General features: G+C 41.8%; 3 protein-coding genes across 5 annotated transcripts; 1 reads left to right on the plus strand and 2 right to left on the minus strand.

Moving 5' to 3' along the window:
• Positions 1-361: 361 nt before the first annotated feature.
• On the minus strand, positions 362-24,706 carry IL21 (interleukin 21). The gene is made up of 5 exons (XM_040065411.1): positions 24,572-24,706; positions 24,416-24,451; positions 20,938-21,075; positions 20,429-20,509; positions 362-460 (listed from the first exon to the last, which is right to left on the minus strand). Exons 1-5 carry the CDS (start codon positions 24,704-24,706, stop codon positions 362-364), a joined length of 489 nt encoding a protein of 162 aa, XP_039921345.1.
• Positions 24,707-58,039: 33,333 nt separating this feature from the next.
• On the minus strand, positions 58,040-62,597 carry LOC120753232 (centrin-2). Of its 3 annotated transcripts, none has more exons than XM_040065285.2 (5): positions 62,507-62,597; positions 60,860-61,015; positions 59,830-59,958; positions 59,593-59,730; positions 58,040-59,357 (listed from the first exon to the last, which is right to left on the minus strand). In XM_040065285.2, exons 1-5 carry the CDS (start codon positions 62,507-62,509, stop codon positions 59,268-59,270), a joined length of 516 nt encoding a protein of 171 aa, XP_039921219.1. In that variant the 5' UTR covers positions 62,510-62,597; the 3' UTR covers positions 58,040-59,267. The 3 variants fall into 3 exon arrangements, with proteins under 3 accessions (XP_039921219.1, XP_058276625.1, XP_039921220.1); XM_058420642.1 differs by lacking the exon at positions 62,507-62,597 and adding an exon at positions 62,141-62,390; XM_040065286.2 differs by lacking the exon at positions 62,507-62,597 and adding an exon at positions 62,082-62,390.
• Positions 62,598-62,689: 92 nt separating this feature from the next.
• On the plus strand, positions 62,690-66,684 carry BBS12 (Bardet-Biedl syndrome 12; the record flags this gene model as incomplete). Its single annotated transcript, XM_058420773.1, has 2 exons — positions 62,690-62,799; positions 64,122-66,684. Coding segments are annotated over 2 exons (2,256 nt in total), but the record flags the coding sequence as incomplete, so codon positions are not given.
• Between the last annotated feature and the right edge of the window lie 4,512 nt (positions 66,685-71,196).

The following is a 71,196-nucleotide window of genomic DNA, read 5'->3' on the forward strand; positions in this document are numbered from 1 at the left end:
AAAAGCAAAAGCAGAAGTTTCTTTCAGAAATTACACTCCCTAAATTGAATTAAAACTGAACAGAAAATTCAGACTCACCCGTTTGTCATTCGGTGTGTAAAAGGCAAGGAAATTCTGTAGAGAAGGAGGAGGAAAAGTTAATTTTCTGAAAAAATTACATAGAAAAAACCAAATACAAATAAATCTTCAGATAGAAGAAAATCACCACTTACATTGTCGATGTCTTTCAGAAGTTCTAAATCAGTTATGGAAGCTTCAAGACGTTGCACCTTTTGAGCGGATGAAAGTTTAAGAGATGCTCCATAAGCTGCAGTCGTGAGAAATACTGCTGCAATACAGCCAAAGATGAGGACTTTGCACATCATGTCAGTGTTATCTGGATGCCAATATTAGAGTTGGGATGGATGGTGAGAGCTGATAAGTTGTCATTAAGCTGTTTAGTGTATTTATACTCTTCTTTCTGGTGGGGGAAAAAGATGGGGGCGTCACAAAGAAGAGGTTTTATTACACATTTTTTCGTATGTTCTACCTGTATGGCAAGAATCATTACTTTTGTTTTTCCTCCCCTGATGACACTTTGGAATTTTTATCAAGCAGGAGGGATTTTACCTACATTCACTGCTGTAAGAGAAGCCCACACTCACTTCTGGCTGCCTCTCTTTGTGCTTCCTGCATGAAACACTTTTTCCCTGTGCTGTCCTACTCCCCCATAGCATAGGCCACAGAATATACTCCTGCCATACAAAATGTTGTCCTAAAGGTGTATCATTTAATCATTACTTTAGTGAAGAAGAAAGAAGTCTTCTAATCTTAGTAATTGTTGATTAAACAACAGGAAGAAAGTTGGCTTCCTGTCTGAGGGTGGTTTTTTTTTACCTGTCATCTTTCGCAAAGGCATTGTAAGCTTAGGTGCTTAGCTCAGTCTTTATAGCATCACATTTGAAACATTTTTGAAAAAAGTCAAGCAGAATTCCTTGTTTGGGGATGATAAACTATTCCTTCTGTTGCTGTTTATCTTAATGCTACTCTTTTTTCATTGTGTGCAACTTTCAATTTTTTGCAGCTTAGAATGAAAATGCACCACTGTAAAAATGTTTACAGATTTTATTGCTGATACCTAACCCTCTGCATCTTGTGGTGTGTATCACTGAAGTTGACGGTAGGCAGTCATTTGACACTGAACTCTGGCATAGATAGTATTGCTAAATTGTTTTTCTTTTTGGCCTCGTATGTCTGTTGGCTGATTTCTTTGGGACGTGAAGTGTTTAAAATTCATGGTTTCCTTCATTTTGAGTGTAGTTCTGAGCCAAATACTCCCCCTGCTGCCCAGCAGGTTCTGACATGTGAAACACTGTTCTGCTCAGTGAATTCAGCTGCTGAAGCTGTGTGGAATAAATTCTGGTTTGCACACTGCTGTTGTTTGAAGTTTTGTAGCATTTAGGACGTGCAGGACTGGGTGGGTAACTATTTCACCCACCACTGCATTACGGAAACCCACATTACTGATTGATCCTGGAATCAGAGGGAATGTGGATCTGCTGGAAGTTGGTCAGAATATACTCTGGCTTGGATTAAACACAGCCATTGCTATCATTCTTTTTATTAGTGTGTGCCTATCCCTTAATCATTAACTCAGTGCTAATTAGCAGTGCAATCCCAGCTCTAGAGGACATCTTAATTTCCTGTTTCGGAAGTACAAACATTTCGTGTCTCTGGTCACAAACAAGCTATTGGAGCTTGCAGTATTGTAATATTTGTACAGTTTCAAACTTTTTCTGGCACCTTGTATTTGTATCTTGTATTTATTCTTGATAGTAATCAATTTCTAATGAGGTAAGCTGCTGAGCACTGAGTAGTCAACTTTTCTCCAGATTCCTACTGTTTTCTTTTTCAGGTCTTGGAGAACTTAGAAAGAAATGCCTAAGCATTCTGTCAGAACTCTTCAGCAAGTTTACAGCCAGGTCTGTAACAAAACCGTGTATAAAATTGTAACTCTAGTTGTAGTCTAGATGTAATTGGAATCAGCTCTTTATCTGTTCATTCTTGTCAAAGACCAAAAAGGCTTGCAAATTCAGGCAGGAGGGTGGAATCTTAATATGCAGCATTAATAAATTGTGCACAGGAGTTTGATTCATTTCTGCTTAATATTGTGCTGCAGGATTTGTGGTCCAGTAGGAGAAAACAACAGACCTTGTTTTGACCATTTTTATTGGATGTACCAGGTGAGGAAGAGATGGCTTGGAATGTATTGATGAGCTGAGAAACACCAAACCTTCAGTTAATGTTAACACACAACTTGCTGTGCTGGTCAGGTTTCAGTTATCACGCTCAGTCTCTGCTCATATTTATTACTGGGCAAGGAATTACTTGGGGCTTTAATCATTGATTTAATCCTCCCAGCTTCACTTCACCAGAGCTGATTGCATTTTAACAGGAAATGAAGTTACTCTTTTAAATTGCCCTGGAATCACAGAGGATAAAGTAGTACTACAAATGCTGAACTGGAAAAATACTGCCTTTAAAAAGTGTTGGGGCCAGGTACCAGTGACAGTGTTATATGGGTGGGGTTTTATTTGGTTTTAATGCACTATTATGAGTGGTTAGTTGATTTATATCTCATTTTATCTCCAAATTTCATATTGTTATGCTAAAACAATGATATAAGAAAATGCACCCTGCCTGAAAAGCATTAAGAAATGCTTTAAAAGCCTTGCCTAAATTTTCAAGGAAGATTAATTACCAGTAAACCCCATACTTTAAAGGGAAATGGTATTTGTGGGTCAGGGATTTGGAAAGGGAGAAGATTTTTGTTTTAGTGGATTGTTTATACTTTTGGTAGTACTTGTGTCTAGTTTAAAGAATAAGAGCTGATTTTCTCTTTTAGAAAGTGACCAAAGTAAATGACACACATTGACTAAACCCCTAATCTGTATGACTTCAAAATCTGGAAAACTTTTTACATAAGATCTGACTCCTCTCAGTTTAGACTTGTCTTTCTAACCTGGAAACTTGCCTCTTTCTTTTCTTTTTGTTTTGTTTCTTCTTTTTTGGTTTTCTGCCCTTGCAAACCTGCTGACTGGTGAATTTTGGGGGCAGGTTGTGGTTTCATTGAGGCATTTGCCCTCTTGTTGGTCAAGGTGTTTGCCTCCTTTCTCCATCCCCAGAACAAAGGAGTATTCAGCTGAAGTGAATGTCTCGGTTGGTACTTTAGTTCATGGGCAGGTTTTTTCAGACTCCTATTATAGTACAGGGTTACTGTGAGTAGAGTCACAGGAACCACAGCAGAGTTCATATGTCTGATGAAAGTGATAGCCAATTTTTGGTCATGGTCTGTTGAGTTAACACTTTCTAGCTGTGTTTCAGAGAACTTTGGGGGAGCAGAGGTTGGCTTCTGCTTGCAGAGCTCAGCGTTTTAAGCAATAACCTGTAGAAAATATACCTTTAATATTCTTATTCTGCTCAGTAGGGAGACTTGTGGAGAACTGTTGAAGATTTGAATAAAGGATTGAGTGGCAGTTGTTTTTCATTTGATTTTAAGCCATCAAAAGGAGACATTTACCACTTTTCTTCTTCAGCCTTTTCTCAGTCTTTCTCATCTCTTTGATAGATGCTATAAGTAGAATAGTTTCTAGAAAAATGTGGTGGATTCCCTAATGTATTAGTATTTAAATGTAGGAGTGAATAATGGATTTAGCTAGTTGAAGATTGTCCCTGATCAGGGACACTGTTTCAGGAGAAAGTGCCAAAAAAAACCCAACCTCAAAGTGAGTAATAGTTAGAGTGAATTTTTCCTGCAAACATGTCAGTGGGGATTTTTTTTAAGGCTTTTGGTTTTGGAGGCTTGACTAAAATGACCTGGAAATAGTTGACAATTGGGAATCTCTTCACAAAACCAATGTCTGATGTAATCTTCCATTGAAAGGACCAACACTAAGAGGGAATACTCTCAAAATAAAAATTGTTATAGTTATAGTTATAAACGAGCCTGTCCTTGGGGAAAGTAACTTTAATCTGTCCTTCGGAGCTGTGTGACACACAAGTTTCATCTTTCTAAAAATCTTGTCTGTAATTGTTGAATAGGTGTGGATTTAGTTAAGGTATGGGGAGCCCTGGTGTTTCCTGTCACTATAGCCTACTTTTCAGGAAGTAATTTTACAAAGGTTATGAACTTTGGAGTTGGTATTTTTGTTTTCTGGTGAAATTTGGAGTGATTGCAAATCTGAATGAGAAGATTAATTACTGTGAGAGTTACAGCTGAATGCAAAGTTGGGGAGAGTGATCAGTAAAGGGTGAGGATTAGGGCTGGATGTAATGCACGTTAAGATGATGTGCTGAGTTTACAGAAGAAATAGCATAATTGTTGCAAGATTTCTGGATAAACTTGGTTTGCTTTGTTTTGTCTAGGAATAATCTATCTTCAGGAGGTCCACCATATATTTACAAGGACGATTAGTACTGTTTACTTATGTTTTCCTTTTACATACAAATGGACTTTTTAAGGCTGTCTCCGCAGCGAAGTGTTGCCAAAACTTTAGTTACCAACTTCCTCATAGTACAATGTGCACCAAACCTGCTAAAAGTGTTCTTAGCGTACCCACAAAATAATCCAAGTGTTAGCCTCTGCTAGTTTTGGTTCGCACTTCTCTTTAGGTGCAGAACTGTAGAGACCAATACAAATGCACTGCTGATGAGGCACAAATCCATGAGGGAAAGCAAACTGGAGGTCTCCTGAAAAGAGGAAATCGAATCAAGAGCATCCTGATCAGCTTAACAGGAAAAAGTGCTTTGTTGTGCCTGGAAAGAAACTGAGGTCTGTCAGTTACTCTGGGTTGCTCAAATTAGAGCAATGCTTGTTTTCATTTTGGGATGAGAAGTGAAGAGAAAGCGCAAAGGCAAAAGATTTCTGATTTTCAGTATTATTGTTTTGCAGTGGAAAAGAGGCTGGTACATACACCGACTAGCCAGGTTGTTGCCAAACTGGTCTCGGGGTCATTAAGAAATATGTGATAAATTGCAAATTGAAATTGCCCTACTGGGTCAAAAGGTCAGTGTCAGGTTATGACCATACAGGATGTGAACAGCCCACGAACAAAGAAGCTTGTCTTGCCTTGCTGAAAGCTGAAGTAGTGCACATGCTAAGCAGATGGCCTAGATTTGTTGGTAGATAGGGATAAGATGTGTTGAGGTACCCCCTCACTGCTGGCTGGCTCCCAGAAGTGCACAGGCATTGTTAAAGCGTTGTTCCCATTTTCTCAAAGTTCCCTTGATGCCATTTTCCCTTTGCTCACTTTTCCTTCTTGCCTCAGAGTGGCTGCATGGAATTTACTGCGGAACAACAGGGGCTTGACCACAATGATTCGTTTTTCCCACTGTCGTGCCCAAGGCCAGTATGATATTCCTGTACTTCCTTGAACCACTCTTAGGACTCACAGCACAAATATTTGGCAGGTTCCACACATCAGCCTTATGTGGCTCTGCGTGTTTTGACCTTGGGTCCTGCTGGATTTATTTGATGGTTTTACCTTTTGGGCCTGGAAGAGGTGGTGAATCTTCCTGTCTACCTGTGCTGTGATACTCAAAATTAGATGGAACTTTGTCCACAAGAATTGCCTCTTTTTTGTTTGCTGAACAAAATGAAATTTGATTGTGTTTGTTGCCCTTGCTTGAGCCCCGTGAAGCTCTGCTGTTCTTTGGAAATGAGAGGACTGCATTCCTTTCCCTTCTTTACCAAAAGAAATTAGAAGTTGCTATTTGCTTTATTTTCGAGTGAGAGTTTTAAGGGATACCCTACGGAAATAATGAATACAAATGCAAATTTATTAGTGATTAAAAGGGCAAATTTCTGTACTAGTGACCTGGCATTATGTAGATTTGAATGTAAAGCTGGAGGAAAAAATATCCTCTGCTAGGAAAACACTGTGTCAGTGGGATTCAGAGCTAAGGAATGTTCCTGGTTCTTTCCCTTTTACTCATGTTGAAAATAATTTTATTAACATACATGGAGGGAGAGCTCTCTTTGGTCCTAGTGCAAATGCTGTAGTAGACAAGCTGAATTTCTTATGTGTCTGTAATGTTTTGTTACTACTAGAAATGACAGTTTTAAGGAGTTTACATCTGTTCCTATTAGGCACAGCAGTTCACTATCTCTAGTTCAAAGTCTAGTCTTCAATACCACTCAACACAAGTGTTTCTTGTATAGAAATTTATGTTCAGTTGATTTGGCACAAGAACATCAGTATAGAGATCAGAGCTAAATTTATACCCTGCCCAAGATCTCACACAGTAATATGTGAAATTCATGCAGTATGGTAAGAGCATATTTTATCATTCAAGTCCTGTGGTGATGTTAGAAGTTCCTGCCCCTAGAGCTGCATGTCTGCCCCAGCCACGTCATGACCCCGTGGCCAAGCGAGCCCCGTGCGTGCCTCGCCCTCCCTCCAGCAGCTTGCTTTTCTCAGAAAGGAAATGCACTTGTGTGAGCTGCAGAGGAGATTGGGTGTTCTACCTCACCTCTGATCTGGACAATCGGGGTAGCAGCTGTGTCAGCTCCTGCCCAGCTCTCAGCCTCAGTGGAGAAATCAGACATTACAGCGTGGTTCTTCCCTTTGGTGCCTAAAGAGCTTCATGAAAGGCTCTGGGAAAATCCATGGATCTTGGGAGAAGCAAGTTTTTCCAAGGTCGTGTTGGAATGGGGAGGGTAAGTTTCTGCAGTACTCAGCCAGTTAGGAAGCAGGGTATTAAATTCCAAACCAGTGGAGACTTCTTGGGTGGCAGAATTGCAAGATGTGTGAAACACTTCATGCCTAGAACTTGTCTTCTGTCTAAATGCATGCACTGTTATTGTTAGTCATGTTATAATGCCCAGCCATGACCAGTGAAATCCAAATCCTGTCTGTTCACCGTATAAATACAGAAGGACAGAACCTGCTGTCTCATTGAACACACCACTGAGCAATTATGGGTAATAATAATTCCTAGAAGACCTGTGTTCAGCAGGACTAAGCTGTGAATTCTTGCACATCAAGGTTTCCTGGAGTTTGGGAAAGATGCTTTTACTTTTCTGCAGCTCTGGAGGCAGTTTACAGCAAGGCAGGACTGAACAGCACAGTAGCAGAAAGAATATGACTGATTTTCACACTTGCTGTTCTGAAGCAATGGAATGTACTCTGAGAAAAGTGGGCTAAAGTATCCAAATACCATAAAACCATTTGGTCTGTGACCTCACCATATCTGTTACCATTTACTTTGGCTCACTAGTATTAAAAAGTGCAGGAAATAGAAACTTTGATCATGTAGTTAGAGGTTTCATAAGGGACCACAGTGATCTGATTAGAGTTTGTACTCCTCCTTGGTATCTGCAATCTTAATAGAATAGGAGAAGTCTATTAAACCACAGAGTACAAGTTTAAATTACACAATTACAATGTGTATTGGATGATTTGCTGCTTCAATAGCCAGATATGAAGGTCAGTAGAACGTGCTGTGGAAAGTGAGGTTGAAATTTTAGTGCTGGGTTCTCACTTGATCTCTGGACTTTCTTCATGACAAATTTGGCAATGGAAGCAAAAGCGATGGAGAAATTTGCTGGGGTATTGGTCTTCCTACCGTTATTCAAATTACTGTACTTTTCATTTTCCATATCTCTCTGAAGGAAAGATTGACAGTGATTTATTGGCGGCAAGAGCCTCACAGCAACTTCAGTCATATATTCCATAATGAAACGCATGAGAGAATAAGCATTTGGTCCCCCTGCGCTAAGCAGATCCTGTTTAAAAATGTTAGTAATACAAATGGTTTGATGCCAGTGAAGGGGAGCCGAGAAGTCCCTCAATGTGTCATTTTGTGCTTATTTGATTTCAAAGTTTTTAAGAAAAGTGGCTTTTGGATTTGGCGTATCAGAAGTAAAGCGCATGAGAGAGGCCAGCTTCCAGGGGGTAGAGTGGGGACCAGCAAATGTGTGATTGGTGAGAAGTTCCCTTTTTAACCACAGAAAACACCAGTTGTGGAACCAAGTATGAAAATGACTGGTTTATTCTGCTGTAATCACTTAATTATGCTGCTGGCCTTGGAGTGACATTTGCATCCAAATGCTAAGGTGTTGCTTTCTGGAAGGGGAGAGACAAAGGTGGGAGAAGATAATGGGATGGACCAACAGAACCCGTATGAAAACAGATAACATAAATTCACCCTCCACCTGTGTATGGGGGAAAAGTGAAGGATTTCAATGTGATGCAGTATGTAGCCCATGAATATCACAGAATCATGGAGTATCCTCAGTTGCACGTGACCTATCAGGATCAGTTCTAACTCCTGGCCCTGCACAGGACATTCCCAAGGGTCATGCCATGTATCTGAGAGCATTGTCCAAACACTTCTTGAGCTCTGTTGGGCTTGGTGCTGTGACCACTTCCCTGGAGAGCCTGTTCCAGTGCCCAGCCACCCTCTAGGGGAAGAAACTTTTCCTGATACCCATTCTAACCCTCCCTGGTTCACTTCGTGCCATTTCCTTGAATCCTGTTCCTGGTCATGAGAGTGAAGGGATCAGCACCTGCCCCTCCACTGCCACTTTTGAGGGTGCTGACGCCCTCAATGAAGTGTCCCTTCAGTCGCCTCAAATACAAGTAAATATCTTGGACACTTGAGGATTTCCTGTAGGGAAATAGAGCATTTTCTATACCTTAGATGCTTAATACATGAAACTGCTACTATGCACTATCACAAAAATGATAAAAGGACTTTTCAGTGTATTTTTTTTCCCCCTTCAGATTTAGGCTACACAAAGAGAAGTGAATGTGCAATTTGGTTATTCTTTTGATTCTAGAAAACTGCTTTTATATTTATGCTAAATTTATTTAATTACTTCATATTACAAAGCATTCTTCTTTTTTTGGCCTTTAATGACCAATCTGACACAAGCCATTTGTTTCTAAGTTGAAGTGTAAAGATTTGAGCCAGATACTGAAATAAAGTACCAGGCATTTGTCAGTGGTTCCTAATCCCTGCTTTCCGGAAGCCTTTTGTGGTACTTAGCTTTCCATGCAAAACAGGAGGCTTTGATCAGCTTTTGAGTGCCTCAGGCAAAGCTCTTAATATTTCCAGAAGGGAATGAAACATTATTGCTGTGAAACATCTTCTATTCAAAGGATTTTCCGATTGTTTTGGTGTAATATGATTTTTGTTTATTTTTTTTTTTTCACACATTTTGAAGTTATCATCAGATTTTGATATTTGCTGTTTTAAAGAGATTTCATGCTGATGGTTCTTCCTGATCCTGTCAAGATGGAGTAATTGGTTATGGAGTATAAGAATGACCCTTTGTTAGCATGAATATGTGAAAATTGAAATTTATTAATGAATTAGATGTGGGTTTGGTGATCTTTTTTCTCTTTCTGGTGAGATGTTGTTTTGGAATTTTTAGTCAGGAAAACGCTTTACGGCTGAAAATTACTTCCCCTGATGGCAGAGACAAGTCATTATACCCTTTGTAAAGGGGAGATTATATCCACTGATAATATTAGACATTAAAAGCTCTTAAAAATACTAACAATTTAAGAAAATGAGAACATTTGCTGCTGAATTAACTGACCAACTGTTTGTAAAACAAAGAAGTAGAGGCAAGTAGAATACCTAATGGATAGAAGGAAGGAGTTTTTGGGAAGATGTCACTTCTTAGGATGCCAACACCTAAGCATGACAAGAGGATTCTCTGACTTTTTAAATACTATTTATTTAGGAGGCGTGAAAATGAGCCACTGAATTTTATTGAGTCCTACTACATCTCTTACATTTTTGAAGGTGTAATAGCAAAATTGTTACTGTGCTTTCTGCCAAAAACATCAGAAGTGACTAGAAATGATCAAAAGTCATGTTGGAACAATCGTGATTTGGATTTATGTGAAAAAGGACTCAGCTGCTGTGGGAAACAGGGTAGTAAGAGATGTACAGATTTTCTTGGGGCATGTTGTGATATCAGTACAAAAGTTTGTGGTGGATAGATTGTTTGCATTTACTCCCAAACAAAAAATGTCACTTCTTAAAAAACACTGATTGAGGCTTAAAAATTTCAGAAGAGTTCCCTGCCTTTCCCCTCTTTAAACCTAGCCTTGGGCTATGTTGCCAGATTCATGGAAGAAGCCAGTTATGTTGAGAAATCCTAGCTGGTAAAGCACAGGGTAGAGGAAATGTAGAAAGGGCACATAGTAGAAATTTGGATCAGATTTCAGCTGGAGTTTCTCAGCTTGAATCTTTCAGCACTTTAAATTCAGTGCATTTGCCTGTGAAATAAGAGATCGTGGTTTATCTCACGCTATTCAATGACTGTCATTTCTGGAGGCTCTTTAGGAAGTGTATATGCTTATGGGGGGTGTGTAATTAAGGTAGCTTTAGTACAAGGGAAAGTTTTTTTGGGGGGGTTGATTTTTTTTCCACATTTATTACCATTTGAGCAGCGTGGTGTGGTGGAAGGTGTCCCTGCTTATGGCAAGGGGGTTGAAGCTAGATGATCTTTAAGGTGCCTTCTAATCCAAAACATTCTGTGAGTCTATGTTCCTTGACTTAAACATCTATCTAAAATGTTGCTTAGTTTCAAATACTTGCTATTGCAAATTTTATCTTCCAACACTGGTCTCCCAGTATCTTACAATCTTAATGTGCAAAGCCTGTGTGATTGAGACAGATTTCTCTTACAGCACGAGAAACAATAGCAATTCTGACCCCACTTCCCATCTTTTTAACAAAAAAAGGTAGGATACAGAATACCTCTTGTGGTTTAGGTTATAATTTCATTATTAACAAATGCGATTCATAGGTAGAAAATAGGGGTTCTCCCTATGCTGTGTAGTAGATCCTTGCTTGAGGTAATTCAGGGTTTTCCCTCTCCTGTTTTTTTTAGCTGGGTTGTAGAGTCTTAATTTTCCTGTTCTCCTAGATGACTGTATATTAATTTCTTCCTTTCTGCCCAATCCTGATGGGTTTTTGTAGGATTTCCTAGAGTGGTAAAGTGTGACCTTGAGCAGGGCTGTGGTTCAGAGGCTCCCATGTTGTCATTCTGGCTACGACACTGCCTCCCCCGTGCCTGGGGAAGTTGCTGACTCTGCTTTAATCTTCATGAGTAAATGAGAGTGAAATTTCACTGCTGCGTTTTGCAGGAACTTGGTGTCTCCTTCTGAATAATCCAGTGCAGTGTTAATCCTGATCTCACAGAAACCAAGAACTGATTTGCATTGATGAATTTCTTCATCTTGATGTACAGCTTTGGAACACTTACCTTATACATCTGTCTCCTGATTTTGGCTCATTTTTTTCCCCCCAATGGAATTGGTGATAAAATAATGCACTTTGGCTTAATAATAGTAGGGAGGATGACATGTAGTTCTGAAAAAAACATACTCATCTCCAGAGCATCTCTCCATTCCAAAAGTGATTTTTTTACTTTATTCTGATTAACTTCTGCATTGCCATGTGGCTAAATGATTTTTCCCTAATGCTGGTTTCCATTCCATGTAAATTTTTACAAGTGGTTCTTTCTCTGGTATCTGTGAAAATCTATACATTTAGATTCTACATTCAGAAAACTGGGGGAATATTTTCTGAGACGTGTATTTTATGATATATCCTATAGAGCAACATCATTACCACCTCCAGAACTCTTAGCTATGTGTGGCTAAACAAAAATGTCAAAAGGTTCCACTTAAATGCCCAAGGAAAAAACAGAGAATGAAACCATGATCTGTGGGAGAGAAATTTCTGATGTTAAACAGGAAGCACAAATATTCAGCAGAAATATTAGCAGAAGCATCAATAATGACTCTACAGATTGTACACGTGTTCATTTTCTCATACACTTTATCCCTAAGGATTATTATTTTATTTATGGGAAACATAAAACTCTTTAAGCCACCTAATTTAATATTTAAACTGAAAATTATGTTAGTGAAAAGAATAATATTTTTTGTATGTGTTTGCCAAACAGCTGATAGGAGAAATATCAACCAGTCCTGTAGCCATGTACCTTAGCCAATGTCAAAAAAGGGGTGGTGTTTACTCTTTGACAACTCCAATACTGATATTATCTGAAGTTTGTGCTGTATATGGAGTTTCTTATTCTTGGTGTTCTGTAATAATACCCAACTCCTGCATATCAGTGTTAATTGGACAATTAGTAGTAGTTTTAATGTTGTCCACATATAGAATTTGGACACAAAGATCCAAGTATTTATTTTAAATCTCTGTATGCCTGGACATTCTCTGCAAATCAGTAGAAACAGAGATGGGAAAAAACCAAACCAACGAATAGCAAGTTCAAGATCAATGTATTTGGGAAAACTCCAGACCTACTAATGCAGTGCCCTGAAAGTGAAAAGCATTTCCTTTGCTACTGTAGATAAAAGGATTGTGTGGGGCCTCTTGCACTGCAGCACTTGTGAGAATCCTGAATTCTAAGTAGAAGTGAAAGGACTTTTACTTGTGTTCAGAAACTAAGTTGATGTTTTTTTCCCATTCAGAAAATAATTGAAAGGTTGTAAGGACAAAACAACAAAAGAAAAAAATCATAGTAAGAGTATGAGTTGCCCTTGACTCAATGTTTTATTATATTTAAAAAGTACAGCTGCATTAGTCATAGTCTCTGAAAGATTTCTTGTAAAAGAGCTTTGCTGTTTGTAAGCTTTTCCTGTGATTAACTTTCTTTAAAAAAATAAAAGTATTTTTTACATTAGGTGAATTGGTACTTTGGAAATTGATAATGATAAAAAGTGAAATTATCTGCTGCTGACTTTCAGGGACACTGAGTGCTGTGAGCAGAGTGCAGAGAGCTGTGCAGAGGAAGCCATTTCTGCTGGGGCTGGGCCAGTGTGTGGTTCTCAGGAAACCCCAGGAGGTGACACAGAACCTGTTGTGAGGCCCCATCTGCTGGTGCCTCCTCCTCTGGCTGCTGTTTGAGGCTGAGTGTCAGGTACAAGGTGTAGTCTGTGTTCTCTTTGAGGTCACATCCCTCTGCTTTCACTGAAGAGGACCATTCTCACCATTTAAATCTTGCAGGATAAGCTAGGAATTGAAACGACACAGTGCAAAAAAAGGGAGAAGTATAGAGTAACAGGGAAGCTGGTTCCATGTTTGTTACATTGCAAAGCAGCAAAACCAAATCAAATCTGTGTAAATAGTAATAAAAAGGTGGTAAAATCACTTCTGATATGATTTTGGGTATCAAAAGTCTGAGATCTAATCACTGTCAGACTCCTATTAAGGTTATGTGCTAGAACCCATCACCATGGCCAGTTTTTAGTTGGTCACCGTTAACAGCTGAAAGCTGTCAAAATAGGTTTTTATATATAAGCAACAGAAAAAACTGGCATTTTAATCATATTTATGATGACAGTTAGAAAATAGTCTTTTACAAATGTATGGGGCTATGTATCTGTCTTAGAGAGTTTAAAATATGTTTGTTATATCTTTTAAGACATGAATCATTGTTCTTTACCTGAAAAACTGAGCATGAATTATCCAAAGCCATGTGACTTGCTGATATACGGCTCTGTTGGTACAGAGCAGTTTTACTGGAGTGAACTGGTAGTGTTGGTGCTTTGTCTTGATGGAAGAGAAGGAGATCTGTGGGGCCTGGGAAAGCACCCTGGGTGCTTTTGATTTTGAAATGGGTTATTGATGGATCAGTACTCATACAGAAACTTTCATTGAGGGAGAAATTTTAAATGAGATTACTATCCATCTTCGTTCTCCCAGTGACTTTTCAACCTCCACAGAGGGAATTACTGTTTGCTGGGTACCTCTGATACTCTTCATCTGACCTTTATTGTTCTGCTGCCCACTGAGTTGTTCTTAGAGCTTAAAAAAGGCATATGTGTCAGACTGGGAAATTTGCCGGAGAATTGTCTCAAACACTGAAACAAATCATATGAGAACCACATAGAACTAGCTAGAAAATATTTCCTCGTCTCACAGAAGTGTCACTTTTTCAATTTTGACCTTTATTCCCCTCTGTGTCACTCTGAAATGATGTTGAAAACTATCAGCTGTTTTAATGAAAAATCACTCAAGAAAGAGTGAGACTAATCCATAGCTATCATAGCTTGTGGAGTAGGCACCTTCTCCATACCTTGGTGGAGTGTGTCCCAATGGAGAAGCCAAATCAAGCAGAGCAGGGTTAGGAGCCCAACTCCAGCAATCGCTTCCTATCCCAAAAACCTGCACTCTGCTCTGCTCTTGTTTTGTTTCTTAACAGAGATTTCATCCTGGACCCAAGAAATAGTTTTTGCTTAAAGTTTTGTCAGACTGCTGCAGTGAAAGTTGTAAAGTTTCAGTTTCAATAAATTGTTATCCTCCAGTGGAAAAAATTGCACTGAAAAATTCCCAACCCAGTCCGCTTCTGAGTTTGCCTTATACAACACCTTTTTAAGGGAAGCCTTCTGATGCAGAACAGTTATACTTCACGAGGGCATGTTTTAAAAGGCAGAGAGTCTGGCTCAGAGGGCTGACCCAGAGCAAATATAATTTACCTCCTCACCCTCTCCCCCCCCAAAAATGCAACTGTTGGGGACTGGTAGGGGAAGAAGTGGGAATAGTTTAAGCCAACCCTGCCCAGTGCAACAGGTGGAAAAGGAGCTTAAGGCAGTAGGTTCCCAGTATTTTATTCTTCAGTGCCATAAAAAATATCCTTAACGCCAAGTCAGGCGTTTGGGAATTTGTACTACACCTTTCCCACCACCTCCAGCTGTACCTGCTGTGTTCCACATGCTACCTGGTGTTTGTCCAGCTCTTTGCAGGGTGTAAAACAGGAAATGAAAAGAATTGATAAAAGTAAAATAGGAGGGCAGTAGAGTGTTGCAGCTGTCTTGTGGGATGTGAGACACCTAAGGGGAGAGAGGCAGTAAGTCCATAAGGAATGCTTGGAACTGTTGTTCATCTGCAGGTACTAGGTTAGCAATTTAGAAATGGGCCAAGTGCTCCATGCTGAAGGGAAGTTTAAATCTTCCAGGAATGGCACAGATACTGTAATATTTTTTTCTTTGTTTTTAGGTGATGCTTCTCCTAATGGCACCTCTGAGATAAGGTGGCAAGATGTGTAATTGCTTTGTCCTATCTGGTGTTAATGCAAGAGTTGTAAATATCAGGCATAACTAAAGTGGTTTCCCTAAAGGAGAGATGGAGGGTAGAAGGAAGGAGTAAAATGATTGAGTAAATTGTTTGTGAAAGAACAGAATACAGAAAGAAGTAGAAATTATTAAGTAGGTGGCATTTGAAAGGTGCCTCTAAAAGAGAACACGGAAATGAGAGCATTTTTAGTTAAGTCCCCTTTTTGAACTGTATTTCCCCAGATTGGAGGGTTTATAGATTAATTTCTTATGAGCTGGGCGAGGTCAGGGGAGGAGAGTGAAGATCTCCTTTCCTTTCGCAGCTGCCTGCTGCCCTCTTGTGCAATGATCTGTTTTCTACACTGGGGCTTTTCCTAACTTTCATGAAGGCAGTGATAAACTTGGAGCTGCTTCTCAGTTTGATGAAATGCTGAATTTGGGGTGGCGACCTCAATCACTTTTCTGTATTTCACCCCTGCAGATCCTGTCCTCATATCAACTGGCACTGGCTTTGACCCCTTTGTCATTCATTGTCTCTACATTTTTTAAGGATTTAAGGGAGGATGGAGAGAGCTGCTCTATCATAGTGTTTGTCCGATCTGTCGTGATAACCTCACTATGAAACCCACTGTCTCTCCTGCTACAGCTGGTTTGTGAGTGCTTCCCCCACTTCTTTGGCTTAGAAGTGAAAATATTTGACTTCTTTGTTGTCAGGATGTTCTCCTGTGGATGGTAAGGAGTTAAACTTTATATGGACCACTAGCAGTATGTTCAACTCTTTTTCCATTTCAATGGAATCATGCAGGTGATGATCTTGCACCATCTGAGTGTCTGAAATATCCCTGATAACAGAAAGAAGCTGGAGGAAGTGTAGCAAGGGGAAGAAAGTGAACTGGGGTTGGGGGAACAAGTGTGGGGAATTAGAATGTGTGGGGAGGAAGATGGAGAATCAGGTGTGGGCATGGAGGGAGGACAGGAAACAATAGAGAAGTTTAATAATAAGGTCATCTTCAAAAAAATTGGAAAGAGTTAAAGGTAAGAGGATTGTTTACAAAGAGTCTAAAAAGAGCAGGAGAACTGCCAGGTTGTTGGACACTTCATGAAGGGACACATAGACACAGCATCCATTTGTACATCCTCTTACAAAGGGAAAAGGGCTGCTGAAGAGCCTTAGTGGTGTGGTAAGGGATGTTATTCACGATGTTACAACAGCAACACAATTGAACCTTCAGCTGTGTAAAGAGGAAAAGGGAAAACTAAATGGAAAGTGGAGAGCTTAGTTATGTCTGTGGTGTATCTCAAAGCTCGCTATCATGACAGTGATACTCAGTCTACTTGTTTTGTGTCCGGAATCGCTTTGAACTTCCACACTGCCATCAAAAGGTGGCGGTACAGCAATGGAGAGATGCAGCTTGGGCAAAGGTTGAGTAGGAAGCGTTCTCTTTCAGTTTTGCTCCTTTTTACAACATGGATCATCAACACAAGTGCAAAGCAGAGAGCACTGTAGGGAGGTTTAGTAGTTACCTATTTGTAGTGAGAACTCTTCCCTCTGGGTTTTCCCCCTGAATGGAGGATCCCTCCTGTCCTTGCAGGCAGGAAAACAACAGGAATCACATGTGCGGGGATTTATTGAGAATTAACTGCTAGTCAAGTCTGACGCATCTCACTCAGTGAGATGCAAAAATACTCAGGAACAATTTACCCCGCTCCAAACAATGGTATCAGCTGGTCTGTGATACAGATGGCTGCGAAACCCACAGGGAATAGTTCTCACATACATAACTACAAAAATATGGTTTTGAAGAAAAGGACAAGGGAAAATGGTATTAGCTAAAATAGTTTAATATCACAGGCATATAAATTAATCAGACCACATAGATCTTAGTACGAACATTCCCTTTACAAAAATGAAATAAATAATTAAATTAGATTAATCGATTGGTATAAAAATAAAGAATCCTCTCAGGAAAAGTAAATATTATACAAAATTGTATATACCATGCTAAAACACATCTCAAAGTGCCTACAAAGGGCACTTATGATCAAAATCATAAATATATTGTAAAGCCTCCCTGGGAGGTAATGAGCTTTTATGGCTTACATGATTGTACTCTGTTCATGAAACACACATTGTTTCATCAGAGTGCACTTAGTACAAAGAGAGTGACAGTATCTCATGAAAGGAAATAAGTCAAGAGGGTGTACACATTTAGATTTGTGATATCTGGTCCTTCCTAAGGTCACAAGTTCCTCCTGGGGCATCTTCATTTTTCCTTCTGACAACATCGTTGCAGAACAAGGTGATGTCTTCTTGTCACTGATTTGTCCTGCACAGATTTCCTGTTCTTCATTCATCCTGTTCTTCAAATAGCACACCCTGAATAATACACTCAGTCTTTGGTCACTCTGACAAATGAAAGAGTGAACACAAGGCCACACATCTCGTAAATCAAAGCATATTTGAACTGCACAGAGTTGCCCACACTGATTGTGCTGACACTGCCCAGAAGTGTGGTGTTGACCAAAATCAGCTATGCTAATTTTGTGATTAATACTCTCCACACATATCTGGACTGATTTGTCCCATAATTTCAGTTTTCAACAAGTTCTCAGAGCAATTAACCTGCTAAAGTTTCATTTGTTGCAGTTTCTCACTAGTTTTTTGAATACTACAAGTGAGTATTTTAACATAAGTTGTTCTGCAGTACAAGAAATAACCTCAATTAATAAACAAGTACATTGTGTTTAAAACAAGAAGAAAATAAGCTTTAGCACTATGTTTGGTTGATAAAATCCATAGTTAAAAAAAGTGAAGCAAATCACTAAACAGAAATAGGTGCATTACTTACTGCATTACACGCTGCCTCTTGGACAAAACCCAGGCATTGCTGCAGTGTAGGCAGGAGTACCTAGTTAGCTTATGACATTCCTGTAGGCAATTGATTAACATTCATAAAACGTCCATCCCAGGTACAAAAGTTGCTTCTCAATGCTTTGTAATGATTGCTAATAAATATGTAATACACAATGTTGTGTTTGTCAGGGCATGCGCAACAAGGGTTTTAACAGGCTCTTTTAGAACAGTGATTTCAATGCACTTAGCAAGTTACTGGAAAAGACATTTACAGATAAAGAAATACATACTGTATTCTTTGTACAAAAATAAAACTCTTTTCTCCAAAACCGTGCACATGCAAATATTCCATGGAGCTGCGTGAGAAGTGCTGGTTTATTGGTTGTCCTTCTAGGACTCACAAAAAAATGCACGGAATTAATTGATAAAGACTTTCAATTAAAACCCCTCCATAAAAATACAAATGTATGCTGCAACTGCAGGACATGCTTCAATGTTTTCCCAGTTGCTTTTATCCAAATCTGGAATGGAATTTTAAGGACTTTAAAAACCTATTGCAGTTGCAGCAGCATGTTTGCATAGTGCTCACCGATTGGTGATGAAGGGCCTTCATGGGTAGGTGGGACGGAGAAACGGGTGTCAAAGGTGCAGAAAGAACATCTTTTAAACTCAGTACTTTGAATGCTTACATATGAGTGGTAGTTCTTTTTTAGAATGTTAATTCTGATGCCGTAACATGGAAACATTGAGGTATGAGAACATCACACAGAAGAAAAGCGGGTTTTGAAACAGAAAAAGGAGAAGAAAAAGACTTTCTAAATCAAAATGACCATCACCAGAAACAAGGAGAGTTTACTTCGTTTGTTGTGCCCTGAGGATCTTCCTTCCTCTCTCTGATGTACATTTTTGAGGAGGTTCACATTTCAGGACAGTGAAAATGTGGAGGCAGCAAAGCTTTTTGTATTAGTTTTCCTTTAGGCTGATGGCATTGGTAGGAATGGAAACATTTTTAATACTACCTCATTATTTTTGGAGGTAATTAAACTTGCCATTTTCCATCCTAACACTAGATGCAGTTTTCCAGTTTCCTGTCTCTACCACATTTCTACTAAGTAGAGAGAAAATTAGATGAAAAGTTAATTTTTACTGGAAGGCTTTATGCTCTTTTTCAAGATCAGTTTCCTCATGTGGGGCTAATATCTATTTGGGGGCGGATTACCAGGTACTGCTCAGATGAAAGAACCCAGAGGTTCAGAATCCTTGCAAGCAGAATATGGTGGTATATAATTAAGCTGCCAAAACTAGTTTTACGTGGTGTGATACTTGCTTTCATTTAAAAAAAAATTCAATTGTATCTCTGGCCATAGTTCCACAGAAATGTTGAGGATTCAGGAGCTGTACAGGTAGGTTTCCACATAGCAAAAAACTTGACAGATTTTTAAAGAAAAAAATGGCAAATAAAAAACTGATAAAATTAATCAGGAGGAAAGAGAATGAATAGTGTTAATCGTACACAAATATGAGGGTAAATGCTTTCCTCTGAGAAAGAGCAATATGCATTAGAGCTGTTTCGCTCTGACTAATCATCAATGACTGTATTTATTGGACGTTTTGCAGTGGCTGATTGTACCAGCCTGTCAGGCCTCTGCTGTATCTATCATGTTAAGCTGGAGCAGTGTAGATGAAATTCCATTTTCCGAAACAGGATTTCCACCCAGAATCCTGTATCTCCGCTTAGAGCGTATGGGTGACGTATCTCCCCATGGCAAATGTGCCATTAGCTTCAAGATGTTAATCACAGCCATACAGTATGATTAGTAAATATTTTTTCCAGTATTGAGAAGGCAGTTAAATGCAGGATATTTTTCCATAGTTAGCTAAGATGCAGTCTAAGGACTTATAAATAAAGCTCTGTGTGTGGTATTATTGTAAATAAGGATTGGTCCAAGCAGATTCCTTTGGGGTTTCAAAGCCCCTGATAATTTTTCTTTCAATTTTTCTTTAAAAAGTTGCAGAAATCTCTGCATGGGATTCAGTTAAGATCAAAGCAAAAATACAGAAGTTACCATCTCATGTATTTTTAGTTCAGCAGAAGGGGGACAGTTAAGTCCCTTACAAGAGCCTGTATTTGTGAAATTAGAATTAATTTTCCCTGTAAGGTGGGGCTAGACTCACTTGCAAAATAGCATCCATCTTACAAATACCCATCCAAATCAGACTCCTTCATATTTTGGGAGAAGCTTTCGCTTACCACACACAGAGAACACATAATAATAGCACTGGAAAGTATTTACATTTTTCACATCTTAAATATAACATAGTGTCTGCTTTAAAAGTAGATTTCAGTATCCTTCAGTTCTGGTGTGTCCTAGATTAGTTCTTGTATAGCTGTAAAAACAACACATAGTTAGTGACGATGTAAAATAAGGATGTCTGCAATGGTTTGCAAAATGTCAGAAGGCACCCAGGAGGAATGAACTCTGCTTACCATTTGCATTAGATTTGCAAAGCTCTTCAAAAACTCTTTGGGGGTTTTCTTTTCATAAGAATCACATGTAGACTCACAGTGCTGGAAGATAAAGAGAATCATGGCACTTCAAAACAGCACATCACAATCCTAAATCAAACCTCAAGCTTTCTCACTGAAAAACCAATTGGCTTGTGGTCAATGCCTTTTCTAGCTGGAAAGTCTTTGACACAAGCCCTTTCAAAAAGGAAGGAATTTAGTAATGACACCTTTCACATTTTTTGCAGTGATCCGTGTCCTTCTGCCAGCACATTGCGTGGTTGCCAAATACATGTATGCGACTTTTTAGGGTAACAGGGAATGCTTCTCCCAAAAATGCAAAAACAGAACTTTTTAATTTCTGAAGTACCGAAAGGCAGATTGCTCTTTCTAACAGATTTGCTTTCTACAATTCGACCACTGCAGGGAGCATCTGCTATAGAAAATAAGGAACAGTGATCACAATTATGGGCACTGTGAAGAAATCCTACCTCTCCAGGGTCTCTGTAGGTCAATTTGTTCACAATTCTGATGGCTTTGGTGAACTTTGCGTTTTCTTGGCTGCTCACTGGTTGCAATTTCTGGATGCCCTTCTTGAAGCAGGTCACAGCTGTGTACAGACATCCGTCCTAGGGCAGGAGAAGAAGGAACTGTTTTAAAGCCAATGCTGCAGCACTTTTTCCTGTACATGTTAGGCTGTGGTCCATATGCAGAAGAAATATGCAGGATATTAACTGAGAATATTCAACTGTACCTTTTTTTTTTTTTTTTAAGTTAGTTTTAGGTAGCAGGTTATAGTGAGGCTTTGCTTTGGCTGTTCATGCCTAATTATTTAAGTATTTCCTAATGAAACAAATTCCACTTGACTATTAATTAAGACAGTATTTGAAAGAAAACAGTCCTGAAGAGTAGATCAGTTGTGTGTAGTGGGTTTTCACCTACTAAAGCAGGAGGATTTTATTTAAAAAAAAAAATACAAATATCTCTCAGTGCTACGTGTGGGAATACTCTTTTTTCCTTCCCAATTTTTGTGCTCTTTCTAATAACGCCTAATTAATAATTAGAATTGACATAGAGTTGCATGTTTTCAAATACTACTGAAATGTTCTTATATGATAGCGCTGGAAATTATATAGAAACTATCCCCAAAACTAACCTAACAGCCAACAGAGAAAGAAAAGCAATGTTTACTGAAGGCAATTTAAGTTGCTTTCTGTTTTCCGAAGAAGGCGGCTGCTGATGGCACATATTAGAAAGGCTCCAAAGCCATCATCCTTGCTTTGCAGTACCAACTGCTACCCAAGCTGAGTCTTGTCCGCCTTATGAGATGTCACTGCAGTTTGCCCCTTGGGCAAAGGCAAGGCAGCCTCCGTGGATGTTGCTTAGAGTAAATTTTACTAGCAACGTTCTGTGGTGGTCAGTTAGAACATTTTGTTTTCCTTAGAAGGCACACGTTTATGTTTGTTTCAAGCATTCTTACTGTAAACCCGCCTTGCTTACTGGAAAAAAACACTACTCATCTTTTAAAGAGAGCAGTTTTCCAGATGAAACTGAAAACATTTTTGTTCTCATCCGTGCTGAGCTGAGAAACCAGCATTTCTCATCTGTGCTGCCTCTTCTGTTTTGCTGAGCTGTCACTTCGAGCTGAGGCAGCCTGCGATCAGGGCGCCACAAGGATTGTGAGGCCCGGTGCCTTCTCATGGGCTGAGCGCTTTGGGGATGAGGCATGAAGGAGCACACACCTCTGGAAATGTCTGAGGAGGCTAGGAGCATGTGAAATATTTGTATCGGAGGCAGCAGCACTCTGCATCTGACTCAAGCTAGCTCGACGGAGGAGCCCCGAGAGCGCTCGCTGCCGCAGTTAGCGATCGGCGGGGCTGAGGCGCAGGGCCGGGCCCGTGGGCGCCGTGAGGGATCGGCTGCAGCGCCCGTCACCTGCGGGAGAGCCCGTCCGCCCTCCAGCCTGGAATCACCTCAGCCTTAAGACTGCTTTTGCAGCGTCAGCCTGTTTTCCCTTGAATTGAGGTCTTCTACCTTCTAGTCAAAGGAAGTGCTACTTCATCGCTAAGGGTAGAAGGAAATTGCGTGGGAGTGAATTGAGGCTAACAGTCCACACAAAGGAACCTCAAGGAAGCCAAACCACATAGGGATAAGCCACCTAATTCTAAATGTTAGGTAGTTTTTTCATTGAATATTCAAGACCAAATGCAAATCTGGCATGAGCTGGTTATAATAAAAACGATTTCAAATATTTTGGTATTTGAAATGGCGTTATATGAGTGATTTTTTATTAAATTGAGTTTCACTGGGCTGTGACGGCACCTAATCATCCTGAGTGCTGCTTTCGCACACTGTGATACATATTTCAGTCACCCTGTAGGATTAAAAGTTTGTTGATTTGGTTGCTGGTAATAATTACTATTAGCACACTAGTGTTTTTAACGTGTTTTTCATCAGAAGCTGAACCCAAATCAACTTAATACCTTCTAAATATGTGAATTCTCTGTCTTCTCTAGTATTCAGAGGAGGCACTTAGGCCCTCCCAGAATCAGTCAGTAAAGCCCTAAGCTGCAAGTGAACTGTCATTTTCCTTCCTGAGGTGAGCATGACTTTTTAAAGAAAAAACCCCAAAAACCTCATTAAGCAACTATAGTCACGAGTTGTATTTGCTTCGTTTCAGCGGCAGTGGCAAACACTGGAGTAAAACGACAGCTAACAATCTCTTCCTTTTCACTTTGACACCACAAATTAGAAGGAGTTTTTAGTGGAAAAAGCCCAGCAATGATTTTATGCACTGCAGTTGTTTCTAGCAATTCAAAGGAATCTATCTGGTTTGGGGATGCTTCTTTATATTTTTTGGCAAGATGAACAAATGCCCAGCTATAAAGCTTAGGAGGAGACTAACAAAAACCTGTGTGAAATGGGGTGAGTTTTTTCCTTTCTTCTTGTAACTGCTTTGCAGGGGAGTTTAGAATCTTGAGTAGAAAAATTTTTAAGAACGCCTACAGCTTTACAGCATAGTAATGCATGGTGATTGCTTATATATGTCAATCAAAATTGTTTGTGCTACAAAATAAGGCTTAAAAATTTAAGACAGCTGATAACACAAGTATAATATTAGATGTCCACAGGTTGCTCTAGACCTCAGTTGTATGTTGAGGGATTGTCAAAACAGAATGCATCTACCCTCTTAAGTTTTTAAGACATAATTTTACTATGATTGGCATTTAAATTCACGATACGTCCTGCCTCCTACCACTTTTGAGAGTGCACAGACTTGGTAACTCACTGTATATAAGAAGATCTTAACCCTAGGAGATGCAAAATATCAGCACTAAATAAGTATAAATAAGTTTCTGTATTAAAATGGGATTCACAGGGAGCTGCTCTTGTATTCTTAACTAGATATAAACTGAAGAGAATATTTGCAGGTACAGTTTTGTCTTCCCATTGGTAGCACAACCGCTGCACAAATAGTCTCAGGGAGAGCAGTGTGACTGCACATGAGAGGAGGCAGCGATGTTGCACTGCAGTTGCCACTATTGCCATTTGGCTGCAGTGGGAGGCAAGAGGAGCAGCTCAGCCATGCTGGAGCTCATGACAGCTGGAGGCACTTCCACTCCAAATATCTGCATTCCTGAAAGCACTGCTGCTTGTCTGGCTCTTACACGAATCCTTACTCCTAGCACTGTTTCTTAATTAAATGGACTGTGTGCAACTCTGGATCTATTGGTGGGTTATGACACACATGCAATAGCAAAACAGTAATGGTGATGCTAAAATATAAACACTTCTGGCATTAAATATCCAGAAAAAGGAACTTTTAAAAAGTATTTTCTTATTCAGTCTAGCTTGCATTAAGAGTACTAGGTCAGAGATCTGAAGAAGACATGTCCCATTTGTCAATGGAATAAACCAGTACAAAATCAAAATTATGTAATTCTGAAAAAATTGATAAAGCAGTCTCACCACAGGGCTTTCTGGTGTATGCAGCAATTCAGCATCCTAAAATAAAACAAATGCAAGAAAAGTTTTAACATTTGAAAGTGATGTCCCTCACAAGATATGTACTAAGCAATACATAATTTCAGTAATTTCAGTATTATGACAAATACCATCACTTACCTTATCTTTCACCATAGTTTCTAACTGTTTGATTTTCTGGTGAATCTGTCTGTATTTTACTGTTCTGGGTGAAGCTGCAGTCAGCACCATAGTGGAGCAGAAGAAAAACATGCAGAAAATAATCATCTTCTTCATCCTGATGAGTAATATTTTAAAATATGCCAGGAGCAAAGTTGTGCTGTTCAAGTGTAACACTCCAGTTTGAGCTGTGCTCAGGTAAGCTCTGCACCTACCTATATATTGCTCCCTGCTAGAGATGGAGAACCCACCCATTTCAGTTTGGAAAGCTTTGTAGAATGGATTAATGAGTAACCCTTTTTTCTTTTCCACTGGCTAGGTGCCTGTACGTGAGCTTGTGCGTGGGGGGGCAGGGATTGATGGAGTGAAAGAAAATGTGCCCCATCTGCACATTGGGCAGGAAAAAAAGAGAAAAGGGTGAATTCCCATTTTCACTTTGAGTCAATAAATGAACGTACTAAAAAGTTGGTCCTTAGAAACCACAGGCCTAGGTAAACAAAGATTCTGCAATTTTTTTCCTGTGTCATACAGTAATGAATCTCTTCAGTCCATCTGCAGCTCTTCTGTACCGTTCTGGAGAAATATGACAGGATTTCTTTCAAAATTTAAGTGTATTTATCTTACTTTATGGCTTCAAGGAGTGTTTGTTAGCTGTTTCCTTCTGACATCTATGAACTGTGGCTTTTTCATTCTCAGCTTGGAGTCTGTTAGAGCTGTGAGTGAAAGCTCATCTTAGCATTTAAACCAGCTGAAATTTGCTTTATATTTGCTTGGAACCAGTAGCAGATGTATTAACAACATTGTGGAGGACGTGTCCAGTGAAAGTTGCAGGGAGATACATTGTCCTGGGAGAGATGAATCCTGGAGCACACCCATTACCAAGAGGGGGGCAGTACTGGAAGAGCAGGGACTAAATCCTGGTGAGTCAGGCTCAAGGGACACTCTTGATTGTGACAGTGATCCAATGCTTGTGGCACCTAAACACATTCAGTCACATCCTTCAGCAGCTGAGAATTTCCTTGGCAATGTAGAAGAATGTATGAAGTCCAAACAGAAATCTATGCAAGTGCTAGGGACTTACTGGACTTCCAACTCTAGGAATCAGTTGATTTTAAAATCACTGATCTTGATATTTCATCACAAAGAGGGGGAAAACAGCTTTAAACTGCTTTTATGTATTATCATTATTTAATTACTATCAATACCATTGAAGAGTTCCTACGTGGAATTAGTAGAGGGCAGTTAAAGTCACTTGGGCACCTTCACTTGTGATGAATAAAAAGATGGTCATGTGTCTGTCAAATCAGATCTTTTCCTCTGAAAATCTGAAGATTCCAGATGGCATTGGGGATGCTTTACAAAATCTACACAGAGTCTGGACTGCAGCTGGATGTCTGGTAACCGGTGTAATATGCTGACATTGTATAAAATGTGCCTGTATAAATCTGTCTGGTGGGTGAATCTGGGCTGTCAGGCTGGGTCACTTGTTCACTGTTCATTTAAAAATGAGTGTTCAAGCTGGTGGGAGCTCTAGCTGACATACTCGAGCATGTTTCTTTTCTGTGTACAAACAATTATTTACTCTATGCTATTTATGTGCTTAAGTCATTTTTCACCATTCAGAAAATGAATAGCCTAAAGGAATAAATTTTGTAGGTGTATGTGTAAACATGCATAACTGCACTCAGAGTCTCATGTGTGCACACAGAGAATCTCTCCTGGTGAAAGGGGTATCTACTAACACCCAATTGAACAGAAATTCTGAAAAATGAGAACAGAAACAAGAAAAAAATTACTTTCTTCTACCACACAGTCTGAAATTTTATTTCTTGAAGAGGATATAGTGTGATGATTTTTTTTTTTTCCCCCCTACGGACACATCTTAAAATAATTTTAGATAAGTAGCACAACTGCACTGAAGTACAAAGGATCTCAGTAGGTTTTACTTGAAATGTCTGTTAATTTATGGCTAGGGCTCATTAAAGTGAATCAACGGCATCTTTGGTTTGAGAAAACACATACTACATTTTATCCTCTCTCCCTCCATCCCATTCCTCTGAAGCACTGCAAAATTTTTTTTTGTCTGTTGTCCAACACCCCCCTGAGCCTGCTGAGAGCATGGAGAGATTATTTCCAATAGTGATGTTCTTTACACAAAGAGGGGACTTGGCTCTACTCCTCTTAAGTTTTCTGTAGGTTCTTGCCTAGTGATGTGGATGAACGTTCATTTGTCCTCAATCCACTTTTTGATTTGCTGTTGGAAATGTTCATAGTAAAGAAACAGGCTGGTGATAATGTTTGCTTTTACTTCTTATTGTCAGTATCTCAACTGTGGATTCTTTTGGGAAGTTTCTTTGAGCGCAGCTACAGTAGGTGGTCGTGGCAGCACTGTCAGCCATTTATACATCTTTCTTTGGTTGATAGGTTGGGAACTTTCCACTTGGATGTTTAACAGGACTCTATTAGCTGTGACATCATGTGGTGGCTGGCAGCGTTTCATGCAAAGAGATCACTGAAGGTTTTTGCTGGTCCAGACAACTTCAGAACCACTTAAAAACTTCAGTTAATGCACAGGGTAACTTTCCATGTGTTTTCAGAGGCCCTAGGCTTGAAGGGGCAGAGGCAGATCCCCACCAAAACCATGGGAGGTGAGATGGCTCTGTCTGAGCTACTCCAAATGAAACCAGTTAGATCTGAGATCAGTTTTAAAGCTGGTGGAGTAAATGAGAAAATTAAACAACGGGCCTCTGACAGTGTGGTAACTCGTGTTTGTTTATCAGGTCTCTAAAGTTGCTGTACAGTCTTCTGTTTTGTGTTAGAGGCTGTAGGGCCACAAGAATTGCATCAAGGAAGCCATGCTGACAGAGAAAGTGAAATGCAAGGACAAAGGAGGACTTCCTCTATTGTCTAGGCAGTGGAGAAAACTCCTTGATATCCCTCTTATCTGATAAGAGCAAGCAGCAAGATTTTTATAAACGTCACTGCTCTCTTGTGGCTTAGGAACATGCTGAGTCAAACAATGACAGTCTCTCTCACACTGTCGCCGTCCCGACCCCACAGGGATGGCTGAAAAGTGGAAATGTGAGAAACCTCCCGGCCCTGCCCCGCCGTGCCGAGTCCTCCTCTTTCCTCTTTGCGACGGTGCCACCCAAGAGCTGCATGATTTCGACCCCGAAAGCCTGGTTCCACCACCCACATTTTCCTTTACAGGAGAGCTGAATGGAGGCTTTTCCCATGGCTTAGTCATTACTATGGTTCAGCCAAAAAAGTCTGTAATACACAGGGCTGCTTTCAAAGAATTCTTATAACTAAGGTTTGTGACATTTCATGTATGTACTATATGTGACTTGGGGGGTTGTAGGAGAAAAGGGGAGAGAGTTATGCTGGAAAACGGGAGACTAGGGAGAAAATTCCTGTAAAACAGATTTAGAAAAACTAGTTTTCAAAATAGTTCTGACAGCTTTGCAAGTCAGTTCTACCCCCTTGCAATCTTATTTTCCTATTATAAACTTTGGTATAATTCTTTGGTCTTTTAATTTTGCTTTGTAAAGAGAAAACCTAACCTGAGGGAAAAAAAAAATCTATTCTTAACTTGTATTTGCTATAAAAATCAGAGTAAATGTAACTCTGAATGTGGAGACACAGACACTAAAATATTAATAGGCAACAATATAAAGCCATTTACATTCTCCATAACATTCTTCCAGAGCTAACTTGTAGCAAATTTCTTTCCCATCTTGCTCCTTGGTCAAGCCAGTAATGCTTTTTCAGCACATAGTTTGATGTATTTGTGTCCTTACCAACTACTAGTGACAAACTGTACTGAGGAAACACCCTGTCAGCACCCAGAGCCTGAGACAAGCTTAGACCCACCCTGCACAGAGCCAGATATTCAGAATCGTCCTCTCGTGGGCACATCCTTTTAAGTCTCCTTTAGTGCTGGGAGCAGCCCCCCACCCCCTGGGTCACAATTTTCTCTCCATGCCGCACTGGGTGACCAAGCGGGATCTTGTGCCACTGCAGTCAGCCATATCGTGCAGTTCCTTTCACATCTCAGCTAAAAACTCCTTCAAAAGCCTGAACAGTTTGATCTCTGTAACTAAGAGCTTAGAGCTGTGCCACAGCTGTGTTCCAGCTTTCATAGAGAGCTTCATTCTTCTTTCCAGTAGTGCTCATAATCTTTCCCCACTACCAGAGGACAGCCATGTTCAGAAGACAAGGCAGCAGCTGACAGGATGTTTGGTTACCACAGTTCTCTTAAAAATTTGAGGGCAGAAAGGAGTTGTTCAGCTGAAAGCCATCAGTGGCAAGAGGTTGGGGCAAGTCATTGCTCCTGCTCTGTGTGGCAGCCAGGACTTCTGCTGCTCAGGGATTTGATGCATGGCAGGCCTGCAGGTCTTCTTGAGGATGGCCCACAGAGCACAACCTTTCTACCACAGGAGTGTTGTTTGTCTGTTTCCCAGCATTCCCAACACGATTCCCAGCAATTCCACTAAGAGACAGGCCTACAGTGTGAAAAGCAGGGATGTGGTCGGGCTGAAACCCAACAGTGTGTGTCATGTCCACCCAAATGTTGAGAAAGAAGAATCAGAAGAGCTACATGCAGGTGTTGGACAGTGAATGGAGGATGCAGAATGGCACAATGCAAAATGCTTCCTTGTCCATTTACTATTGTTAATGAACAGGAGTCGAAATAGAGTCACTTCTGTGTTACAGTATCAGTAGCATAAAACAAATAACCTCCAAACCATTGCAGGCTCAAGATGGATGTATCTGGTGCAGTCTGGTGCATAGGTAACTGTTCCACTGGCAGCTGGGGCTCCCTACATTCTGACCACATGCCTTGCCTGGTGGTCAGCACGACGCTACAGTTTGAATTTTGATAACAGAATTAAAGGTCTGATGGTACAGATTCTTTTGGAAGTCACTCCCCGGGTTTAGTGAGGCTGCTGAGCTGGTGTGGGATCTCCACAGCAGTGCAAGTTGTTCCCCTCTTACACAGTCTAAAGCTAAACACAGGGCACAACCACTGGGGGGCTGTGGCCCCTTTTCCCTTCTCCAGCAGATCTGCTCTGATTTGGCCTTATTAATACTTTCTACATGAAGTTATCGTCAACATAAAATGCCGTTTTATCCTTTTTAGTATGGTTATTATTGGTAGAAGCAGATGACTGAATACTGCTTATTTCTGACTAGTTCTGCTTCCTGGTTTTCAGGTACTACCAAAATACTTTGTATTTTGTACAAGTAGATTGTAGCCTCCTTCATCTATGTATATGTGTTTACTGCTTATACTTCAGTTTCTAATAGAATTATTTTTAATGATAGTGTTGATTCCAAATCCTATGAACTCAGTCACATTGTTCTCCTGCCCTCTCTTTTGTGTCTTCCCAGGGACAGTGTCACATCGTGTGGTGCTGGGTCAGCTCTGGCACAGCAAGAAGTAGTGAGGACGGAGGAGCAGTGTGACATTGCACCGGAGGATGCGGTCTGCCTCCTGTTGGAGTGACTCCAAGTCCTTGCTTGCACACCAACTCCTCAGCTTGCTCTGAGCACCACCAGTGTGTGTGCTGCAGACCACTGGATCAGCCACCAGATGTGCTGTACTTGAGCTCCTGCAGCAGAGGAGAGACTTTGGCGTCACACTGCATAGCTGAAGGGAAGGCTGAGGCAGAAGCCACCTCTGCAGTTCTCGGGGTGTAGGAATGGAGGTGCTTTCTTCAGCAGCAAAACCATTTAAAGAAATTTCTATTTCAGGTCACTGCTACTCTGTGTCACAGTTTGTCACAATCTGAGGAGCCTCTGTTACAGGGCCTTGGGTCATTACAATGAAATCCCTCTTGCAAAGGCCTTCAGAGTTTGTTTGTTTGTTTGTTTAGCTTTGTTTTGATTGCGATCATTTCACTGTCAACCCTATTTTCTCCTTAGCACACCTGACAAATTTGCAAATAGAAATGAGTTGCCAGAAGTCCGAAACTCCCCTTCTCCTGGCTTTACTATAGAACACAACTGTGATCTTCTATTCAATAAGTGCCTCCTTAGCATGTGAGGCTAAGGGGGCCAGAGACTTCCACTCAGTAGCATCAACCCAGGAACAGCAGTTTGTGCAGACAGCATTTCATGATTCTGGCAGAATCATTTATGGAAGGGTGTTTAGGAGAATCTTAACTCTGCATCCTTGTTTACATTTAAGACTCATGAAGGTATGATGGTATTGTTCAGACAGGATTTGTTGTTACTTTTCAGGCAGTTTTATCAATAAGAGCCCTGATGCAGAAGTAGCTATACTAGTCTGGAATTCTCTTAAATGGGAATACTATTCTGTTTCTCATACACTAATTGCTCTGGTAATGAAATGCACCTAGTTATGACTTTTAACTTCATAAATAGGATCTGCTGCTTAATTGTTTACGGGAGGTTGAAGGATGCTGAGGTTTATGCTGTCCTTAACAGATAAGCTAGTAACTTTTTAAAAACAGTTTTTCTTTATGACCTTTTTTCCCCAGACGTCTCTGTCTTCATCTGTAAGTAGACGTATCTTTAGCAGAGATGTGTGTGCCTGTGCGTGTGCCTGTGCCTGCACATTTATCTGTTATGTGCACACACATACAGGTTTGAGAAGCTATATAGCACAGTTGTTTGCATAATGAGTTTCATTTCTCTTCACAGGTCAGCACCTCAAGCAAACCTTGGAAAAACTATTGTATGAGCAGTCAGCACACCAAGGCAGCAGCAGCCGTTGGGTAGAGCTTGTCTTGGATAAAAAGCTGAATGCTATGGTTTCACTGACTTGTCGTTGAAACCTTGTGGTTTTTGTGTAGGAGGCCGTATAGGCTGGACACATTTGACATCCTTGTTTCTGAGCTGTGAAATCTGTACATCTAATTTATGAAAATTATCTCTGGTTCAATTTTATTCTTTTTTTAAATGAAGTCAACATATTTTCCTTGCATTCAGTGGAAACGGTAATGGAAATGTTTTAAGATGCACTGTGAGCATGTTTTGACCTCAAAAAGCGAGACAAATCAAGATACCCTTGGTTATGATTAAGGTCTAGGAAGGAAATTTTAAATTAAATGCAGAGAGCCAGATGTGAGAGGAAAGCATTTTCTCAAGTATGGAGACAAATAGAGTAAGTAACTGTGGGAAATGACAGAGGCATTATAAAATAAAAATCTTCCACCTGAGAATTTGATTTAAAAAAACCCAAACAGCTAAGTAAGACAATTTAGAATAAACTATTTATATACTATAAATTGTTTTAGTACCATTTAAGGTAATCAACAGTATCTCTAGTCTGAAAAGGTGGTGTAAATAAATAAATTTATAAAATCTAAGACTTAAGAATCTAAAACTAGGACAGAGAGAGAGCTGCAGCAGAAGCAGTAGCAATCACAGCTAAGCATAATTGAACAGTTGATCGGTTGTATGTTTTTCCTTCTGTAGCTGAGTTCCACGCTGCATTCAGTGAATTGATTCTCAGGATCACAGAATCATCACTTAACTGGAGCCAGGAGAGCCATGGACCCATGTGTATGAGCCCTCATTCCTTCCCTCGCTCTCCTCCCTTGTGCCTCCCATCCTGTAACTGCCCAGAAAACTGAGCTGTAGCAATACAGAACAATTGAACATCTAATACTGGCAAATCCCATTCCCTTCACTGTCAGCAGCAGTGGCTGCCCAAATTTTGGGTTTTTGCCAACAACTGTTTTGCCTCTGCCTAGCAAGTTCCCAGAAGCATGTACACCATTCCCTCTAAGTGAACCGATGGGAATGAATTAAAAATGAGCAAAGACCTCTGGAGAGAAAACAATGGAGAAGAAAAATAACATTCAAGTTAATAAAGTTTCTTGCTGAAATGTAAATGAAATTACTATTTGTGTGAAAAGAACTACTCAGAGTGTTTGTGGGAGTACCAAAATCTGTCTGAAAACATTAGTCAAAGACTTCTGTGTGAATAAAGATTGAAAGTGTGATCACCCACTTAACTGTTTTGGAGGGATGACTGCAAGATTCATCTTAATAATTTTCAGTAATTTCCATATCAAATTATCAATAGTAGACCATAGATTTTAATTCCTTGTTACTATCTCATTGGTCCATTCAGAAGACTTGTTTCTTTTCAAGGAAAAAAAAAAAAATCAAAAGTGTTACTCTAACATTGTACCTTTGACTGGAAAATTAAGGTGTCTTGTCCCGCTAGTGTTTTCTTTTCAGAAACCTGAGACACTAAATATGATGGCTGCATCTGTAGATGAATATACAAGAAAATAGTAAAACTGGTCTCTAAAAATACTCTTCTGGGCAAGGACATTTTTCTTGCCTATTACTTATGAGCTTCTTGCAGACTTTATAACTGTTCCTTGAGCAGGACAGTGCTGTTTCTCTGAACTAACTCGTGGGAAACCAAAAAGCAAATGAGGCACTGAAGATCCTAGCCCAGGACAATGGTAGCTTTTGAAAATCACATTTTTCCCATTATCACTGCGAGATATGTAGATAGGCAGACAACCAAGGATTAGCTTTCTTTTGAACCACCCAGGTTTTACCCAGAAGCAGTATCATAGGTTTCATCATTCCTTCCCATATAGCTCAGTTTCTGCTCCTGGATCCTCCTCTTCTAATTATCTAAGGATTACACAACTACTTTGTTATTTAGCCCATGGGGAAATCCTGTCAATGCTCTTCTGCATGGTAGCTAAGCCTCCCAAGACAGTTGCATCTCTTCAATCTCTCCTTCTGCAGGCTTGAACCCCTATGTTGAGGGTGCAGCTGAAAAGTTAGAAGAGATGCTGATGGCACTCCAAAAGCTGCAAAATACTTACACTAGATACTGCTGCACAAAGGGCAAAAACGTGAAGGGAAGTGGAAACATTAGACCTGAGAGCAGGAAAACTCATGAGAGTCTCAGAAACGGCCTGAGGAAAAAAAGGAGACAAAGATGTAATTTCCAAAACAATATCTGGAGATGAAAGGAGGCTGATGCGCTTTCAAACACTGTGGCGGATCTGCAGGGAAAGGTTAAAAGAACATTGTTTTCAAAGGTGCTGTGAAAAATGCAGAGTATGGCAGAGAAGCAGCAGACCCTGTACATTTTTTTCTTGTCTCTTTTCCTTGCCATTGCCCTCTCCACGACTGATCTGGCCACGCTGAGAAATGTCACCATTCACTTTAAATCGCTGTTAAATTGAGCAGAGATGAAACACTTCTACCTTCTGATATAATCATGTGCCATGGAAGCTCTCCTCGCTCTCCTTACTCATTTTCTGAGCTGCATTGTTTTCTCCTTTATTGTTAGACCTAGTTCAGTTCACAAATTTTCCATCTCAGCTCTGTTCATCATGTCCTGATTGATTTTAATTAGTTTGGCCAATCTATGTCAATGCTAATAAATAACTAGAAATATTAAAATGTTCTGTGGTGACACTTTCATATGATCATTTCAATTTTCCATTAATTATATTTAATGATGAAGTTTTATTTGAAATAGTTTTAAAAGCCGGGGAAGAAAACCTTTCTTCATTTTTTAAAGCAGAATATCTGACCTGCAATGAGCTTTTTTTTCCCCTTGATCATCTCAATAGTTGCAGTGTGTTTTATGCCACTTTATATGGTTTCTGTCAAATTAAATAAGTCAAATGGTCTTCCTTGTTTAGGTGATCAGTCCAACATTTATAGTCAATCTCTGTGCTTTCTTAGATCTTTATGATTCAGTATACATGCTCTGAAAAATATTAGTTTTTTCACAGGTGACGAACAGTGCCAGGGTTATATACAATGAGTAACCAGTATTCCAGAAAATGGAGGACAAAGAAAAAGGACACAAGTAAAACCAGACCTTCAGCATAGAAGACCTGAAGTTGGTTCTTGTCCTTCCTACTTGATGCAGGAGCGTGAAGTGACCTGATATAAAAAAGGAAGGTCAGTAAGTCCGTGTGCCAAAGCAGAAATACCCAGGCACTTCAAGGCAGTTCGAAAGGGGCAGGGATAATGTAGATTAAAGGTAAAAGAAGTTCTGCCTTAATAATTTTTGTCTGCTTCTAACAGGGCCTGGACAATTTCATTAACTTACCAGGCTAGGAAATGTGGATTTGCCAGCTGTTTGGACAGGTAGCAGTGTCTTTTTTCTCTGACAAAAAGATAAGTAGTAAAACTTTTGAAATTCAAACTGTCTTTATATTTAAGCTGCTCCTTGATGTTTAAAGAAAGAAAACGTCAATGTTTTATTAAGGCTGAGAGGATGGTCAGGAGAAGCCAGTATTTTATACATGAAATTGTCTTCTCTGTATGAAACTGTATTTCATACAATACATTGTCTTCTCATTAGTGTAAATCATTCTTCAATGTTACTTAAAATCTTCCATAAGTTAGTGGAAAATGGCCTAATATGGGTTGCTGTGGACTGCTGTGTCTTATTAGTCGTTTAGACCTACACAGCACTTTATTGCACCTAGTGAAAATGGGGTAAAAGCACCTTATTTAGCTGTTTTTCTGTTCCTATTTTATCCATTGCCTAATGGATGCCTAATGCATAATACCTAATGACAGACCCTTTGGCTGCCTCTTGCCCTGGACTTCTTCCAAGAAATCTGGGTGTTCCTTACTGAAGGTATTCAAAAGAGCTTGCACTTCCAGAGTGTTGATTTACTTTTCTTCTCATATGAGCTAAGATTTCTTCAAGAATGACACTGTGCACAAACAAGAGCAGCTCAGAGCCGGGAGTGAGCATTCACATACCTGTGTATGAATCAGAGCAGCTGAGTCCACACCTCCATTGCATTTCAGTCTAGAACTGAGAAAGCTTTCCAGGGCTGATTAGTCATTTGAGTGAAGTGCAGTAAATGTCAGAGAAATGAATTAAAACAGAACATTGCTGAGTGTGAGGCACAGCTGCTCTCTAGTGGACTTGTGACTAGTGTCAGCAGCTCTAAGTACACTTATCCCCAGCAAATAATAATATAGATATTCTGCCGAGAGACAGAAGGTGAAAACTCCCTACACCTGTGAGTTCAGCTGCTTCACTTTTTTTGCCACCTCTTCTCTCTACGTAGCTGACTTGAACCAGAGCTACAGTGAAGAAACAATGCAGAAGCAGCTTTAAAATATATCTCCTGTCCAGTGCTGTGGAGAGACTGTTTCATTGTCTCTATGTTGTGAGTTTGTTTGCAGAGGACAGTGTTTCCACGTAGCATCCTGAGAGTGACAAGTATCTTAGAGCTAAAGAAAACTGTTTTATCAGAAAAAGAGGAGGTGTTCAAAGTAGAAGTGCTTATTTCCTGAAGTGCTTATTTTCTGCATGGAAAGCAGAGGTAAAAATATCTGCTGCACAGAGGACCTTCACTTTTGGGAATATGAGATCTTCTTGTGCCTTCTCAGGAGAAAAGTTAATGATTTCTGTGGCGTTGAGGTCAAATAAGTGCACACACACAGAGGGCCTTGGAAAGGCAGGTCCTGCCCAGCACGGTCTGGGGCTGGATGTGGTATGGAGCAGTACTCAGCCTACAAACACCCCCAGGGACAGCACTTCTGCTCCTGACCTTCCCAGCAGCTGCACTGGCTCACTGTTTGGCTGCTGTCCACTACATTTTAAGGAATTCTCCTACATCCCCCAAAATGCCCCAAGCAATAATCTTCTGCCTGTATTGATTCATTGAAAGATAACGTTTAAAAGAATTTCAGAACAAACCTATCAGTTACAATATTTTGTTGCAATACTTTCAGCAAAAATCAGTGACACGTTTCATAAGCAGCCCCTGAAATACCTTAGGAACCAAATGATTTGAACCCACTAAAGGTTTATTGGAGAGACTGAAAAATTAGTCTTTAATGACCAAATGAAGTGTGCAACGAATTGCCTTCTGGAGGGGGCCTTGGTGCTGTGCAGCAATTGTTTAGTCACAGAGAAAGCACTGGTGTGTTTGTGAGTGTATTTTAGTCACAAATCCAAACAACAGCCCCAATGTCACTACTATGAATAAAGGGAACGCCACCCTCGCTGGAACTGAGACACACACAGTGATAAAACTGGTTTGATTATGGATCCTCTGGTTACACTAAATCACATTCATTCTTTTCTGGCAGGGACAAAGTCCACAACTTCTCATTGTTAATTTGTTGCTCATGAATAATTGCTTGCATCTTCCATTGGGAAGGAGTTCACTGAGCCCTTCTCCCATCTACATACCTCAAAAGAAGGGGGGTATGTGGTTCTGTGCCTGAAGTGAGGAGCTAAGCTAAGAGTCTGGAAGGGCTTCCACCTGTGCAGAGCAGAGTATTAAACAACTTCCTTTAACTGAAATTAAGGAAAGACTTCCTTACCTTATTAAGTAAAAAATTCTGGATTTTGTAGTCTGTGTCCCCAGGTAAATGGGTATATTTCCATTTCCTCTTCCACTGTGTCCATGTTTGAACACGTGAGGTGCTGATCTTTGGCATTACACAAGCACCTAACCCGTAATATTGCAGTATAGGTGATAGCAGTGGATGGGTGTAATGATTTTAATTTAATAAAACTGGGTGGAAACACTAATTAATGTAGGGGTTTTAGTATTTATTCTTTTTTTTTTTTGTGGGAGGGAGAGATTAGGAGAAAAAAAACCACCCAAAAATCAAAGCAGGCTTAAGCTTAAAAATGAACAAAAATAGTTTTATTAACATACACTAAAAGAATGAAAGAAAAAAAAAGGAAGCTGAGAAAAAGACAACTTAAGCTAAAACAGAATGACGCTTTAAAACACGCTTTCCTCTTCTTACAAACTATTAACTTTTTTATTAAACAACATAGAAAGACAACTTGAGATTTTCAGTCAGTTTCACTATTTAAACATAATTACTCAATACTTTTTAGGAGAAGAGTCTCCCTAAGGTTTTTTTATGAAGGCGTTTGCCACAAGACAAAATAGTCCAGTGCTCTTAATGTCACACATTTACTGCCGCCCGGAGTTTTCGCAGACTGTGATGTTCCATCAGCAAAGTTCTCATTGTATCTGGGGTACTATTTATGAATGCCTCTTTTAGCCTAAAATCATCTTTGTCTCAAAGGCTGAGACCTCCTTTTAACCCAGGAGCGAGGGCTTTAAAGTTCCCAAATAAATCTTAATTACTTCAGTTCTCAATTTTGATTGGAATTAGCATTCTACCCAACAAAACTAAGATGCTGCAAAGAACAGTCCATTTCTCCATAATTTACCTTAGAGAAGTCCAGTTAAAAATGTCCACTTCTTCAATCCTATTCCAGTATTATTAGTTCTTTCACTTCTAATCTAACTGACTTTATTCGGTGTCTGTTCTACATACTCTGTTTTCTTTCTTCTTTCTCTCAAGGAGGAGTTGTGCTTTAAAAGTTCCATGTTGCTAGGAAAGGGTTAAATCCACCCGGGCCTCAGGGAGCTCCGGGCCGCATGAGGCTGAAGAAAATGCAAAGCTGTGCTGATGGAGGAAGCTGGTAGATGTCCTTTTTCCACCCCTCGGTCTCATGCAGGCTCAGCTCGGAGTTGTTATGGAGCTGCAGGTTTTCTCTCTCTGCTGCCAGAGGCGATTAAGCTGGGCCATGGCTCGGCCCCTGTGGTCTGAGCCCATGGCCAGCGCTGCCGAGCTGCAGCCGCCCCTCTCCTCTGGCAGCAGCAGGGGAAAGGGGCTCAGCCGGCCCAGGCTCTCCCTGTGCGGGCAGCGGCGCTCGGAGACCCGGCGGAGCCCGGCCCGGCTGCACAGAGGGCAGCAGGGCCCGACCCGGGCACCCACTGCCCACGGTGTTACCTCAGGGCGAGAGAGAGAGATCTGCTGCAGATCAGTTTTAAATGTCCCCTCCAAAGTAGCACTGACATTTCCCATTGGTCAACCTAGCTGCCAAAATCCCGGCCAGCTTTGTGATAGGTCCCTGTCCTCCCCCACAAAACCACTCTAGGGTCATGGCAGGGAAAGACATTTCACATTTCTCTATAACCAGAAAACAAAACTGTGCCAACCCGTGATAATGGGTAAATCTGACTTTTGTTACCCTTATGGACCATCACTTCCATCCTTTAGAGGGAGTGAGGTAATGGTGGTTTAAATGAAAAAGGCTCAGACTTTAAAAATAGGAAATGCTTTTTCGTATCTATGGGGAACTTAACAGACACATCTGAAGGACAACCTTGATCTGTGAAAATATGTCGTCTGATTTCTGCAGAGATGAAAATATGTACATTAGCACTAATATTGTCTATTTCCTTTTTGTTCAGCTTCCTGTATGCAGAGCCCAGGTTGTTTATTCTTGTGAATGATGCAATGGGTTAACGGATAGTATGTGGGTTATCAGTAAGGAAATCTGAAGGTATAAGGACCATAACACTACCTAACGTTTCACTTTGATTAAACTGGTGGAATTCTGTCTAAATGGAAAATTGTGAAGGCGTACAACCCTCATTTCATCAAGAGGATACAGTAGGAAGTAACTCAAAAGACAAATTGTCGTATTATTTCTAAATTATTTCATATTTCTAAATTACTAAATGCCTTGACGACTTTCAATCCAAAACCCGTGCAGTCTTTTTACAAAAGATTTTACAAAATTCATGCATGGTCCTTCCTTGCCAAGGCTGAGTTTTAGGGAGATGTGAGGCTCAGGGGAAGGGCTTGGTGGATTTACTTAGGAATTAAGAGAAATCACCAGGAGGTTGCATTCTCTAACTTCGCTTGCACAAGACAATGCGTGTATTTCTTTTTGGATACTGCTTCCATGACAAGCAGCCTTGTGTATGTCAAAGCACTTTATTTGCTTTAGAAATAAAGGTAAATATAAAATACTTTTTGTCAGTTTAAATATATATTTATATTTTTTTTCCTTTTTGTTTCTTTGCTGCTTTATAGAGTGTACAGCAATGCAGGATAAAGCTCCATTGCCTCATAGAAATGAAAAAGATCTGGCACACAGGGAAGCTGCCCTTAATGCTTGACCCTTGAGAGCTTCAAGGTGCACAGCAGAGCTTCCCTCATGGGGATCCACACCCGGCCAGGTGTCACCCAAACCCTCGTGCAGTCCAGTCTGCTCCCTTCCAGGTAAGCTAGGAGAGAGGCTTGAGTATCCATGGACAGACAAGGCAGCAGCAGGACTATTTCAGTAGCTGCGTTCACTCGTTCTGAAATGCCATTTTTTTTGTGTCTTGTGCAAAAGTATTGGATGCTTTATGTGGGTAGCAATCAAGATTTTCTTTGAGGTGGGTCTAGTAGACATTGTTTCTGTTCCCAACTGCTCTTGCTTGAATAAAGATCAAGAATAATGTTTTGTTAAGAAAACAGTAGGGAGGGAATGCCCTTGGGTTACCCCACCTTAGTACTGCATGTTGGTGTTTTGAAACTAGGGTGGGGTGGTTTATATTTTGATAGACCATTACCTAGGAGGGAAGTAAATAACCTGAAACCCTGACCTCATTAGTGCCTTGTTCCTCACCAATGTTGTTGTTTATATGCTGCAGAACTGCCTGTGAGGGCAGCCAGGAGCAGTTCTTTACACTAAAGGCTGGCAAACAGTTTTCCTGGGATGACTTCACCAAATACATTAGTTTACTCAAGGCTCTGAGAATTAAATGTGCAGGCAGTATTTTCCTTCTAAATTCATAGGTAAGAGGTACCTGAGAGAGTACCTTTAGTGCCAACCACATACGTCCTGCTGCAAGACGCAGGACCTGCATGGTGTTGGCACCGGTAAGAACCTCTGTGGCATTAGTCACAGCTAGTGGCTACCCACAGTCACTCAGGCTGTCTGAGCAAGAAAACTTGTGGGTTTGTTTTAGCTTTGTTGCTAGAAGTCTCAAAGGCAGACATCTTCATTTTGGGCAAGAGATGCACTCCCAAACCTGACCTATCCTGCTTATTTCTGGCAGTGGCCTGTCACACATCACAAGCCCTGTGCTCCCCTAATGGCTCCCAGGGACTCACTGTTTGTAAAGTCCGTATCACCCAATTTCCTCTTTTTCACCTAATACTGACCATTTCTCTATCTGCCTTCTGAAACCTTGGTTTTGTTTTAAACAGATTAATTGTGTTTGCCTTGAGAGAGGCTTTTTTGTAAAACCCTGCCTCATTGCTGCTCCACTCCTTCCTAAATCTCAGATAGAAAATGCTTCCTTCTGTCCTCAGACTTGTTTTTCTCTACTGCTGGGATTGATTTGATTCTTTTTCTGCTCTCCCAATATTGCTCAAAAGATGTTGTAGAAAACAAAATTGTATTGTATTGAAACAGAAAACAATTTCAGAATGGGATGAATCACCCTATCTTCAAACTCCAGCTAAAATTAATTTTAAAAAAGGATGATTCACAGTAGAAAGTCTACATGAGGCTTCTCAAATTCATTTCTGGTTTATCATCTGTGAGGCAATGCGGTGCTTGTCATTCTAGCAATGTGGTATCATTTTACTTGAAAATGGCTTGGAGGTTTTACTGATTCATTCTAGGAGATGACTTTGTTGGTAAATTAGGTTATTTTTGCTTCTTTCATGAAGTATTTGAAATATATTTCAGACTATAAAAAATTTAAGTAAGTAAAAGTATATAATAAAACATAACAATAAGTACAGTCAAAATGCAACACACTTAAAGTCAGTGCGAGGCAGTGCTCTTTTTTAGGTGACACACAAGCTGTGGAACCTCAGTATCTTCGGGGCAAGACCTTTGTGAGGTTGAGTACAATTAGGTGCACTGGTAACATCATCTCTAGTTAAATTACAGCAAAGGGATGAAAAGAAAACATCAAAGCTGGGGGACAGCGATGCCTGTCATGGATTCCTTCAATGCAGGAGAAGTACCTGTTGCCACAGGCTGCCAGGGCTACCTCAGCTGAGTGCTGGGGCTGGTTTTCAGTCCCCTCAAGCTGGATCTGACCTTGCAGCTCCCTTCACCTGGGCAAAGGCTGTGACTGTTTCTGCAGCCTCTGTAAGGCTTGGCAAGGAGGACTGATGCCCGGATCTGGTGGTGCATTGGCTTCCTTGGGGCTTTAAAGGACAGTGATTTCCCTACCTACACCAAAATCCCTGTCCCTCTTGATCAAATCAGACCAAAAGTCTGGTCCAGTGTGAAGTCTGTTTCCAGTTCTACATGGTGAACAGAATGCGTATTTTGTAATCTGGCTGAAAATGTACCTTGTTCATTTGCCTACTTTTCCATTATCAAATGATCCCCAAAGAGGGAGTCCACAAAGCAGCTTTGGTGGAAGTTGAGCTATGCATCAGCTGCAGGAGCACTCTGGAGACCCCAACAGTGTTTGGTGGACTGGCAAGACTGGGTGGATTTGGGAGACTGGTCCATGAGGGTAAGGGAAGTTTCTGAGCTCACAACAAATTGCACTGGATTTAAATTAAAAAAAATATAAGCGCAGTAGTGAATAAAAGACACTGAAATACTCTTTAAAAATTTCCATTTCCCTAACAGGCTTTTGTCAAAATTATTGCAAGGAAGATTGTGAAGTAACCAAGCTTTGCTGCCCAGGTGAGAGCAATGGAGCAGAGAAGTGGCACAAACCTCCTCCTGAGCCCCTCCTACTTGGCTGCCAGCCCCAGCTCCTGCAGGTCAGTGACTCCAGGAGGAAGGGTGACTAAGAGGGTGACAAAAGTTAGTGGAGTATGCCATGAAGCCCTGTCACAGGAGGTGTGACATTTATGGCAGTGCTGACATACTTGCTGTGAATTGCAGGAAGCGCACATGAGGTCGGATGGCTGAGCTCCTTGGCTCTCTTGCTGAGGGCTGTCTGGGCTAGAAATCAGCTGCTGCCTGGTGAAAGCTTTTTATGAATCACTTTCAATTAATACTCGTGAAGGTGGTGCGAGGGGGCAGTATGAAGAGGGATCAGTGCTGACTGCGGCCAGAAGCAGTGCTGCTGGCAGGGCACAATTCCCATGCTGGCACAGGCACAGCGGCAGCAATGCTGTTCTGAGATCTGCAGCTGCACATAAACTCCACGTGCTGACAGTTTCCCCAGGCTCTGCTACCACTGCCAACTAAACAGCCTCTGGAACGAGTCCAGAGGAGAGCCACTGATTTGGTCTTAGGGCTGGAACACCTGTCCTCTGAAGATGGGCAGAGAGACTTTGGTTGTTCAGCTTGGAGAAGGAGGGCTCCAGGGAAACCTTATAGCACCCTCTAGTATGTAAAGCTACAAGAGACCTGAAGAGGGACTTTTCACAAGTGCATAGGATGACAGAGAATGCCTTTAAGCTGAAGGAGGGTAGTTTCAGATTAGATTTGGGGAAAAAATTCTTTACTGTAAGAGTGGTGAGGCATGGAACAGTTGCCCAGAAAAGTTGTGCACTCCCCATCCTTGGAGGTGTTCCAAGACCAGGTTGGATGTGGCTCTGAGCAGTCTGGTCTAGTGGAAGGTTTCCTGCCCATGGCAGGGGTGTTGGAACTAGATGAGCTTTAAGGTCCCTTCCAACCAAAACCATTCTATTATTCGAAGATTAACCAAATTTTTACAATCTACACACTTTACTAGAGCTACACTTCATATACTTTCCACATCTACTGCAAAGATGGTAAATCATAAGCATGATTTGTTATGATTTATTTAGAAATCATTTAACATTATTAAACTAGTGTGCTTTGTTTGGGGGAACTTACTGTTCTTATAGTGTATAATAGATATTCTTCCTAGCATTCTAAGGGTAGTCATATTCATGTTGGGAAAAAAGAAATCCCTGGTCCATAACTGAATTTCAAGCTGCATATATCACAGAGAGAAAAGGATATATATATATATATTTCATGCCTTTGGTGTGTTTCAAGTCTATGAGCTGTCACACTAGTAAACAGCCACCTCTTAAGGGCAGAAGTGAAAGCTTCCCTTTACGAGCCTGGATTCACTCACACCCATAGGTCACAAAAGCTACAGCAACATGAGCACTGCAGCTCCTACCAGGGTCCTAGCAGTTTCTTTCACGTGCGCATTGGTGCCCCCTTTCCTCGGAGACAGGAAACCCGAGCCCAGCCAGGAACTCTCTATCTACAAGTGTCAAAACCTGCACCTCCAGAAATCCCTCTGGCCTCTGTGGTCACTGAGCTTGCACCTGGGCACATGTGGGTGTCGGTCTGTTCCCTGCCAGCACACGTCATTGTGAAAACTTTGTGCTGCTTGGTGGCTGAAGGGACCCTGGGGACATTGACGAATGCTTTCTATGGATGCCCAGGCCATGTCTTTAGCTTAGAAATGTACCCTGGTAATGTACATCTCTACCCAGGTGATGAGTAAGAGATGACCAAAGGTGTAACTGCCCACAAGAACATTAAGCCTGTGAATGACAGTAAGGCAGTGTTCTGAAAAGAACAAGGCAGCATAATAAGGGATTTAAAGATACCTTTGTTTTAATGAAGTGAAATATAAAAATGTAGGCTGATCTTTTGTCACTTCTACTGTTTTGCCTTACATTTTGCAATCCTGTACATGAATAGCAGTAAATTTTTATTCTAACACCAATTTGCTCACAGATTTGTATTTCTGAGGGTAATATAGACAGGTGTTTGTAGATTTGGTCTTAATTACAGGCAAAGACAAACTCATCTGCCAAAGTTGTGTTCAGCCACGTGAGAGTTTTCCGGCAGCAGGTAATCCTCAGGTACTGAAAAGATTATCAGACATCAAAGGTTCTCATTCAGGATTGTCTTTGAAGTGATATTGTCTGTCTACTGGGAATGTTTTATTCCTGAAGGCTTTGTCAGAGGGTGTTTCCTTAGGTATTATTTCTGAAACTGGGAATGGCATGGAGAGGCTTTTACTTGGTTGCTGGCATAGAAAGTTTCACTAAGCAGACTAGGACTCAGATATTCCATGAAGTTCTGAATTGAATAAAATAAAGTGACTTAACATCAGTGAAAGTGAAGTTAATTTAAATTTACATTTATATGAATCAGAGGCCCAGGCAACCTAAAATAAGAATTTTATGCTTATGAAGTAAAAAAAAAAAGAAAATAGCGGCACTCACTGTACAGTTTTGGAAAGCTATCCTGTAGTATGGCCAAATGAATTTCTTTCCTTGGCACCCATGCTTGGGGTTAGGGTAGAAACTTTGATTTCAGACTAATTATTTCAGAAACCATCTGCTCATATGCACAGTAATAAACAAGAGAGGGATAGCAGAAGGTTTCTGCCAGAGCAATGCCACCTATGTTCTACCCCCTAAAGGAATGACCCAAACAATGGACAGGTTCACGAATACAGCAAAAAGGTGTTGAAGAAAAATGTCTTTATCCACATACTCATGGAGTACATTTATAACATGGCCAATCTTACCAAGTTTCACAATGAATCGTAGGTGGGAACTGAAAACACCAAACTGTTGCCCAAACATCGTTACGGTAAGTGTAAAGGAAAAGAAACATTGTAGGTGGGGATCATAGTTCTGAGCCATTCCTTTGGTGTCTTATATGTAACTGTCCCAAAAAAACCCCAATAGGACTTCACCGTCACAAATGTCCCGTTCTGCAGACAGCCTGCCTGTTCTTGCCTGCCTGGTTGGCCACAACCCCTGAGCAGTTCTGACGAGAAAAAAAAAGAATGCTATTTGACGTATTTCACATTTCCACTCCTGTTCAGTGATCTTTTTCCTTCTGTCTGCGGTTGTTTAACCTTGATCCAGTCATTCAGGTGAGAACAGAGAAAAGTGGAAACAAGGCTATGTGTTTTTCCTCCGGTGTCGAGACACAGCAGTCAGAGATGGACTCAGTGGCTTTCGAGCTGAAGTGTTCTTTGTAAACAAAACAATATTTTGATTATGGCTCAGTGACATTTAATTTCTGCAGCCAATAGTCATTATTTTACCATCTGGAGTAGTGACTGTTGAATTTTCCCCTTAAGGGATGGCTGAACCACAGAGGAGATTGCGGGGAAGCACCATCCAGGTGCCAAGCTCCAGAAGCCGCTGTGCAGCCAAGGATCAGTTCTACATTTTGCAAAATCATCCTTTGCCTGTGCACACTTAGACATTGTTATCTGCAAGCTGTTCAGCTGCAACAAAAATTTCCGTGGAGTAGGGAGCAGGGAAGTGTGTTTTGGGATAAAATCCAGGCTGCTGTTTCCAGCTTGCGGGCTGCCGACATTGCACTGGCAGCTACGAATTAGGTGACTCAGTCCTGTGTGGTCACAGCCAGTCAGAAAATAGCGATGTTTGTGGCACGCAGGGCGCTGTGGCTGGTCCCAGCCTATTGAGCGAATCAGTGTTTACAACGACCACTGCACTTTTCCTTTCCCCGGTGCAACACCCAGAGCAGCCTGCTTGATTTTTCAAGAGCCAAGTACACCAGTGAGAGCAGGGCCAGTGCTTTCAGAAGTGAGTCTTGGAAACAGTGGGTGAAAATTGCCTCCTCTGTTTAGACACCTAAATAAAGTGCCTGCCTTCAGAAACATGTTCTGAAAGTTCCAGACCTTATCATTAGTGACATATTGTTGAGATCTGTTATCTGTGCTTCTACAAGTGACCTAGAATAAGAAGAGAAGAATTCTTGTTTTTAGAAATGGAAGAATTTGCCCTTTAAGGAGTCCTTTGTGACGCAGAAATAATCAGGCTGTCTGCTGGCCTTTGCTTTGACTATCATTGCATGGGATGTTTTCTCTAAGCAGTGTGGAATTGCCCAGTGGCAATCGACGAGCAAAAGCGGCTGGAGATGATCCACAGTTGGCCGTGCTGCTTTGCCAGGGTGAGCAGGGTTGGGGCAGAAAATCCACCACAGCGCGAGTGAGCCGCAGGAAAGCAGAGCAGGGGGAATTCTTGGCACACCACAGCAACTGTAGTGACGGCTGCAGGCCACAGCCACAGTGTGGATTGAGGTTGCCCTCGGATTTTTCACTGATTTCTTTTCAGCGTATCTGCAGCCAAAAAAATCAGGTCTGTCTTTCTTTTAGCTTCACTTTAGCAGAGCCAAAGTAGACTCCCTGCTGTTGGCTGCAGCAGGGTGCAAAAGTTTGGGACAGGGTCTGTTCTCAATGTCAGGGAGCAGCAGGCAGGTCCTGGATGCTAAGCACAGTAAGGGAACTCGTGTGGGCAGCTAAGGGCATCAGAGGGGTTTGGGCTGTGTATTTCTACTGCTTCATGTCACAAGGTCTGGCTGCAGACTTATATCAACTGGGAGTCAGGAAACGTGAATATACAATACCACACTCGATTTTGTCATTGTTATTATGAAGACGACAACCCAAAGACCCTAATTCTAACTTACAGGAATAACTAAAACCTGCCTAATCTCCACGAGGACTTCACTTCAAGTTAGCTCCAGTTAAGAATACTTATTTTTACAGAGGTACACTCTCGCCAGAAAGAATAATTTCCTTTAAATCACTGGATTTGGAAGGACGTTATAGGACTCAATACATATACTGAAGTGTTGGTCTAAGTGGACTAAGGAGGGGGTCCTTAATTTGGATATCTATCTCTAGGTACAATCTTGTCGTTTCTCAAACATCATCCTTTATTGATTTAATAATGAAGGAGAAAATGGTTTCCTGAAAGGGCTTGTGAGAGGCAGAGCACTGTCTAACAGACAAAGTTAAATTAGGGGGAAAAAAAGTTGCAGGAGACCATTAACCACTTTTTCTGTCAGAAATATGCAAAAAGAATTGCCATGCTAGGCAAAGTCTGTCTACACATCCTAGAAATTCAATATTTAGTAGAAGTATTCACTCCTACAAGATCTTTTTTTTTTTTTTTTCCTCTTTTGGTAACCTCCACAAGAAAGAATAAAAATGGATAAACTATATAAGCACCCATCAGTCTTAATCTGGAATATACGTGTCTGCACATGGAGTTACTCAGAAAGATCTGCTCTTCAGCAGGTTCAGATCCCACCCTTAGAAATGCAGAGCAGGAACATCCCCTTAGACAAGAGCTAAAGTATTCCCAAAACTAGAGAGACTATTCCATAGCCTTACCTTTTTAAAGTGTTCATTCTCCTTCCAAATTACTGATCCATAAAATTGCAAATGCCAGTACTGGCATGAGAGCTGTGCAAGGGGAAAAAAAAAACAAGATGATTAAACAATTTGCCTCTGTCAATGGCTTCAAGACAAAAGCCTCTATCTGCAGCTCCACATTTCTTTGGTATAAGAAGAAACAGGTCTGCAAAGAGCCTTCTTAAAACAAAACAAAATTCAGCCTAACTGCTGGTTCTGCCTGTGTATTAAATACATCTGTTGGCTTGTGGGGGCTTCTCTTACTCAGAATTGAAGTGAGATTCACAGGAACATTTGTTTACTATGTATCCGATCAACCGGGTGCAACCTTTACCACAGCAACTACATTAGGCAGAAAAGAACAGTGCATTAGGATAGTTGGCATTTGCAACGTAATTTTTAAGGTTTGTTCAAGATGAAAAACGTACAGAGGTCACAAGCACATTACTGGAATGAAATTTTGCAGGAACCAGAAGACACACACTTTTTCAGGGCAAAGATTGCTAAAAGGCATCATATGACACTGAAAAAGATTAGATATATAAAATGGAGAATATCAGTGCAACAAAATATAAATCAGAAGTCTCCAGCTACCGGTCAGAGACTTTACTGTTTAAATAGACTGTGCTTGATTCGTCTGGATTCAAATTTGGCATGTTGGACTTCAAATTTTCCCACATTTCTGTGAAATGAAAGATGTGCAGCTGAGGGCATCTATCACGTCAAACAAAAAGGAGTTCATAGCCAAAAACCCTGCTGAGAAAACCAGGCATCATCTTCAGGGAATATTTCTTCCTAAATTCCTTAAGCCTGTTCTGGAGTGATTCAATCTGAACAACAAATTAAAGGGGTTTGCTTTTGGTGGTTAGAAGAGGTTTTTACAGGGTGTGGATTGGAGCCAGCACAAGTTAAGATGCAAGCACTTTGTCTGCAGATCACCCAGACCAAAGCTTTTATGTCAGGCAGGAGAGTGACTATCACAATCGTTAATCTTCACTTCCAGTAATTTTTCTGTACATTATGAATAAAATTGGGAAACAGCAAAATACTTCCTAACATCTGTCTGAAAGTAAATGTGTTTTTATTTGTATTTGTAAGGAATGAGGGCATTTGGATGAGTACAGCACATAAAGGACTGTGGATTTTTTTTTTACAAGACCTCATGCTGGATTTATCTAGTGTACAAAATAACGCAAACAATGAGAAAGAGGAATAAATTGAGTGCTTTTTCTGTCAGTAGAAAGAATCTAACGGGAACATCTGCAAGGTCATGCAATTAAAGGCTAATAATGGAACTCAGCAACAGGCTGAATGAAGGTTGAACAAGTGAATATGGCTGATGCTCTTTTAATTATGAGAGCTGGGCTTTGCAAGAGTACTGCCTTTCCCTAGCAATTTTCTGTGCCTCCAGAAACCTATGGACACTGTTTGAGGACAGGAGATGAATTAATCATGCCTCTTTTGGATTCACAGAGAGATTTGTTTGAGATTCCAGTTTTACTTACAAAAGTAAAATGGCGTTCTCTTACAAAAAGCTTATGGTATTAAATCATGGTGTAGTAAGATCTAACAAAGTGGCAAGGGTAATTTTGAAATACTGTGGGTTTTCACTCTTGCTTTTCTCAAGCTCAGTTGCAAAGTCTCAAAAACTTCTCCCAGCTCTCCCTCATTTTCAGTTATATTGTTCAAATTTTGCCATTCCTGTCAGAATCTTCATTTTGGGGTCCTTTGAACTGCCCAAAGTAAAACTTGAGACCCTGCTGATAATCAGAGTCCTCTTAGGTCTGTGACCTCTGAAATGAGATTTGTCCTTTTTAAAGGCAGAAAAAACCCTTTGTGTTCACAACTTCCATCCACTACAAAAGCAAAACCTCCAAATCCTCTAGATACATCACCCAGCATTGCTGTGGAAATGCCTCTGTAATGAACCAGATTATGCTGACGTTGAAGCAGTTTTGTCTTTGGCTTTTCTTTCCAAGCTGTCTAGCTTCATTCACAGCAGAGCCACAGGCAGAGGTTGGTGTATGCCTGCACAGTCTGCTCTTATAAACTTATTTTCTCCATTAGTCTCTCACTATTGACTCTTGTTTTCCTTCACCTGCCCATGCTTTTGTACCAGAGCAATTCTTGGTGTTGAGTGATAGGAACCAAGAGGAGATGCTTGGGACTGTTTCACAGGGTTTCTATGTACAAAAGCATTTCTGAACTTAAAATCCTTTGGTTAAAGTAGATCAGTATCTGTCAAAGATAAGCCCCGAGGTGCATTTCCACAGCCCCATGAAACAAGCAGCCACCTGTGACTGAGTTGTGCAAGTTGCATAGTATCAACATGATCCTGGTTTTCATCATCTTTTGCATCCTAATTTAAGGCATGGAAGTTGCATTTGATAGCAAGTGCTATGATGTGATGTAAATAAATCAAACCTTGTCTGGTTTGCTGAAGAAGAAATTATTAAGCGTTTCTATCTTTTCGTCAATCATGTTGAGAGACTGACTTAAATTAGAAAGGAAACAAAGACCATTGATGGAAAATTACCACCGAAAGCCACATTGTCCTATGTGCCTGAAGACTTTACTGGGTATCCAATGAGCTGCTGAGTTATTAACATCAGACTCTGGGCTGCTAAAGTCTTTGCACAGGCTCTGGACCGAGGCTGTGCGTTGGTGTTTAAAAAGTCAAATGGAAAGCTTGACAGCTGATAAATTTATCACACAAGCGTGCATTTTTTGTGCTTAGTCTTTAATATTGCTGTTAAACCCTGCTCCCTGTCCTTTTCCTTTAATAATTGAAGGTAACCTCTTTACTGCATGTGGAAGAAGCTGTCAGCTTGTTATGAATGAATAAAGAAGGAAGGGTATGTGTCATTGGAGATGTTCAAGGGGTGAGCTGAACTGCACCATCCCTCTGCCTGCTGCCAGATCAAAAGCCGGTCCCTGAAGCCATATGGCTGCTGATAGGTTCAGAACAGCACCGTGTTTCCCTGGGCTCTGGATTGTGCAGACCTGAATGAATCACAGCTCCCTGGGCACAGGTGGGCAGGGAATGTACTGGCAATTAAATGAGAGAGGCCCTGCTGGAGGACATCATCTTTACACAAAGCAGGGAGGAAGTAATATGATAATCAGCTGGTTGCAGTACATTGTATCTTCCAAAAATCTCTCTCATAGCTATTCCCACAGTCACGTAAAACTAGCAGCCACCTGTGATCACACTGTGCAACATATCCTGTGTTCAAAGATGTTCATACTTCTGTGCCAATCTGCCCATTGGGGTGGATTGGGATATCTTTCACTCTAAGCCTTGGAGACCTTCCTCCATTGCTCTCTGGTGTGTGCCTCTCGTTTGTGTTTTGAAATGGTCCTCTGTTGTGTTATTCTTCAGTAAAAGATGAAGATGCATCCAAATCTCCTTTAGAATTCAGTTTTTAGTCTTTAAAAAGGAAATCTGTAAAACTGGCACTTATGTTTATTGTTAGGAGTTAGGACAAAGCATCATCTTTGACTCAGACTTTTCTGTATCCAGGTGATGCTTAAATCTGGATGTGTGTACTCAGTAACGTGAAGATTTTATTCACAAGGGTAAACATTCCTCTTGTATCTCTGTTACTGCAGGATTCTCCTTGGCTTTCATGTAATCCTTGCCTGCTACTAAAGCTAGTAAAGCCTGCAAAGCTAATTTTCCAAGCCTACCTCTCTGCTTAAATAATTCCTGTGACAATTTCTCTGCCAGATTAGGTGAAATGCCTGTTCCTCCAAGGCCAGCTGTGATGTACTCTCAGCCTTGTGATTGTCTCTCACTTGCTGTTGGTACATTCCCTTCCACCTCCCACTGACCTGTGTTCCAAGGCTCTGCCACCCTCCTGTTACATGTTTAAGAGTGCACATTTTTTGGTGTTTCCAAAGCATCCCAACTTCAGTCATCCTCAGACAGGTTTTCTGAGAAATGATTATTGGAAAGATGCTAACATTCCCTGGACTTCTGGCCAATACTGTCTTAGGTGTTATCAGTCTTCTGCTGAGTCTGAAAGCTTTCTAAGGCATGGGGCTATTACAGTTCTGCCTGGATAGTCCCTAAAACAACTCATATGCAAATAAAAAAGAGTGGTAACTGCTAGGAACTCAGTGAGCGTTATCAAGTAACATCTACTGAAGTTGATGTAATGTTTTTAAAGAGATGGGGCCTTGAACAAGCCAATCTCTCAATGGAAACTGCTGAAATAAGTGTGAAATGATTTCTTGTTGTCTAAGGCTTATGCCACCTTTTGAACTGCGAAAGTTTCAGGATAGCAACAATGCCACAAAAAATTACTGTTCTAGACTCCATTTTCCATTAAATACCTAGATTCAGTTTGAATCAGTGCTTCACTCTTAAAAACAAATCATTTTGTATCTTAAAAGAAATTAATCTGCCACCTTGACATTTGCAGGTGCTATTCAAAAACCAGCCTCAACTTTTGAACTCCCGGACAATGAGCCAACAGCTCTCATACGATTCCTTGATGTAAATTCATTCTGGCTCCAACATGTAGAAGGAAATTCAGTCCAAGAATGCAGCTGTAGATATTTAGAAATGTCCCAGATGGCCACGATAGATCTGTAAACTATCACTATAATGTAGTCTGGGTGAAAAGGGAAGTGCTGAACCCAGTAAAGGGAGCACATGTGGTGTAAACCAGGCCTATGGTGGAGCCAACCTGGGACACCTCCTCAGAAGAAAATGCTGGTGTTGAACACCAGTGTTAAAACATCCGAATGGTGACCCAGTCACGGTAAAGGAACTGTGGGGTCTTGTTCCTCCCTTGTTGGCATAGATTACAGAGGTAGGCTCTGGTCTGCCCATGACACTGGGCCAAAAGCACTTGGTCTGGCAAACAGATGCATGCCTAGACAGAGCCGGTTTGTTTTTTCCTTCACACTATTTTCTACTGTCTGTCCTTTCCTGTGTTTTGGTCAATATGGGCACGGAACAAATGTGACAGGGAATGGATGTCAGAGGAAGTTTCCTCTTCTTTATTTTCTGCATGGTCTTGCTGCTTAACCTTTCCAGGAGAAGTTTCAGGTGGCTAAACAGAAGGCACAGGGGCAGCAGCTTTGCTTGGGAGGCACAAGGAGGAGGAGGAAGAGAAGCCTCCAAGGAAGCATGGCACTGGTGAAGAAGGATTGTGTTAGGGTTGTGGGATTGGCTGGGGCGCTGACGCCAATTCTGATCCAAGTGGCCTTATAAGCCATTGGAGACTTGTGGTTGGGAGGGTTTGTACTGCCCAGGCTGACTGAGGCTGTTTGATTGCTTTCCTAAGGCAACCTTGCCCAGTGCCAGCAGAGCTCTCTGGCTGCCACCTCAGCATGGAAGCGCGCCTTTTGGGATGTCAGGTTTCCTCCTGTCCCCTTTACAGGAGCAGCTTCTCAAAAGAGCTTTTGTCTGGAGCAGTTGCCCAGACAGCTGGGCAGACCCATGCAGGTCTGTTCCTGTGATTCCTTTCCCAAGAGCAATACCCGACCCTAGGAGAGCCAGGCATTGGCTGCCTGACCCAGGATGCTTGCGGTCTGCTCAGAATAACAACACCCTCAACATGAGCTTGGCAAGTGCCACAGGGAACACACGGAAGGAAACAAGATGGATCTGTGAACAATGTCTTGGGTTGCTCTCCCGGCAGGATGCTTGCGGAGCCATCATCTGAAGTGGCATTGGCAATATTCAGCCAGTACTGGAAAATCCAGAGTTTGAAGCCGCCCTGGCTGATTGCACCCAGCTCTGCAGTCATGGAATAAGGCTGGGACTGACGTGGGTGGGAGGTGAGAGCAGCCCCTTTGGTGACCCTCACTGGAGCCACGAGGGCTGCGCTGGCCACAACAGCGTGGCAAGAGCTGAGACTTCCGTAAGCCCCCGTGCTTGAAGGCAAACAGCCTGGGCTGGGGAGGACCAGCAAGGGCAAGGTGTGACGTGATGCAGGAAGACAGGATGAGGTGGGCCAGCGGAGGCCGTTTGCCGGTGCCGCTGGCATGTCCTCCTGCGGGCAGGTGGAGCTGGGCGCGCACCTTGCGGCGCTGGGCTCGGCAAAGCAGCGGGGCTGTGGGCGCGCAGCGCCGGCCCTGGGCCCGCAGCCGCTGCCTACGCCACAATATCCCCTTTGTGTTTGATGCCGACGCATCCAGAGGCTGTAGCTGCCTTTCCAACACCCACTGGGAGGATGTGGGATTTTTCTTGGCTCCGAAATGCAGCGGCAAAAAGCTCTGCAGGCTGGGCTGGTGACTCAGCTGCCTGCGATAGGCAGGGGACAGTTCAGATGGGCTCTCCCCTGTCCTTGTGCGCATCAGCCCGGGCCACGGTGCCCTTGCAAATCTTAGTCCTTTTGTTTTCCACCCCACTCCTAATTTTGCCACACAAGAGAAGAAATTGATCTTGCCAGCGGGAGGTAGCCCAACTGGTTTGGAGCAACAAACAGATGATTTTTATTTTCAAAATATTTAATTCCTTTCATCATAGTCATTTCTGCAGAAACACAGTCAGAAGTTGCTGTGTAGGAGTATGGATTTCTGGTAACAAGGCCACCTACACAAATCCACCGCAGGAAATAGGAAGCCCATACCTAAAGCCTGCATTGTCTAAGGCCCAGTTTTGCAGAAGTGCTAAAGCAGCGCTTAGTCCAGCTGCAGGCAATAGGAATAGATGATGCCGAGCCCTTGGCAGGAGGGGGTCAGGATTGCACCATCCTAGATCTTGACTCAGTGAGTCACGGCGCTGCAGACGTTTGAGAGTCGGGACAATTCTGAATCTCGGCACAAAAATCCCCGTGCAATAAATAATATCCTGTTAATTCATCTGTTGCATCTTGGGTTGATAGCAGGGAGAATAAAAGTACCTGTTTCTTCCCCCCCCCCCACCCTCTAAAAGCCCTTTCGTTTCCTGGAAAAACTCCTTTAATTGTGATGCATAAGCATTTTCAACTCACATTTTCTCTTGGATTTGTAATATTGCTATTTTTATTGCTGTTAGCAATTAAGATGTTTTCTGCAGAATGAGCCTAAGCATTCAGCTCACCCAGTGACCCAGTTTATCATGGTTTGACAAAATATGTTTATATATTTCACAGCACAAGCAGAAATAATATTCAAACCTCTCAGTCATTTTCATGAGTAGCTCATTGGTTCCTAATGTTAAAGAGGAGGATGAAAAAGAGCCATGTAAAGGGATATGTTTACTGAACACTAGTCTCAGCTACGGTAACTTTCTGCTTAGAGAAAATAATTGTAGTTTTAGCTCTTGTTTTGCCTGACATCTGCTCTAGATGAACTGTACCTTCATTGACATGGATTTTTTTTTTCATCTAGGCAAAACTCTCCTTTTATTTCTGCAAAAAGTACCTGTCATTCCATGACTAACATCAATAACTTCATTAATAATTTAGTTAACCCAATAGGAAAAAAATCCAAACAAACCCTAAAAACTTTGTTAAAATTATGTCCTTTCCAAAAGGAGCTATTCTGCAACAATTCTCCTCAACCTTACAAGTGTATTATGGACTGATTTAAACAACACATTCAAAAGATTTGTGCTTCTTTGGATTTCTTGGCCAATCATGTCCTAAGCTCTCTAAAGAGGAAACATGGGGAACACAGACTTAAAGCTTACACTGAGATGATCTCAGACCATATTTTTAGAAGCTGCTCAAATGTTGCTTTTTTTAAACTGAAATACCTTCTAGTGTTTCTAACTCAATCTACGATGTCTGTGGTCACTGTTTCCTTGATGTTTAGAGCTTTCATAGTACTTCTCATTTGGATGTTTGAAAAAAAAATTAGAGGAAAGTATGTATCTGTTTTCTCTATATTGAGGTGGAGAAGGAACTATACTAGGAAGCAATTTCGGAAGCAATTTCGGATGTGTGAATTGTGTTGGTTTTGTTTCATTGCACTAAGCTATGTTTCTGGGTATAGAGTGGTCCAAAATAACGTTGGAAATGTGCTAGGTTAGCTGTTCCATTTGCTTCCTATGGAAAGCTGTTTTTATGGTTTTATTCATTGGGGGGGGGGGGGGGAGGGGGGAGGTTAATTTCATAGCGAAACTTATGTCACTGCTAGAACCAGTTAGAAGCTTTCAGAGGAAATAAAGTGGCCTTGAGAGCAAGGGAATTTTACACCTTTGCAGCTCAGGCTTGACAGTTTTGCTTTGTTAGTATTCTCTGTGTTGAATCCAATTCAGACAAGCAAAAAAAAAAAAAAAGCCTTGAGCAATTTCAAGTTCAGTAATTAGTGGCAGCCAGGACTGCAAAGAGTTCAAGAGCTATAGGTTTAGGTCCCCACGAGGCCATTGGAGTTATACCACATCCTAAAGGTCAACACACTCACCTTGGGGACAAGAGTCTGATCTCAAGTCCTTGTTCCTCTTGACTCGAAGCAAGGCCACAATTCCAGCTTTGCCACAAGCATCCTGCAGGAGCCCGGCTCTGTCTCTCTGCTGGGAGTGGTTCCGTTTGACAGCAGTATTCCCAAAGGGAGAAAATAACTCTGCAGAGTGGTCAGAGCACTCGGGGGGACAGGGTGAAAGGCGAGTTGAGTTCTCTGCTCTCCTGAGTGAGTGCCTGCACTTAATTGATACATAGTGGGAGTTTCAGAAAGTGTGGTTTGGGGGTTTAGCTTTGAACAACTGACTAGTAATTACAGCATTTTGCACATGTGCTGTGAGAGAAGCCTTGCATTCTTCCTCTCAGAGAAAATAACTGTGTCCAACCACGTATTTCAGGGCCAGTCGGGATGATGTTCGCGTGCCTGCTTTCCCTCGTCACCGAAAGCCACAGCGGAGGCAAAGCAGCATCAAAGCCTCGCTCGCCTCACACGTCAGTAACTGGATGCCCTCTAGCGAGGCTGCCACGCTCTCAGATCCATCGGCCCTCATTGCATTGAGAGGTGTGACACAGAGGAAGCTGGCTTTGCAGCGTTATCCCCTGAGGCTGCCTTTCCTTAAGCGGCCAAGGCTCATCTCAGCCTCTGCACGGAGCAGTTTGCTGCCCCGTGCCCTGCTCAAAATCCACTTACGTTATCCAGGGGCGTTTAAAAGCAGCTGTGGAGTGGCAACATTTGATTTAACTCAGTGAAGAGGTTTCCAAGGAATTAATATTTAACATTTCAAATGCTCGGTGTGAATTCACCAGGCAGTTTGCAGGATGTGAGAGTTAGTCTTCAAAACTGTAAATGCCTATTTTAAATATTTTAATATTAAATGCCTCATCAGTTCATAGAACTATTTGGGCTCTGTTAGTAAGACTCCTGGCATGTGAATGTACACAAATGTTTCCTGTGTTGCTTCCCCCCATCCTCTTTTAAATGCCAAGATTAGGTGTACCTGAAAAGAAGCTGTTTTTCTTCTGCAACGTTAGGTGATCCTGTGCTCATTGCTCTGAAAACAAACTCAGAGCTAATGAAGTGAGAGCACAGCACACCTTGGCAGTTCCTTGGGTCTTTTTTCCCTGAAGCCAGCTGAAGATTTCCCTTAGTGTGGGACTGGCAGGATTGTGGGACAGTACCGTGGGCCTGAGAGATGATGCAGAACTTAAAAGCTGCATGTGGGAGATTAATATTGCCATGCAATTGTCATATTTTGGAATATAACTTGTAAGCAATTTTTTTTATTTTGAACTATTTTGTGTTTTATTAAAAGCTTGGTACTTTTTAATTTCAAAACATATCTCATGAGAAGACATTTGCAATATTGTCTCCCAAGCAGCCATTTATTGCCCTTACTAATGCTCTGATATTTAGGTGTTTGCCAGACACAAACTGCAGTTCTACTTCCCTTTCTGTACAGTATCTGCCTAGAATGAACACTCAGAGTGAAAACCAGGCTTTGCTGATGGCGCAGAGGAAGATCTCAGCTGGGTGCAGACAATGAATGTCTGAATTGCAGCCACCTGAGGGGACTCAGAAGATGCCAGGTAAGGACTCACGCTCCTTGTCAGCATAAGGAGAAGGGGGATGCAAAGGATGGGGTTCATAGCCAGCTGCCAGGGTGAAGAGGGGATGATTTCCCTTACTATCCTGCAAAATAAAGCACCACCAGACACTTGTTAACACTTGCAAGTTTTGTAGTCATTCAGACATTGCTTGACATTCCAGACTTCGGAGATTAATGGGCAAGCCAGAAATAACATTTCACCACTGTAGTACACATGGCAGGAATGATTGTGTGGCTTTTTCCTACCTTAAGAGCAGGTAATGGGATTAGAACAGGAAGAGAGAAGTGACATGCATCATAGGTAAACCACAGTCATCAATTTCTTCCTGTGGCAGCATAAAAAAAAGTACAGTCACTCTAATAAGCTCTGGGATTCCCCATAATCGACTAGAACTTCAAACTTCCCTTTCTGAATATATGTGGTTAGTACTAGAAACTTTTAATCAGCAGAGTGGAAGAGGAATTACGTGACAGACTACTGTACCTAAGAATTCCTCTTAGAAAGAAGAGATAAATGAAAGTGACAATGTGCTTGGTGAACCATTGAAGACTAAAATAATTAAGAAAAATAAAGAATAAGCACAAGAACTTCTTAATTTGCAAAACATTTTTATTTCACACTTATACAAAGTTAAGACATTTTAAAACACTTACAGTACTATAGATTACATCTACAGCCATCATGTTAACAGGGGAATTCTCGGGCCTCTGTAGCTTTACAGGATTTAAAAGTTTTGAAGCTGATTGTCTGTAAAGGATAAACCCTCCCGCAGAGCCACATAATCAGATAGCAGGCTGTATGTCACTGCTCTATAATTCAGAAGTAAATGTGGCTCTCCAATGAGTCCTGGATTGACAGTAGATGCAAGAAATGCTAAAGAAAATGAAGGTACCCCTAAAAAAACCACCCCAAAATCTGTGATGTGCGAAATGGATTTGAACTGCATGGATCTAAATATATTCAGTGTTCCACAGATGTACATGGTCAGCTACTTTTCCAGTTCAGATGCAAATCCTCTCTGCAATGTAACTGTCAACAAGACAAAATTAACCCTAGTGCACAATGGAACTGAACTTTTTTTTTGAGTAACAGCAGCTCTGTAATGTCTGGGGAGTAAGAAAAATGGCACAAGGTGTTGCCTGGTTATAAACAATAAACTTTGGTCACCCAAGCAGGTTACATTCAAGTTTCATTCTGGTTTCAGGTGCTCAGATAAACACAAGAACATCTATGGATGGCACACAGCTCCACAGGAAGAACCAAATCTACATTTGCTTTCCATTAATTCCAAAAACAACTTGCCATATGAAAACATTGTTTCATACAGAAATACAGACAAATATGCAATTAATTTGTCTTTCATGGAAATAAACAACAGGAGACAAGTATCGAAAGATAACCTAAAAAACCTTCAAAGGAATAAAAAATACTGTGCTTGTCCCTTCAATCAGTAGCCTTAGGAAAGGCAAAGTAGCCTTTTCCCAGCAGCAGTGGGAATCTTCACATCTCAGGTGAAGTATCTTTTAGTTAAACAGTAAAACACAGAGGTTTTTATCCAAAATGGCAATCAGGGAAGTTGTTATGGTGGAGGGGAAGGGACCCTGCTTTGCAGGCTCAGTTCATCCTTCCTTTTGACTTCTGCAGTATCTCATTTTGGCCGTTTTGGGTACTGCAGCCCTCCTTCCCCAATTATCTTTGTTGAAAAAGGGAGATAAACAAAAAAATCTGTCCCTTCAGACTTTGTTCACATGGCAGAAGGCACAAGCCCAGTTTTTAAGCCAGGTTATCTTTTGGACCAGCTGTACAGCAAGGCAACAAATATTAGTATAAGCTAGTTTTCTTCATGATTCTCAAAAATTCTTGCTCACTTACTTCCCCATCGCCATCTCGATCAGCTTCATCAATCATTTCCTACAAAACACAGTGTACATTTGATCAGGCACTGGACTCTAAACAGATGATATTTCACACATTAAAACAACAATTAATCAGAGACACTTCATGTGAAAACAATTATGTATTTGACTGCTTTTCATATTTCTGACCTCTCAGCCCTTTTGATATAGGACTAAATTGCCACCAATCCCTAGGAGCTACAGGAATGCTTCTGGGCTTGTTAGAAAAGCTCTGGCAAATCAGAATTTACCTGAAGTTCTTCATCTGTTAAATTTTCTCCCAGCTCCTTGGCAACCCTCTTCAAGTTTTTGAATGAAATTTTTCCTGTGCCATCATCATCAAATAATCTGAAAGCTTTCAGGATTTCTTCTTTGGAGTCCTTTTCGCTCTAAACCAAGAGTAAAGCATATGTTGATCAGAAAACCCCTGACACTGAGATGTTCTTTTTTCTTACGCTGCCACAAGAATTTCTGCTGAAAATTCCTACCATTTTTTGTGTCATCATAGCCAAAAAGTCTTCAAAATTGATGGTGCCACTTCCTTCTTTGTCAATGTCTGCTATCATCTTCTTAATCTCTTCCTTCTTTGGCTCAAAGCCCAAGGCACGCATTGCAACCTGTGCCAAAACAGCAAAATCAATTCTGTTGGGAGGCCAACAGAATTTTGGTGTAAGAGCTGAGCTAAAGCCTGTTTCATCTCCTTGCCCAGAACTGTAGTGACAACTCACTGCCATGAAAACACCTTGGTGTCCTCAACCATCTTCTATCATCTGGTTGAACAATAATAGTGTAGGTCTAATACTCTTAAGATACTGTTTTTCCTATATGGTAATGAATATCCATAATTTATACCAGGCAGACGTATACTCATGTTTCCAGGTTACAGATGCAGAACTTGAGCAGAGTGTATGTGAGAAATCAAGGTAAAGGAGATAATTAAAGTGTTCATGCTTCCAAAAAATCAAACACATAAAATCACAGGGAGATGACTGAGAATCACCTTCCCCCTTGTATGTATGCAAGTGCACACACACTGCCTGAATTGTTGCTGAAACACAACTCAGATCTCTGTTTTGTTCTTTTTTAAATAAAAAAACAGGTATTTTTTTGATTGCATATATGCAAATATGGGTGTAACTTTTGTGAATGTGTGCAAAATCTGTGTTGAATTCTCAGGTGAAAAAAAATATTTGATATTCTGATATTCATCCCAGAACAACTAAAGTCCATTTCCCAGGAACAAGCACCTTAGTCATGAAACCTGAAACTGTTTAGTTTTTCTAATGCTCAGCTACTCAAAGCTGCCAGATTTAAATAGCCACATAGTAGAGAAGCTTGTCTACTGTGAAGCATTACATGCAGAGTGCACCCCAAATTGAGTCATGACAGCAAGCCATTACTCTTCTTTGTACTCCAAAACTGCTTTAAAATAGGGTTGGCCAAACAGGAAAAGCAGCTACAATTTTGAGATCAAAGATATTTTCATCTCAGAGGAAAGAGAAAAAAAAGTTTGAAAACCTTCAGTTCTTTTATGTCGATGCTTCCAGATCCATCAGTGTCAAACAAATCAAAAGCCTCTCTGATCTCCTGCTTTTGCTCTTCTGTAAGTTCAGATTTCAAGCCACTTTTCTTCCGCTGGGCTGTACCTAAGCCAGGTTTTCTATAGCTGGATGCCTTCAGAAATTGAAGGGAGAGAACAGATTAAGAAACAGTGCATTCCAGGGCAAATACACTAAATTATACATGACAACATTTAACACTGTAGCAGAGGTGAGAGACATTCCTTGCCGCAAGTGGTAGACATTGAGTCTCTATGTCAATTTACTTCGGTTATTGCAGAAAGCAAAAAGACATTTTGTTCCTGGGGAATGTAGATTTGGGCTTCCTGTTTTCAACTGAAAGATTATCAATTAAAGGAATAATGCCATAAAAACAGGTGGGCAGCCTAAAAATGAACACTCCACTCAGATGACCATGACCCTCTGCACCTCCTGCCAGCTGCCTTTCCTGCAGGTTTATCTGAAAAATATGAATACAACATCCTCACTGCTAAAGAGGGTGGTTGCTTAGGGTCTTGGCTGTAAATGAGACTCAAAATCAGCCACTTCTTGGGGAGAAAAGTTGAAAGAGAGCTGTGTGGCTCCAGGGTGCCTGTCCATTGAGTAGATGCGGAGCCAGGCAGCAACATCCTGTGGGAGCAGTGAGATCAACACACAGTCTGTTCCATAAGGAGAACTAATCTGCTTGTGCTGAGCTAGTGCATCATTATCCAGGACATTTCCGAGACCTTTTCTGCTCTTGGTGTAAGCCAGTGCAGTATAGTGTTCCCTCCCCCCCAACCTATGAAGCAGGAAAAACACCTTCAAGTATAGATTTGTTTTTAAATCAGCAGCAGACAGATTTTCGTCCTGCAGTCTTGAACCTGCACAGAACGTGGAAGGAAGGCAACCCCTCCCACCCCCAGTTTCAACTGGGTAGGCTTTATAAACGTAAATAAAACAAGCACAAAGCAAGGAATTTGATAGCTGGCTACTGCTGACCAGTCTCTTACCTCTGCTGAATCGTCAGCATTTTTAGGGCTAGGATTTCTCTTTTAACGCAGGAGATTCCATTTTCTTGTATTTGTTAATGAAATTTCGTTTTTCAACGTGATTTGTCCCTCCCAGGTTGGACTGCAAAGCCATTTATCTGGCTCACCCCTGATTTCCCTCTGCTATGAACACACGTATCAGACTTTTACCCTTTATACTGCTCCGGGAAGAAGACACACGAGATTTTTCCCTGGCTACGGAGACTTACTGTTCCATTTATTTCACATCTGAGTTGTACAAATCCCTTTCAGGTTCCACCTCAAGGCCTGGCCGCTGCCATTCCAACAACGCTGCGGGGCCCGAACGGTCTGTGAGCTGTGCCGGGAAGCACCAGGCATGCCGAGAGCAGGTGACGTATTTTGCGAATCTCGGGTTTTCTCCGGGCGTCTTTTTCCCGCTGGAGTAGGGGGGCCTCTCCGGGGCGCGCCGTGCGACGTAACCGGGCAGCAGCGACGGCCTGGGCAGAGGCGGAACCTGGAGGGGGTTTGCACAACGCACGGTGTCGGCGGGAGGGGGCGGCGGGGCTCGGGGGAGGCGGCGGTGGGAAGGGAGCCGGCGGGGAGGGCGCGCTCACCATCGGGCCGGGAATGCCGCTCCGGGACGGGACCGGACGGGACGGGACAGGAGCTCCGCACCGCCGCGCGCGACCGACACGCGCCGCCCAGCCGGCCAATGAGCGGGCGGAACGACGGCGGGAACCCGCCCCCCTCGCGGCGCCGGCCAATGGCGGCGCGGCATGTCAATGAGGGACAGCTGAGGGAGCGCGAGGACGGGCCCGCCCGCGGGGCGCCTGAGGGAGCGGCGGCCGCGTCCAGGCAACTCCGTGTCCAAGGAAGCGGCGGGAGCGCCGGGAGCGCGGCCCCTCCGGTGAGACACCCGCACCGGCCCGCTGGGCACCCTCCGGCCCGCAGGAAGCGGCCGGGCCGCCGCCAGTGTAGTTCCGGTGTGTCCGCTCCTGGCGGCTTACCCCGGCCGTGTGCGGCAGGCGGGCCGGGACGCGCTTCCTCTCCCTAGCAATACTACGACATTATATTCAAGTGGACATATGCTGTGTGGTATGGGAAAAGAAAAAAAAAAAAAAAAAAATTGGATTTGGAATAGCTACGCAAAGGGGCCTTTAGGGAGCCAGAACAAATGATGTGAATAAATTCCAGTCCTGAAGGGAACACTTACAGGAATGATGGGGCAGGAGTATTTACAAGGGCATATAGTGACGGGACAGGTGAGGATGGGTTCAAAATGACCGTTGATTTAGGTTGGATAATAGGAAGAAAGTCTGTGTTGTGAGGGTGGTGATGGACTGGAACAGGTTGCCCAGAGAAGCTGTGGACGCCCTATCCCTGGAAGTGGCCAAAGCCAGGTTGGATGTAGCTCTGAGCAACCTGGTCTGGTGGAAGGTGTCCCTGCCCTTGGGAGGGGAATTGAAACTAGATGAGCTTTAAGGTCCCTACCTACCCAGACCATTGTGTGGTTTGAATCTGAGCATAAGAGGTCCAGGCCTCAGGGTTCTCAATTCTTGGTGTGTATAATTTGTTATTCAAAAAGGGAGCTTTATCTTAATCCACATGGTCTGCCACATGACCATGGTGTGGAAGAGATTTTGAGGGAAAGGAGATTTCTTTTTGTTGTGTTAAGAATGAATAGTTGGTCAAAACTTTAAAGTCTTGGCAGTCTGTAAGTTATGAAGTGGCATTGCTTTTATTTCACTTAATGAAGTATTCATGCATGCTAATTGGACTAAACAGAATTTGGAATAAAATATGTTTTTCCAGACTTGAAGGTTAAAGTCAGCGGCATGACTGTTGTTACCAGGAAGGATCTGCACAGAGCTCTTGAGTTTTGCAAGTAATTTGTCCATTCTGCTCTAATGAACATTCGACCTAAGTAATGCAATTAACTGAAATTCCAGACATCAGGGCAGGAGGGAAGTGGTGGTTCCACATAGCCTGTACTGCTGGAAGTGTAAGAAACCATGGGAATTAACAGCTCTTTACTATCAGTCAGCCAGAAACAATTCCATGGTATTTTAACAGTGCCCCATTTCAGCAACTCTGCCCCTTGATTCCTCATAATAAGTGCACAGGAAGAAGACCTGCTTTATACAGAGGAAAGCTGTGTTCAGGGCTAGACTGTTAATTTTTTGGTGATTTGTGCTCTGGATGGGGCAGTAATTTGTGATCTGTTCACAGATGCAGCCCACTGCCCATGGCTTTCAGGGATGTGAATACCAGGAGACACATTGGACTCCAGCAACTCTCATCCCTAGCATCCACTGGGAGAACATTCCTGGGGCCAGTGAAATCACATAAATTCATTGTGGATGAAATCACTAACCAGAGTTCATTGACTTGTTCTGCTGTTAGACTGATTGAAAGTTTGGATTTGACAAGTGCCGTTGGACAGCTTCTTAATGAAACCATTCAGGCTCAGAACAAGGAGTTTAAGACTGGGATGAGTACCCTGTTGTTCCTGGTTGGAGCGTGGAGCAATGCTGTGGTGGAGTGCCTCCAGGAGAACGTTCCTGTTCCAGCAATAGTGTCCATGATGTCTGAGGGGTTGAACTCTTGCTGTGAGAGAATCCAGTGTCTTCAAATACCAATACCTGATGTAAAGAGAGAGCTGTGTTCTAGCAGAGTTAGGCCAAAGGCTTTTGAAAGCAAAACTGGCCAAGTTGGATGTGATGGTCTTACAAATCCTTGGAATTTGCTGTGTTTTCAGAGAGATATTTCTGCAACAGAAGAAGTAATTCCAATAAATTCTTATTCCCATCAAGGAGATGATGGTAATTTTCACAAGTGCCTGGATTCCCCCTTGACTGGCTTTGGTTCAGTGGCATCTGTTGTCAAAGCAGTGGGTGACAAAAGTTCATCTGCACTGTCTGGAAGTGGTGTTGCTGCATCCAGCTGTATCACACGGAAATTAACCCACAGCAGACACTTCAGCGCTCCAGGGAAAAGCCGTTTTTCAAGTCAGCGAGGGAATTTTCAGGGATACCCTTCAGGACCATCGGCAGATCTGTGTGAATGTTGTGGTTTAGGACACCTGGCAATGGCTCTGAGCCATGGAAACCAGACCAGTGTGAAACTGCTACAAAGCATTGCTGCTTATCAGCAAGAGAGAGCCGAGTGCAGTGGCTCTTCCCAGATTAATATCGCAGAGATTGTGACATGCTGTGTGCTGGGCCTGCCTGAGATCTATTCCTGTGTCTCCCCAGGCTTTGTCACGTTAGTGTCACCAGAGCAAGCCACAGTCATCAAACACCTTGCAGACAAACCCCTCCGGGTTCTGCTGATGGATGGTGACCTCACGGAGCAGTACCGACACTTAGGTTTTAACAGGCCACATAATGTAAGGACCATATTGGAGCACCCCAATCCACAGGGAGGCAGGGCAGGAGACGTGTGGCTAAGTAGGATGTCGGATATTCTGATGAGCTTTGAAGTAAACCTGGTTTTGGTCAAAGGAAACGTGTGCAAAAACTTCATGGAAAGGTGCATCGCCAGCAGGATATTGGTAATTGGCTCTGTGGCTCGGGATGTGCTCCATGCCTTTGGGGCGGCCACTGGTGCCCGGGCAGTGACGTACCTGAGCCAGCTGAACGCTTCCTGTATCGGGAACGGGGCCTGGGCGGAGCTGTGGAAGGCCAGCGATGGGCGCGCCATGGACCTGGGTGAGGTGATTCCGGCGCGGATCGGCGCGGGAGGCATCCTCCTGCTCACGGCCGTGCTCACCACGGCCCTGCCTTCCAAGGCGCAGCTCCTCGAAGACCAGTTCTGGACTTTGCTCTATCGACTCCATCACGCTCTAAAGGACGGGAAGGTTTTCCCTGGGGGCGGTGCAGTGGAGCTCTTGTGCCTCAGTCACATCCAGGCGCTCGCAGAGCAGCCCGGGCGACCGGGAAACGACAAAGCTGTGAGAGAGCTTCCCAGTCCCTGGCTGGCGGAGTATAAATCCATTGTGCTCCAGGCACTGGCAAGTGGCTGGAAGCGGTACCTCTCCGTGGTCCTGTGTAACGCTGCGAAGGCCAGCTCGGAGCTGGAAGCAGGCGCCTCAGTGGATCATCACCTCCAGGAAGCAGCGGCCTCTGGCTCTCCCTCAGCTTATATTTTGGAAGAGTTTAGGAGAGGTGGAGTGCTCTGGGGTGGCTCTGATCCCTTCCCTGACCAGGTCACAGATTTAAAGGTTTGTGATAATGTTGCAGCCAAGACAGAGGCGTGGAGGAGAGCTCTGGACCTGGTGCTGCTGGTGCTCCAAATTGATGCTGAAATTATCACTGGCCCCAGAAGGAATCAGATCCTGAACTCACCTGTGTCAAGTGAATTTATGTTTTTATAGGATTTTCAGGATTTGTAAGTCCGTGAGTCAGTGGGAGAAGCCTGGGTGCAACCTACGTGTCTTTATAAAGCAAACAGCAAGAATGAACAGTTTAGAATGTAACAGCAGAAATCAGAATGAGAGACAGTCACAAGCTGATTTCTTATTTCTAGAAATGGGAATTAAATAACAAACAGAAACCACTTGTGAGCTTATCTCTAACCCAGGCTATGCATTTCTAGCTAATGGTATTGTCTGTATGGATGTCTACTAATGTCTTCTGAAGAAAGGTAGAGGTGTCTTACACAACATTTGCTGTACTTGTGTTAAATGAAAGAATATACTATAATTATATCTTAATAATTAATACCTTGTTCTTAATTTTTGTTCATTGCAAACATAAGAGTTAAACTTGAAATAATGTGTTACATTTTATACTGAGAGGTTGTATGAATAGATTCTATTTTTGCATATTTATGTGGTTGATTTGCCTGTATATACTCTGGAATTTCTCTGGTTTTGACCAGTTCAGGCTGAATCCTTCCTTTTGGTATTACAGACTGGATGCATCCCTACACAAAATTTTCTTTTACATTGCCAGCTGGATTTTTAGATCATTTCCATGGGGTCTTTCAGCTATCCTCGCAGAGGGGGAAAATGTTGCTGTAAGTTTTAGGTGTTGGCTAACAACTGGGAACAAATCTATCCTGGTGATTGAGGCACGGCATTTTTGCTGTGTTACAGCACTGACAGTTTGAAAGCTGGGCACTGGAGAGCTGGCACTTCATTGCAAGAGAGAGGTGTGTAACTATGGAGATACTTTTTTCTGAACTTGGCATTCTGAGTCACACTGAAAGTGAAATGTCTCACCAGTCTGGTGAAAATAGAATGGAAAACGAATGGAAATGGTGATGCTAAAGAGGATCCTTGCATTCAAGAACTTTCTCATTAAAATGCTCACGGCTGGCACCACAGATAATGAAATTCATCCACAAATAAAGTTTAGATACTTATTGGGGGTATCTGTGAATTAGAGTCATGTTACATCTCTGACCTGAAACTAAATATTCTGATTTTCTGTCAGGTCCCAGAATTCGGTGGATTTTGGCAAAATACTATAGGGGTTTATAATTTTTATTTAGAACAGTAGTTTCTAGCAGCATAAGGATCTCGTTAGATTGCAGTTTTGATCATCCTGGAATTATATTTTCATTATTAATCAGTTGGCAAATTGATGTGTAGCTGCTTGGCCACACTCTTGATGTACCAAGACATGAGAGAGAAAGAGTCTGGTAGATCAAAAGAGGCAAAAGGAGCTGGGGGCTGTTAAGTGAGGATTAAATGGAAACACAACATATAAATAAATATAAACAGACTCTGCTGCTCTGCAAGTGTTTGCAGCTCTGCAAGTGTTTGCTGTTTAGCATTACACTGTTTTTCTCGAGCCTCCTGTGCTGAGCATTGCTTAATCATTCCCAGGAAAAGATCCATTTGGACTTTATTTGAATAATAGAATGAAGGGTGTTATGGAAAAATCTGCAGACAGGAATTGTATTGAGGTGGTCCAACATCTATTTATGGGACTCTTAGACACTGGGAGCTGACGCATCAAATGTTGAGAAAGTCCAAAATGATGTAATTTTTCCAATCAGGCTTTTAAAAAGCACATAATGATATATTTAAATGTTGTGATGCCGAAACCAGGACAAGAGGTTTTCAAAAAAGCTGTCAGATGTTACATTTTTATTAATTACCTCCTGTGTTTCTACAGACCAACAAAATGGAACAATTTATAAACTGGGTAGATCCTGTATCTTGGGTTACTTTTAATTCTCTTTGATATGCACAGAAGATTACCATGCAAGCTCTCCTCAAGGTATCCTCTCCTGCAGTTTGGAATACAAAAGACTAGTGTGGCTCCCTAGGCCTCAGATCTCCTAAAGCTCTCCGCACCATGGAATGGAGATCCTGTCCCTGTCTGCCATGGTGCTCGGCACAGAAACGATTTCAACATCTGCCATGGCTGATTTCACCTCCTGCCAGGCAGAGGCTCCTCCTCTGGACACAAAGGCTGTTTGTGTGGAGCATGGTGTGATGGCAGAGCTAAGCTTTTACATGTGATGTGCTTGGGAAATTGGGAAACGGCTGAGATTTCAGGGAGTTGGCACATCTTGCTCTCTGCTGGAGCCAAGTCCCAGTCAGGTGCCTTGTTTCTCCCTTGCATCCCAGTATCGTCATTCCCAGCTCATTCTACCTTCTGTTTAAGGCTGGTGGCATTTCATATTTTTCTTTATAAAACAAATTGTTAGGCCTCTGCTCCTTGAGGATTTCCTGAAACGTCGTAGAGGTCTTCTTAATCATAGCAATCAGACCCTTGTCCCTAGCTGAGCCAGCATGGAGGGTACAGCCACGTGCAAATTTTGGCCCCGTAAGGGACATGGACCAGTGATCAGTGGCTCTCAGGAGGCACCTGAGAGTTTGCCTGCTACCAGCTGTGCTGAAAATATGCCTGCTACCAGCTGTGCTGGGAAATGTAGGAGACTGTGTGTGCCTACAGCAGTCCCCAGGTAGGCAAAAGGAGTGATTCTGGGAGGGTGAGAACAAAACTGTTAAAAGACTCTTTGCACTGGACTCATTTCGATATCCCAGACCAGCGCTGATGGAGAGGCTGGGAGAACATTTTCCTTCTTTTTTTTTAGAGGAGAGAATTGGTGAGGGCAGTTAAATCTAGGAGAAAAGTTCTGGAGTGATGAGAGATTTTCAGCTCTGCTCACAGGGACGAGGCGACTGGCAGGCCTGAGTCATCCCATTGGTCACACTGCCAGCAAAAAATCATTCTGAAGAATGGGAAGAACTGACCTTCTATGCAAAGCAGGTTGGCTTCCCATGACCAGCCCAGGCAGAATATCTGCAGGAGCTGAACCAACATCACCAGGTATGAAGTGAATGAAATGTTTTGTAACTGTTTTGTTTTGCTTTAATCTTTTTGTGTAAAGATTACTCCTGTGTAAACAGCTTGTTACATGAGAGAGCCAAACTCAAATGAGGCTGAGTTGGTGCTTCAGGGAAGGACTTTCTGTTTTGGAACCAGCTGAGTTGCCAAGACTGCCAAGAGTGCCAAGACAGGCACTTCTGGGACTGACAGAGACCCATTACAAGCCTGACAATTTGTTTTACCCTGTTTTATCCCTCTCTCTCTGTAGATCAGGAATCCTTTCGAGATAATTCCACACCAGGTCAGTCAGAGCATAATTTGTACGACATAACTTGGAAAAATCTAAACATTACGAACTTAATTCTGCCACTTTCCACCAGCGTCATTGCATTAACCATTTACTGCAAAGGTGCAGGACAAAGAGCTTTCTTTTCTAACCAAGCATGAATGGATCTGCACTCTTAAAGGGCTTTTTCTTTACAGATAATGTTGCTCCAAGAACTAATGTCCACAGGGATGATTTCAACCCAGGTGACAGAAGAGGGAGAACAGCTCAGGTGCATCCACAAACCAGAGACTAGGTTTGATGTGGAATAGTGGGAGGAAGAAAAGAACGCACCCCTCTGTCTGTTTTGGCTTCCTACCTGTTTATTCTGCGCACAATACCCATTTCTGTAGATTTTCAAAAAGTGCCCACAGTGGTGCTTCTGCTGGTTTTGATGCTGGTTTGCTGTGAGTACTGGGATTCAGCTCGTTGCATTGTGTCCCTGAAAACTCAACAGGGCCAAGGGCAGTTTGGGCCAGAGATGCAGAATGGAAGGACAGAGTAGTTCCCCAATTTCTCCTTCCACCTGAGGCCTTGGATGACCCCTGGGGAGTGGCTTCATGTCACATTTAATCCAACCCCGAGTTCCCCAACACCATCCCCAGCAGCCATGTGTTCCCATGGTGAGATGTGTTTGGGAGGAGTCTTTCTCAGAGGGTGGAAAGAAAGCCTGGGCCATGATCATGCAGAGATGGTGAAAGAGCTCAAGAGAAGGGGGAGAAACCAAGGGCTGTATTTGGTTTCCCTGCCTAGCAGAGATTCAAAACAAATTACTGTTTAGTTCAAAAAGAATTCTTTCCTTGGAGACCGAGTGCTACTCCAAACAATAGGATTCTTTTTTCATTATTGCAGGAGTAGTAAAGATAGCATGCAGTTTTTATTTAGAAGTAAAGGAAGATTTGCCCCGACTGCTTTATTCCAGCTGGAATCAGTAGTCTGGGGTTTAGTGCTATTCACAACTTTTGTCCACTGTGCTGTGAGACCAAATATGTAACCAGTATTGCAGATTTGGAGAGATGACTGAAAAAACCACAGCTGGTGAATTTACTTATTTCCAAGGGGTAATTTGGATCGCTGCTTTCACTGACTACACTTAAAAACAAAACCAAACAACAAAAATGTCTATTTGTTAGGACTGGAGAGCCAGAATAATCCCAGAGGAGTTGTGTAAAATAAATTTTATTTATATATGTACATATATTCACACATTCTGGAGCAGAACAGTTTCTCAATCAGCAACATTAATCTGTAGTGTAGTCATTCAACTCTGAACTGATTCATGTCCTGTTAATGTCAAAGAAAACCATCAAAATACCTCCTTTTTTAGAATAGCTATCTATTATAAGTAATATTTTTTTTTTTTTCAAAAGAGCCTTGTAGAAAAAGGATCCCTCCAGGAAACAGAAAGGAATTGCATCTTGTTTGGGATATTTCTGTATTCCATCTGCTGCTCCCTGCATTTGCAATTCTGCCTGTGAGTCACAGCTCCAGGATAAGCCTGTACCAGTTTTAGGGGAAGTAAGCCCAATTCCACATGTGTAATTCCATATCAGAATAATGTCAGATTCCCTACAGTGTTGAAAACTAACTGGCATACCTGCCACAGTACAGATATGTTGATTAGATCAGGTTAATTAACTGGCAAAGCCCTGGTAATATAACATTACTCCAGCTCCCTGAGTATTGCTTG

The sequence above is a fragment of the Hirundo rustica genome, chromosome 5, assembly GCF_015227805.2.
Source record: "Hirundo rustica isolate bHirRus1 chromosome 5, bHirRus1.pri.v3, whole genome shotgun sequence".
Classification (NCBI taxonomy): Eukaryota; Metazoa; Chordata; class Aves; order Passeriformes; family Hirundinidae; genus Hirundo; species Hirundo rustica.

Excerpts from the sequence above, each read along its gene's own strand:
- IL21 (XM_040065411.1), bottom strand. The coding sequence starts at position 24,706 with ATGAAGAAGATGATTATTTTCTGCATGTTTTTCTTCTGCTCCACTATG. Across the intron at positions 20,510-20,937 it reads CCTACAGAGACCCTGGAGAG|CACTGTGAGTCTACATGTGA; the intron begins GTAGGATTTCTT and ends TTTATCTTCCAG. Across the intron at positions 461-20,428 it reads TTGCAAATCTAATGCAAATG|AAAGAAGAGTATAAATACAC; the intron begins GTAAGCAGAGTT and ends TTCCCCCACCAG.
- LOC120753232 (XM_040065285.2), bottom strand. Across the intron at positions 59,731-59,829 it reads CTATGATGACACAAAAAATG|AGCGAAAAGGACTCCAAAGA; the intron begins GTAGGAATTTTC and ends CTCTTGGTTTAG. Across the intron at positions 59,358-59,592 it reads TAACAGATGAAGAACTTCAG|GAAATGATTGATGAAGCTGA; the intron begins GTAAATTCTGAT and ends TGTGTTTTGTAG.